General features: G+C 34.6%; 2 protein-coding genes across 2 annotated transcripts; one reads left to right on the top strand and one right to left on the bottom strand.

Moving 5' to 3' along the window:
* Nucleotides 1-1872: 1872 nt before the first annotated feature.
* On the bottom strand, nt 1873-25790 carry Xkr9 (XK related 9). Its single transcript, XM_027946203.1, has 3 exons — nt 25519-25790; nt 6273-6493; nt 1873-2501 (listed from the first exon to the last, which is right to left on the bottom strand). Exons 1-3 carry the CDS (start codon nt 25788-25790, stop codon nt 1873-1875), a joined length of 1122 nt encoding a protein of 373 aa, XP_027802004.1.
* Nucleotides 25791-31458: 5668 nt separating this feature from the next.
* On the top strand, nt 31459-59439 carry Lactb2 (lactamase beta 2). Its single transcript, XM_027952325.3, has 7 exons — nt 31459-31677; nt 36950-37113; nt 42092-42218; nt 52191-52369; nt 54230-54378; nt 57560-57641; nt 58368-59439. The coding sequence occupies exons 1-7, from the start codon at nt 31556-31558 to the stop codon at nt 58409-58411; spliced, it is 867 nt and encodes a 288-aa protein (XP_027808126.2). The 5' UTR covers nt 31459-31555; the 3' UTR covers nt 58412-59439.
* Nucleotides 59440-72089: the final 12650 nt, after the last annotated feature.

Consider the following 72089-nt stretch of genomic DNA (forward strand, 5'->3'; position numbering starts at 1 on the left):
ACACTACAAAGAGAAATAATAATAAAACCAGAAAATAACAAATGTTGGTAAGGATACAAAGAAATCAATATTTTTGTGCACTGTTGGTAGGATTATAAAATGGGGCCACCATTAGGAAAAACAGCATGAATATTTCTTTAGAGTTAAAAACAGAATTACCATATGATACAACAAACCCACCTTGGGGTATATATTCAATAAAATTAAAAGCAGAATCTCCAAGAAATACTTTATTTCACCCATGTTCATTGCTGCATTATTCACAATAGCCAAGAGAGAAGTGGAATCAAGACAAATGTTCCCTAATAAATGAATGAATACAGAAAATGTGGCATACATAAGAAATAGAATATTATTTGGCCTTAAAAAAGAAGGAAATGCTATTACATACTCTTAATAGGGATGAACACTGAGGAAGTTTTCCTAAATTAAATAAGCCTGTCACAAAGACAAATACTGCATGATTCAACTTACATGAGATATCTAAAGGAGCCAAACCCATAGAAACAGAGAATAGAATTAAGATGGCCAGGGACAGGATAAAGACTGTATATCCATTGAACAATTACTAAGTTTTGCAAGAGGATAAAGTTCTAGAGATCTGTTGTATAACAAAGCAAATACAGTTTAACACTACTGAACTGTACTTAATGGTTAGGATGGTAAATTTGATATAATTTTTACCATATTTTTAAAATACATATAATACAAATAAAATATTATAACTTTTAGCATAAATAGAATTAATATATCAAGAATAAAATTTTAGTTTTATTCAGAATGGAGGAACTTTGATTGGGCAAAGAAAAGGAAAGGGTGGGGAGGGGGCATGGGGGCAGGAATGATGGTGGAATGAGATGGATATCATTACCCTAGGTACATGTATGACTGCACATATGGTGCGATGCTACATAGTGTACAACCAGAGAAATGAAAAGTTGTGCTGCAATTGTGTACAATGAATCAAAATGCATTCTGCTGTCATACCTAATTAATTAGTAAAAATTATTTTAGTTTTATTCAGAAAATCTAAAAAATAAGTAAATAATGAAATTTTCAATCCTCTCAAATGCATGCAAATTTTCTTTCATATTTACTGAATTGGGAAATTCATGAAAAGCAGCAGACTAGGTGCTCACTAAGAATTTAATTTCTTGGGCTGGGGATGTGGCTCAAATGGTAGCGTACTCGCCTGGCATGCGTGGGGCACTGGGTTCGATCCTCAGCACCACATAAAAATAAAATAAAGATATTGTGTCCACCTAAAACTAAAAAATAAATATTAAAAAATAAAAAAGGATTTAATTTCTTCACCTTCCCTCCATTCCCTTTTCTTCTACTTAGTCTGTCCTCAACTCAAAATACATGCAATGAATCAAGACAGTAAAGAAAAGAAGAATAAGGTGTTCTGCTCTTCTGTTCCCTTTGGAGTTCTCCACAACAGGTAGAGCAATTTTAGGAACAATCAGAGAAAACCTGGAGAATACCTCAAGGCCAGCCTTTGTGGGAACTAGATTATTTCTTCCATTTCAGGCTCAAGATGGTAGCTTTACCAGATACAGTAAGAAAACATCTTTGTACTCAAGACCTTCAAAACCAAATAAGAGGGCAGAAGGTGGGGCTCAGTGGTATAATACTTTGTGCAGCATGCACAAGGCCCAGGATGCAATCCCCAGAGCCACAAAAAACACAAATAATAATAATTTAAATAATAAAATATCATTATGTTCTCTCACATTCAAAATTAATGTACCAGAACCATTCTCAAATTAAAGGTAGCAAAAATAAAGAGACAATACACACATAACACATATTTTTCTTTACTAACCAATGAAACAAATAACAATAAAACATATCTTATAAATTAATAGCTTATTCCATTAGGAAATACTTCATTCTACAATCTCTTTGAACATATCTTCCATCAGTTTCATCATATTTTGTTTCTTCACTTCTATTTGGGTGAAAAACCCCATAATAAACTATAAGAAAAATAATCCCAAGGAGAAGAGAAAGAACTAAAGTGATACTGATAGGTACAAAGTAATCTGAATTAAAAATAGAAAGTGGATAAACCCAGAACCCAATCAATATACCCAGTGTGGTCAGCACTCTTACAACATAATAAAAAGACATTGGGCATTTAGTATTATGTCCCTTAATATTAAAAAATGTAAAGACAAGAATAAATCCAACAACAATTCTATATAAGAATTCCATACTTTTGGAATTACAAAACTGAGTTTGTTCTTTACATGCCCATATTAAACCTACAATCCAAAGTAATAACAACATAAATAATCCAACCTTATCATTTATAAACAATAGAAGTACAACACTAAGCATCCAAGACAATAATGTAAACAACTTGTAAAAGAGATAGGTGGCTTTGGGACAGAATCCATTAAGGAGATTTTTATCAGGCAAGGATTTTCTTAAAGCTATTTGAAAATCAACAGTTGACCAAGAAATGGCACAGCAAGAAAGCATGATAGCTGCATCTACAAAACAAAAAATAAAAAAGACCTATTGTTACAGGAATAGTAATAGCAATATTATATTACTAGATGCCATAAATGCTTTATCTGTATACACAGAGTCTCACAAACACATTCAGGCAATTTACTTATCTAATCCTTGGAGATAATATTCCCATATTACATGTGAGGGAACTGCAGCTTGACAAAATATATTACTTGGTCAAAGTCACATAACTAAAAAATTATAGAACTGAAATTTGAATCTAAATTTTCTTGATTCCAAAGTTGGTATACTAATCCACTACCATCAGGCTGCTTTGAAGTGCTTCTGAATAATTCACTGAACAAATTTTATTAAGCAATTGGAATAATGGGAACTGCATACTCTGGTTGTTTAAAAACAAGTATAATCCTAAGTTTTCTCGACATTTTAATTTTGACCTTGAATATATACCTAATTCACAAGGTACAGCTTCATGGTGCAAAGAAGAGGAGCAGTTAAAAAGAAAATTTAACATAAGTATAAAACATTAACAAGCTCAAGTTTTCATATCCTGAAGATAATGACTCAAATGAACAAATATGCTCTAAAACCAAACTTCTATAGGTTTGACATCTTTACTCCATTTTTACCTAACAAGGAACAGAAGAATAAATTCATTACTATTATGGAAATGCAAGTTATTATTAGCCCCACAGTTAAAGCAAGGGACTTCCATAAAGCAAAAGAAAAGCATCAGAAAACTAAAATGAAATAATTTAGAGAATACAGAGTGCTAGTAATTTTAATTAAGCCCCACTGGAAGTCTACATGATAGCTAGACTTACAACAATTTATCTACTGATGAGGATAATGAGAACAGGACCTGAAAAATGTCTCTGTATACTCTTTCTTGGTTTTGGCACATGACACAATGGACCTCACTAGTAGGATTTCTTTTCTTCTTTAATTCAAAAACATTTGAATTAAAACATCACTTTCTCCTAAATTGCCCTATGAGCTATTTTTATAATTGGTTTTAATTTCTACCAAATTAATACATACACATAGTTTAAAAAGCTAAAAATTTCTACAAACTTTACTAGAAAAACAGCAGTACCCTTTTCTACCCTTCCTTACCACTTAATTTAAATCCCCAGAAGAAATCACTATCAATTCTCCTAAGTTTCTACTGTGACAGGTAGTTATTTCTACCTAAAATATGCATTATGTTTAACTTATCTGTTTTAAACATTGTTTACTGATTTCCTATTTAGAAAGAAGACATTTTAGTATACATGTGCATTCCACATAGCCTCCATTTATCTCTTTCTAAAAGAGCAACATCACAACATTTGGTAAAATCAATATTTATTTTACTTTATTACAACTACATAAGTATACAGGGACTTTTGGTTTGATTTGGTCTTGGTTTTTTAACTGCTCAGTCACTCTGATTATATTTTATTTTCTTTAAAACATTACATTTTTTTCTGCAGTAAACTCTGCTTTTGCTCACTTGCTTAATTTTTTTTTTACCCTATCCCTATTTCCTAGCAAATACTTCAAACTGATTGAGAAAACCTCTGTGTATACATCTGTCATTTCTTTTCCTTTATTTCCCCCTCCAATTTTTTTCTACTACCATCCTCCTGCTCTAGGCTGGTTATTCTTTTTTTTTTTTTAATAATGCTATTGTATTTTTTAATATCTTTATTTTATTATTTATTTATTTTTATGTGGTGCTGAGGATCGAACCCAGGGCCTCACACATGCTAGGCAAGTGTTCTACCACTGAGTTATAACCAGAGCCCTAGGCTGATTATTCTTGAGGCTTGCTTCCTATCATCCCAGAACTTCCCTTCACCTCTCTTCTGTGTTGATGTCCTATTTCCTGATTCTCATTCCTTCTTATGTTGCACAAAAGCTAAGTATTTTGAGACCATGTTATGGCTCAAAAAGTCTTTATTCCTTTCTCACTCTTTTTTTATTTTTTATTTTATTTTCTTTTTAGTTGTTGATAAACCTTTATTTTTTTTTATTTTTCTTATATGCAGTGCTGAGAATCAAACCCAGTGCCTCACACATGCAAGGCAAGTGCTCTACCATTGAGCTACAACCCCAGCCCCTCCTTTCTCACTCTTGAGACACAGTTTTGTTAAAAATAGAATTAAAAAGTTGATTTTTTTTCCATTGAAACTTTGAAATCGTCACTGTTATTCCAATTTCAACTGTTACAGTTAAGAATGTTTAATGCCATTTGGTTTCTCTATCTTTAGTAAGTGATCATTTTTTTCCTTCTCAAATCTTCTAGAATTTTATCTTTGCTTTGCTGAAATGATAACAATGAGCTTGGTGAGCCATTTTTATTCAACCTTTCAACTTAATAACCCACATCCTTCAATGATATGCTCTGATATTATTCTTTGATGATTTCCCTAGAAACCACAGTATTCATATTAAACATAAAAATGCTACAGGGACACTGCTACATAGATGTTCATAGCAGCACAATTCACAATAGCAAGACTGTGGAACCAACCTAGATGCCCTTCAAAAGATGAATGGATAAAAAAAATGTGGCATTTATACACAATGGAGTATTACTCTGCATTAAAAAATGACAAAATCATAGAATTTGCAGGGAAATGGATAGCATTAGAGCAGATTATGCTAAGTGAAGCTAGCCAATCCCTAAAAAACAAATGCCAAATGTCTTCTTTGATATAAGGAGAGTAACTAAGAACAGAGTAGGGACGAAGAGCAGGAGAAGAAGATTAACATTAAACAGGGATGAGAGGTGGGAGGGAAAGGGAGAGAGAAGGGAAATTGCATGGAAATGGAAGGAGACCCTCAGGGTTATACAAAATTACATACAAGAGGAAGTGAGGGGAAAGGGAAAAAAATACAAGGGGGAGAAATGAATTACAGTAGAGGGGGTAGAGAGAGAAGAGGGGAGGGGAGGGGGATAGTAGAGGATAGGAAAGGCAGCAGAATACAACAGACACTAGTATGGCAATATGTAAATCAATGGATGTGTAACTGATGTGATTCTGCAATCTGTATACGGGGTAAAAATGGGAGTTCATAACCCACTTGAATCAAAGTGTGAAATATGATATATCAAGAACTATGTAATGTTTTGAACAACCAACAATAAAAATTTTTAAAAAATGTTTAAAGATGATCAATACTGTTACCTAAGAGGTGGATTTATCACAAAGGTAGTAAAACTTAAATTTCAAGGACCCCACTTGCTCAATCTCCTTCAAGCCTGGCAAAGTCCTAGCAATGTGTTCACTTTGCCATAGTTTTATAAAATTTGCAAATAAGGCATTTTAATTACAGTTGATAAATTCCCTGTCTCTTCCTCCAATTTACACTCCTCATATTTTGCCTTAGAAAGCTGAAATGGCTTTGGGCATTTTGGGGATCTAAGGAAAAGTTGAGTTAAGAATACATCTAGGTTAAACATAGGGGGACATGTTTACAAGGTTTTCTTGAATTACTGATGTTAATAATTGGCATGACTAGAATTTTCAGTCAGCTTGCCTGATCTTAACATCTCATTATACAGTCAGCCTTCCTTCAGCAGTGATTTCCTTTCTTGGCAGACAAAGGAAGGAATAGGAAGAAGAGAAAAGGAGGCAATATATCTTTATATTTTTTAACATCTGAACCATATTACTGAATTTACTTTTCAAAAAACAATTTTAAAGGATTGAAAACTCTAAAACCTGCCTGAGAGTTATATAGTTGATATAAGATTTCAGTGGCATCCAACATCTAACATGGTGTTAATAAAGACTTACACTGACTAAAATTTGCTTGTCCATGTTCCAGAAAGATATAGAGCTGAAGAAGAAGTTGTGGGCAGCCTTCCAGGTAGGTCTCAAATAGCCTGAGCATGCTCAAATCAGTCACTCTATCTATAACTTCTTTATGTTGATCAATTTGCTCTTTGGTGAAGCTATTCGTTTTGCTATTACATTTGAAAGCCACGTGGTAACCCTTTTTCAAGGCAAACCAATACCTGTAAAGTAAACATGAACATTTAACTTCAATCATACATTTTTATAAATTTAAATTTATTTTAAATTAAATATAAAAATATGCATTTAAGGAGTATCATGAGTATTTCAATAAAAATATACCACTATATAATGTTTAAATCAGGTTAAACATATCATTTCCTCAAATCCTTATCATTTCTTTATGGTGAAAACATTCAAAACCTTTCTTTTAGCTTTTTGAAATATAAAGTACATTAGTGTTATCTATAGTCCTTCTACCATGCAATAGTACACAAAAACTTCTTACTCCTCCCTAAATATTCACCAGGTTGTTCAGACAAAAATGTGGGACTTCCTCAGATCCTATAAAAATTCAGGTCTCTATTCAATTATCACTTCTTCTTAGAATTCTCAGATCACACAATCTAAAATAGTACTCTCCATCACATTCTATATCTTTATTATTTTTCTTTGTAATACCACAACACAATATTTATTTTTGTTATCTTTACTTTCTCAAAAAATGTAATCTACATGAAAAGAGAGAATTTGATTTGTGCATTGATACAAACTAAATAACTAGAACAATACCTGGCACGTGGCAGGTGCTCTAAAACATTTACTGAATGAATAAATGAAAGCTCATCACACTTTTTCCATAAAAAGACAGTAGAAAATAGCCAAAGCAAAACTGAAAAAAAGAACAAAGCTGGAGGCATCACAATACCAGATTTCAGGACACAAGAGTTGTATTAATAAAACCAACATGATAATTGTCATGAAGACAGAAACACTGACCAATGAAGCAAAAGAAAGAACTGATCAGTCAACTGATCTCTTGACAAAAATACACATGAAGAAAAGGCATTCTCTTCAATAAATGGTGCTTAGAAAATTGGATATCCATATACAGGAGACCCCTATCTCTCTACCTATACAAAACCCAACTCCAAATGGATCAAAACCCTAATGTAAGAGCTCAAATTTTGAAACTACTGAGAAAAACATAAAATGCTTCAAGACATCAGCACAGTCAATAATTTTCTGGATAAGCTCCAAAAGCACATGAAGCAAAAAGAATTGGCAAATGGGATTGCATCCAATTAAAAAGCTTCTACACAGCAAATAAAGCAATCAACAGAGTAGCAACTATCTACAGAAAGGGAGAAAATCTTTACCTGCTATTCATTAGACAAAGGATTAATAGAATATTATAAAGAACTAAAAAAATAATAACAAAATGTACTCAAATCAAAAAATGGACAAATAATTTGAACAGAATCTCAAAATAAAAAATACAATTTTGACAATAAATATATAAAAATGCTCAATATCTTTAGCCAGGGGGCTGGGGATGTGGCTCAAGCGGTAGCGTGCTCGCCTGCCATGCGTGCGGCCCGAGTTCGATCCTCAGCACCACATACAAAGATGTTGTGTCCGCCGAGAACTAAAAAATAAAAAAATATTTTAAAATTCTCAATATCTTTAGCCATCAGGGAAATGTAAATTGAAATTACAATAAGATATATTCTCATTCCAGTGAGAATGACCGTTAACAAACAAACAAATGCTAGCAAGGATGTGGAAAAATAAAAGGCCATCTACACTATTGGAGATTATATAAATTATAATAACCACTGTGGAAAACTGTATGGAGTTTCCTCAAAAAACTAAAAAACAGAACTACCATATGTTTATTGCTGCATTATTCATGATAACCAAGATATGGGATCAGTCTACATGATCATAAATAGTTGCACAGATAAAGAAAACATGATATATATATATATATATATATATATATATATATATACACACACACACACACACACACACACACATACATACACACACACACACACACACACAATAGAGCCCTACAGAATGAAATTCTGTCCTTGCAGGAAAAATGGATTGAACTGGAGGATATCACAACATTAAGTGAAATAAGTCACACACAGAAAGCCAAGTATCACATGGTATCTTTTATATGTGGAAACTGAAAAAAAAAAAAAAAAGATGATCTAAAAGTAAGAGAGAAATTATTAGGAACTAAGAAGGGAACGAGAGGGAAGGGAGAGAAGGTAGAAAAAGGTGAATGCACAATATAGGCCTGTATGAAAATATCATAGTGAATCCCATGAATTTGTATAATTAATATGGGTTAATGACCATAATAAATTTAAAAATTAGAAGAAATTAGTAAGTATGGAAGGACTGTGGAACGTTCAAAGTAAAAGTAAGACACTAAAACAAGTTATTCCTATTATAAACAAAATATGTACATACATATATGGATATACAAAGATTCTAAGCTGGCAAATAAAAGTATATTTTTGCCATTACATTTTTGGAATAGCATAATCTACTAGGTATCGGCTAGATGCCAGGGTAGAAACAAATGTCTACAAAAATGATGAAGGCATGGTCTCTATTTCAATGATCTTACAACCTAATTGGAATGTCAAATCTATGAAATACTAGTTGCAATACAAGGCAGAAGAAATGAGTACTGATTAAGAAATATAAATACAATATTGTGAAAAAAGAAGAAAAATGATTAATATTGTCTAGTATTTATCCGCAAGATTTATGGGGAAGTTGTGCTTAAGTCTTTGGGGGCATATATCACAATAGGGAATATGTGATTCCTGTTCTTTGATATGGTTTATAAACCAACAGATAGATACTATTAAAAATTTTGAAAAATTCATAAATATTAACAGTTACATACCCAGAGAATAATTAGTATAGGCAGCATAAACTGGGAGAAGAAGCAGCAGAGCACAGTAGCTAAAGAGTACAGACCGCCAGAGATGGTGAAATGTGCCTCAAGTCCTAGATAATTAGAAGGTTGAGGTGTAAGGATCACTTGAATCTAGGAGTTCAAAACCAGCCTGAGCAACACAGGGAGACTCCCATCTCAAAAAGTAAGTAATAAAAGAGTACTCTAATAGTACCAGAATGCCTGGATTCAAATCCTGGCTTTCCCTCTTCCTAGCTTAATTTCTTTTTGCTTCAGTTTCCTAATTGGAAAATGGAGCTAATCATCATATCCATTCTCACTGGACTGATAGATTATTAAATGGATTAATTTATTTATATATAAAATGCTTAGACATAGCACAAGTTAAGTACTATGTAAGTGTTCATTTAAAAACAAAACTGGGTATTTACAAATGTTTACATTCAAATTTCCAGTGACTTCAGGGAATAATTTAGCCCAACATCATAATAATAAATGGCAAATCTACAGGAAGTTCTGCTTTTCTGAGGATAACTTCATGGGGAAGGGAAATATGAATATAATTTTTTTTAATCAACAGAGCATTGTTTCAGGGACAAATGGTGAACAAGCCAAAGAAAAGAAACAGAGGGTGCTTACCTAGCATTGTTTATCCCTACATACTATTTTATTTGAGACAAAAAATTAACAGCATCCAGGTGCTGCGCCCCTCCCCTGACTCAGGCAATGGCAAGGCCCTACTGAGGTGGACGGTGCAAGGCATCCATCCTCTGGAGGAGCGCAGTATGTTTCTGGGAATGGGCTGGTTTGTTTTTGTATTCCTTTAATAAGTATAGTTGCAACTTCTCATATGACCATTAAGTATGAAGGAAAAAAAACATGACTTTCCCAATTAATGCAACTACTTCTAAAGAATAGATCTGTTTGCTCTAAATGCAATGATTCAGCTGTGGAATATAAATTGTTAATGTCTAATGAAAAACTCCCTGTATTCCTGTCAAGGAAGTTTTTGAGAAATCAAATTAAAATCTAGAGAAGAAGAATTAATGTTAAGAAGATAGATTAGTGCTTAGTACTGGGCAACTCGTTCTTGTTCCTGTGCACAATGGTTTGTGCTCTTACTCTTGTTTGATTAAAATTAATAACAAGTTAACCACTTGCCGTAACCATGGCACCAGTTCTAGTCAGTAAGTCAAGAAAGAATAGTCAAGGTATAGGCCAATAGTCTGGGACATTTCTAACTATTATTAAAAGTTAACTAAACAGAAACAGCTCAAAGCAAAATGCGAACTGAAAGGAAAAATGCTTGCTTATGCCTAAGCCAAGAGACATTCTTCTTATCTAATTGTAGCTAGGTAATATTTTGTTTCTTTGAATAATGATTCCTGTTTTGTAACCACAAAGTACTGTGAGCCTGCCAAAATGAAAAGTATATATGATCAACTTCACAAGTAAAGATTGGGATCAGCACCTTCACTTTGGTGTCTGTGTTGTTTTTCCACCCGCCTTTCGGCGACTCCTCACCATCCGTTCTCTCCTGAGACCCCCTGTTGGAGCTGGACTCCGACATCCAGGAATGACGAATTATCTTTTATCAGGCAAAAGTTTCTACTGATATGAAACAATAAATTCTGGACAAAATTTTTTTTAAAGGTACACAAGAACAACTGAAAGTAGGACAAAACTTGAAGGCACTCAACACTTAAAAGAAGAAAACCACATTACATGAGGTTGCACATTTGTCTAGCTTTTCTTCTAAAGGCACAGCACAATCTAAATGGCACAAAGGAAATATATAACCTTATTTGCCCAAAGAGTTAGAGGACTGAGTTTGAGTTTACCATAGTGGTCAGAAACTAAGGAATAATCTTCCAAAACAAGGAGTCACAGAATAGAGACTGCCAAAATCTGCATATACTTTTTTCAAATCTTTGGCTAATCCCTTATTGTGCATATGTGAAGCAAGACTAAAGAAATTGAGGGGGAGTAGGGAAACAGAAGGAATCTTAGCAGAGATTTAACCAGTTATCTACCATAGGTAGTTTAGAATTTTAATCTCAGCAAATTTAAGGGGATTAGTAATAATCTCAGGCATTCCTCAGGAACCTCATAATTGCCATGTCTTAGAAGTAAAAACCATATCTCAGAACCATTCCCCTAAGACTAAGGCCAAACGCAAAAAAGACCTTCCCTTTTACATTCTATATGAAGCCTCTGTAAAACATCAAAGGAATTTGCCACTAATTTAACTGTCTTCTTTCTTATCAGAAGATAAAGAAAAACCTGTGTCTCTACAAATTATCACTTACATATAATATCTACAACACAATAAAAAATTACTTGACATACAAATAAACAGGAATATGAGACTCACAACAAAGATTTTTTAAAAAGTTAACAGAAACGTATCTGTTAATAGAAACATACCTATTGATGACCCAGATCCTGAAATTAGTAAAGGAAATTAGTAAGTGAAAATTTTAACCATGATAATTTTTTAAATCTCTAAGAAAAAAAAAGTATGTAATAATTGTAAAGATTGTAAAGTCTGGAAATTCAGGAAAGAGATGAAAACTGGAATAAAAGAGCAAATGGAAGTCTTATGACAAAAAAAATACAAAATGTAAAATCAAATATTCATTCCATGGAAGTAATAGCAAATTGGACACAAATAAAGGAAGGATCAGTGAACTTAAGATGCACGCTATAGATTGAAATTCCTGTACCCTATCCCAAATTCATAGGCTGAAACATAATCCCCATTGTAATGGTATCTGGTAGAGCAGGGGGCTTTGGGAGACAACTAGATGAATGCTCTTACAAATGAGACCACAGAGAGGGCCTTGACCTTCTATCAGGTGAAGACACAACTAGAAAGCATCATCTATGAATCAGAAAGCAGGAACTTACTAAACACTGAATCTCCTAGTACCTTATCTTAGACTTCCCAGCCTCCAGAACTGTGAGAAACAAATTTCTCTTGTTTAAAAGCCCCCCAGTCTACTCTATTTTGTAATAACAGCCTCACCAGGCTAAGACAATAGAAATCATCAAAAAAAAAAATGCAGAAAAATACAGGGAGAAAAGGAACAGAGTTTCAGTAACAAATGTATAATTGAAATCACAGAAGAAAAAGAGAACAGGGAGAAATTATGACAAAATAATGGTGGAAAAAAAAAAGTATTTCCCACATTTAATCAAAAACCAAAACATACAGATCTAAAATATTCAATAAACCCAAGCAGATACAAAAACATAGGTACATAATTCTTAAATTGCCACAAATCAAGTATACAGAGAAAATATTTAAAACAGAGAAAAAAGACACATTCTCACAGAAAAACAATGAAAAGTTGACTATCTCTCACCAGGAATAACATAATCCAGAAGAAACCCAAATCAATAATTACACTAAATGTAAATATATTAAGCATTTCAATTAGCAGAGATTTTCAAACTCAATTAAAAAGCAAGCTATAAACTTTATGTGTTTAGCAAAGGATTCCCTCTCAAATAAAGGCACAATTTGAAAGAAAATCATACACAAAAAAGCTAATTTGGCTATATTAACATCACACACATAAAATAGACTTCAAATCAAATATTACCAGAGATAAATAAGGTCTGTCTGCATCTTATCTTTACACTTAAAAATATGTCTTAGAGATCTTTTCATTTCAGTATATAAAGTACTTTATCATTTTTTATAATTGCTAGAAGTTTGCCATTGCATAGATATAACAAAACTTCATGAAAGGACATTTAAATTGTATTCAGTATTTTGCTATTAAAAGTAATGGTACAATTAAAGACTTGTGTACATATGTCATTTTACATGTATGCAAGTAGGACAAATTTCTATAAGAAGACATTCTATGATTAAAAGTACATTATATTCTTGCAACATATCGAAGTACCATCCACAGATACTGTACCAACCCATACTCAGCAAGGTATGAGAATACTTGTTTTCCTATGCCTTACAAAGACAGAGTTTTATCACTGGGATTTTTGCCAATTTTGTAGATAAGGAATAATATTTCCATGTAGTTTTAATTGGCATTTTTATTATGTATAAGGCTTAGCATGTTTTATACAACTCAAGATCATTGTCTTTCCTTTTGTGTGAACTATCCTTATTTTCCCCATATTTTTCTAGTGAATGGATGGTCTTTTAATTTTGATTTCTAGAAGTTCTTTAAACATTGGAGGACAAGTCCTTTATCTGCTATAAGGTATGAATATTTTTCCCTGTTGTTTTTCTTTTGACTTTGCTTTTTTGTCTTTGTCCAGTGGTTTTTTCTTTTGCTTACTGACATGAACTTCATTTACAGTCAGATCTACCTTTTTAAAGTTTAGAATTTGAGTCATGGCTAGAAAAGCTTTCCCCATCCCAAAGTTATAAAAGTACTTCTATGATTTTTGATATTAGATATTTGATTCATTTGAAATTTATCTACTTGTCTGGTATCCTACCTAGAAATATAGCCATAACATGATATATTAAACTATCCCAATTCCAAAATTAATCAAATTTTTATGGTGTCATACTGCATACACTGGGTATCACTTTCTCTTTTTTTAAATATTTTTTTTTAGTTGTAGATGAACACAATGCCTTTATTTTATTATTTTTATGTGGTGCCGATAAACCCAGTGCACTCACATGTACTAGGCAAGTGTTCTACCACTGAACTACAACCCTAGGACCCTGGGTATCACTTTCTATTTGATTCTAGTTAATTTCCAAACAAAAAAAAATCTGTGGTGTATTTATATGGTGTACAGAAAAAATGTTCTCTTGTTCTTGTAGTTTGGATTTAGGGGAAAAAGAAATACCACTCTGGAAACAAAACTCTTTCACATTATCACTTCAGACTATATTCTGGCTAGAAGGAATTAGATCTTCTATTATGTCACATCAAAGACTGTGGGAGACTGAAGACATAAACTGCAACATTTTAAAATTCTCCCAGCACCCAACTCTATGTTTATATCAATATATTTCTGAAGATTTCAATTCCATTACAGAAGAGGTTAAACTCTTTCAAATTATGTGCCATAGTAAAGACGGCCTAAGCCTGACCATCATATGAAAAAATATTATCCAATTATAATTTACATATTTTATTTCTACACATTTTTCCCAACACTAACAACTAAGCATAAAATCAGTAAGTCCACATAATGCCTGTATAACTACTGACTACACTCATTAAATTTCATTTAGAGATTACTACAACCTATCATTGCAGAAATGCACATTCCAAGTGCACATGAAGCATTCAAAAGGATGGACTGTATGTTAGGCAATAAGACAAGTATAAATAAATTTCAAAAGACTGAAATCATAAAAATGTTATCTGACAACAAAGAAGTTAAATTATCAATATTTTTTAACAATATCTACAAAAACATCTAATTATTTTAAAATTTTTTAAGTAGTCTAACCCTTGGGTAAAAGAAGAAATCACAAGGAAAGCTAAAAGGTATTTTGAACTTATGGATAATGAAAACATATCAAAATGTCTGTGATACAGCTAATGCAAGGGTTAATGGGAAAGTCATAGTTTCAATGCTTTCATTAAAAAAGAAGAAATGGTTAATAGTAATAAGTTTCTACAAAAATGAAATAGATGAAGAAAAGCAAATTAAATCCTAAGAATATGGAAGGAAATTAAAAAGATAAAAGCAGAAATCAAATAAACTAGGAAGAAAATGCAATAGAATTTAACAAAGCCAAAATCTAATTCTGTGAAATGATAGAAGAAATTGAAAAACCTCTACTAAGACCATTGTGGTATATATACACAATGGAATAATACTCAGCAAGAAAAGAGAATAAAATCATGGCATTTGCATTTAGGAGGAGGGGGAGAGAATGAGAGGAAGAAAATATAAAATGCCAATATCAGAAATGGAAAAGAAGACATCACTAAATATCCTATAGATATCAAAACTATAGCAAGGGAATATTAGAAAAAAACCATGCCAATAAAATGGAAATGGGCAAACTCCCTGATGAAGCGGATAAACTCTCTAAAAAATATAACTTACTAACACTGACATAGGTCAACTAGAAGATCTGAATGCTTCTAAATCTATCAAAGAAGTTAAATTTTTCCTAAAAATCTTCATACAACATTCACATCATCCAATACATTTTACCAAACATATAAGGAAGAAATGACACAAATCTTATACAAAATTCTTCAGCAATATAATGAAGCAATATTTTCTAACTTCTGTTATGAAGCAATGTAAAACTAATCTCAAACATACCAAAGAGGGCAGGGATATAGCTCAGTTGGTAGAGTGCTTGTCTTGCATGCACAAGGCCCTGGGTTCAAGCTCCCACCCCCCAAAAAAAACCCTACCAAAGATATTACAAGAAAAGAAAATTATAGACCAATATCCCTCAAGAGAATGGACACAAAAATGCTTAACAAAATATCTACAAATAGAACTCAACAATTTTAAAAAGCTAAGGGCTAGGAGTGTAACTCAATGATAGAGAATTTGCCTAGCAAATTATGAGGCCATGGGTTCAATCTCCAACACAGAAAAAATAAATTAAAAAAAAAAATATATATATATATATATATATATATAAAATATTAAGAATGTAAAAATATAAGCCACAGACTGGAAAAAATATTTGCAAAAGATACACCTGATAAAGGACTGTTATTGGAAATATACAAATAACTCTTAAAACTTAACAATAAGAAAAAGAACTACCCAATAAAAAGTGGATAAAAGATTCAAACAGATACCTCACCAAAGAAAACAGAGGTGGCAAGTAGGTATATGAAAAGATACTCCACATCACATGTCACTAGAAAAATACAAAATAAAATACCACTACACACCTATTAGAATGGTCATAATCCAGAATACTGACAACAAATGCTGATAACGATATGGAGTAATAGAAAATCTCCTTTGCTGGTGAGAAATTATACAGTCACTTTAGAAGATATTTTGGCATTTTCTTTTTTTAATTAATTTTTTATTAATATATGACAGCAGAACACATTATAATTCTTATTAAACATGTAGAGCCACAATTTTTCTTATCTCTGGTTATATACAAAATATATTCACATGAATCTGTGTCTTCATACCTGTACTTTGGATAATAATGTCCATCACATTCCACCATCATTTCTAACCCCATGCCTCCTCCCTCCCCCTCCAACCCCTCTGCCCTATCTAGAGTTCGTCTATCCCTCCCATGCTACCCTTCCCTATCCCACTATGAATCAGCCTCCTTATATCAGAGAAAACATTCAGTATTTGGCTTTTTGGGATTGGGATTGGCTAACTTCACTTAGCATTATCTTCTCCATCCATTTACCTACAAATTCCATGATTTTATTCTCTTTTATTGCTGAGTATTATTCCATTGTGTATATATGCCACATTTTTTTAATTCATTCATCTACTGAAGGGCATCTAGGTTGGCTCCACAGTTTAGCTATTGTGAATTGTGCTTCTATAAACATTGATGTGCCTGTGTCCCTGTAGTATGCTGTTTTTAAGTCCTTTGGGTATAGACAGAGGAGAGGGATACCTGGGTCAAATGGTGGTTCCTTTCATTTTCTTACAAAACTAAACGTACTCTTAGCATACAATTCAGCCACCCTGCTCCTGGTGTTTAAATGATTAAATATCCTCCTGCACACGGATATTTACAGAGGCTTTCAAATTGTCAAAACTCAGAAGTAACCAAGATGTTCTTGAGGCAGTGAATGGATAAACAAACTATAGTACATCCAGACAATGGAATTCTGCATTAAAAAGAAATGAGCTATCAAGCCATGAAAAGGAAGAACTTTTTAAATGTATATTGCTAACTAAAAGAAACAAATGTGAAAAGGTGATGTTCTGTATAATTCCAACTATATGACATTCTGGGAAAGGTAAAAAACAACAAGACAGGAAAGGCACAGTGGCGCACTCCTGTAATCCCAACAATGTGGGAGGCTGAGGCAGGAGGATCGCAAGTTCAAAGGCAGCCTCAGCAAAAGCAAGGTGCTGAGGCACTCAGTGAGACCCTGTCTCTAAATAAAATACAAAATAGGGCTGGGGATACAGCTCAGTGGTTGAGCACCCTAGTTCAATCCCTAGTACCAAGAAAAAAAAAAAAAAAACAGTGGTTGCCCAGGGTTAGCAAGGAGGGAAAAATGAACAGGGAGAGCCCAGGTGATTTTTAGGAGAGTGAAACTATTCTGTATGATACTCTAAAGAAAGGAAAATGTTATTATACATTTATCAAAACTAATAGAATGTACAACACAAAGAGTAAACCCCAATGTAAACCACGGACTTTGGATAATAAAGATGTCAATGTAATTTCATCTATTGTGACAGAATATTGATAAGGACCCTGTGCAGTATGTGGGGGTAGAGATTATATGGAAACTCTCTTCTTTTTTCTCTATTTTGCTATGAACCTAAAACTGCTTTAAAAAAAAGTATTCTATTTAAAAAGAGGAAAAAGTATATAATGTAAAATATATTATGAAGCTACAGTAATCAAGACAATCTGGCTTCTTTATTTACAAATAATATGATTATCTACATAAAGAACCTATGGAGTCCACAGAAAAGTTACTAGAATAAGTGGCCTTAACAAAATCATATGCTAAAGGATCAGTATAAAAACAACCAATTCTATAAACCAGAGAAATTGCATCTATTAGAGGAAAAAGTAGGCCCAAATTTCCATAATGTCAGATTAGGCCCCAACTTCCTTTATAAGACTTCTATAGCACAAGAATTAAAATCAAGAATCAATAAATGGGATGGATTCAAACTAAAAAGCTTCTTCTCAGCAAAAGAAACAATCAGGTGAATAGACAGCCTACTAATTGACAATAAATTCTTACCACCTGCACGTCAGATACAGCACTAATCTCTAGAATGTATAAAGAACTCAAAAATCTTAACACCAAAAAAAAAAAAAAAAACACAAATAAACCAATCAATAAATGGGCCAAGAAACTAAACAGACACTTCTCAGAAGACGACATACAATTAATCAACAAATACATGAAAAAAATGTTCAACATCTCTAGCAATTAGAGAAATGCAAATCAAAACTACTAAGATTTCATCTTACTCCAGTCAGAATGGCAGCTATTAAGAATACAAACAACAATAAGTGTTGGCAAGGATGTAGGGAAAAAGGCACATTCATATATTTCTGGGAGAACTGCAAATTGGTGCAGCCAATATGGAAAGAAGTATGGAGAATTCTTGAAAAACTGGGAATGGAACCACCATTTGACCCAACTATCCCACTCCTCAGTCTATACCCAAAGGACTTAAAAACAGCATACTACACAGGCATATCAATGTTTATAGAAGCACAATTCAGAATAACTAAACTGTGGAGCCAACCTAGGTATTCTTCGTAGATGAATGGATAAAGAAAATGTGGCATTTATACACAATGGAACAATACTCAGCAATAAAAGAGAATAAAATCATGGCATTTGCAAGTCAATGGATGGAGCTGGAAAATATAATACTAAGTGAAATTAGTCAATCCCAAAAAGCCAATGCCAAAGAATTTCTCTGATTTAAGGATGCTGATTCATAATATGCTTAATATGATGTGGGGTGGGGTGGAGATAGGAAGATTAAATGAACTCTAGATAGGGCAAAGGGGAAAAGGGGAGGGAGGGAAAGGGAGGGAGTATAGGGATAGGAAAGATGGTGGAATTACATGTATGAAGTACATGTATGAAGACATGAAAGATGTGACTCTACTTTGTGTACAACCAGCGATATGAAAAATTATGCTCTATATGTGTAATATGAGTTGTAATGCATTCTGTTGTCATTAAACAAATTAAAATTTTTAAAAAACCAATTCTATTCATCAGCAATAAACAACTAGAAATTGAAATTAAAAATAAATACCATTTATAATAGCCTCCAAAAATAAAAAACTTAGGGATAATTATACCAAAATACGTACAAGACTTCTACAACAAAAACTAGAAAACATTACTAAGAGAAATTAAGTCTAAATGAAGAGAAAAACACCACAGATTAGAAGAATCAATATTTTTAAGATTTTATTTGCAACTCCGTGTTTTAAACATGTACATTTTATTGTACATAAAATTATACCTCAATAAAAGTCATTTATTTAAAAATTAACTGAAATATTACTGACACAAGATTTTCCTTGAACAGATCTGTATCCCAATCCTGTATGACCTATGTAGGCCGATGAACTTCAAGGCATGAAATTAAGTATAGAATGCACTTGAGAGAACCTCCAGGCATCACCTAGAAACAACCTCAAAGCCTTTAGGAAAGACTTGGAGAAGGCCCCACACATTATTTTTTCAAGTGCAATAACCAGGAAATGATTATTGACACCAGGCCTACAGAAAAATGAGGCAGTATGAGCACTCAATAGTAGAATCAGAGCCCATAGTAATAAACCTAAAAAGTCTTCAGATAGTACAATTATAAATTAAACAACTACACTTGCTATGTTTAAAAATAACAAATCTGAAAATATCTGCAGTGAACAGGAAACCATAAAAGTTACACAGCAGACTTGAAAAAAAATAGAGCTTCTTAAAAATAAAACTTAGAATAATCCAATTTAAAACTCTCAGTGGTTGAATGGGATAATATCTTGACCACAACAAAAGTGAACACTTATGAAGTTATTTAAAGTTCAAAAAATTATGCAGACTGTAGAATACAGTATAAAACTTAAAATTTAAAAATCTAACATGTAAGAGTCATTTTACATACTGTAAGAAAGGTTGCCTTAAATTTGACTGGATCCCCATAAGAAACAGAGAAAAATGTAGTAGAAAAAAAATGTTAAAAAGATAACTGCTATGAATTGTGCAGAAATGGTAGAAGATAGTAAATGACAGAATCAACAGGACCAGCAAGTTTCAAGTGAGAAATAAAAAGAAATCTTCTCCTAAATACATAATAATTAAAGCATAAAAAAATTGTCAGGCACAATGATGCATACCTGTAATCCCAGGTACTTGGGAGGCTGAAACAGAAGGATCACAAGTTCAAAGCCAGCCTCAGCAACTTAGGCGCTAAGCAATTCAGTGAGACCCTGTCTTTAAATAAAATACAAAATAGGGCTCGGGATGTGGCTCAGTGGATAAGTGCCCCTGAGTTCAGTCCCCAATACAAAAAAAGAAGAAGAAAAAAAAAAAAAAAACCTAAGAGTTGCCAAAGAGGAAAAAGATAAAATACTTTCAAAAGAATCCAATAAAACTGAAATCTAACTCCTCCAAAGCCAAAATAGAAACCAAAAGACAATAGAATAAAATACACTGAAAGTAACTACTTATCTAGAATTCAACAGAAAATTCTATAGAATTTTCAACAATTTTCAAGCAATCAAAAATTAAGAGATGATATCACCAACACACCCTCTATGGATGAAATTCTAAAAGACAGACCTCAGAAAGGCAGGAAAAAAAAAAGTGATCTGGGCAAGATCTTATCAGCTAGCCCTGGAATATTGCCTGGACTCCAGCTAGCTTGATTCAGTCACCTACTGACATAAAGAAAAAGTGAATTTTATACAGTTTGATCAAATTGAAGAAAAGCTGCTAGATTGCTACTCCACTGGTCCCACAGAAGTGGTTATAATACATAGAAACAAAAGCCAAGTGCTACACATACATAAATTTAGTTAGCATGTGCCAATCAGGCTGGGGTAAGAGCCAATCTCCTTCTTAGGGTCCTGGCATCCCCCAAAGAAGGGGGAGGGAGCTCTCCAGCCTTACTCTCAGTATGAGGAAATATGGGATGCAGAAAACAATTATCATGAAGTCATAATTTCAGAAGGGCCCTTAAGTTCAGTATTTTTCAAAAGGGTTAAGAGTCAAGAAGGAATGAAAAATTTTATTAACAAAACTAATAAAATTTAACTTCATAAAACAACTTAATAATGCAGTAATAATATCATCTAGTGGATTTAAAATAGGAATTAAAGTGCCAAAAACATTAATATATAAGTTGGGAACATAATAAATGGGATTCAAGTGTTTTGAGGTCTTTTTATTATCCATGTGAACCATAGAGGTTTTATTTTACTTTATACTTAGAACTTCACATTATGGACTATACTTCTAGGTGGATATAATAATATATTAGAGAAGAACAATGGTCCTGCCAAGACTACTATAGAAACTAGATACTGGGAAGCTGTTTCCAAAGATACTCATTTTGTGGGGGTATTTGCTGATTGTTACTCAGGATAAGAGGCTGAAATTCTGGATTTTGACTAGGCAACAGGCTGTCAAGAAACAAATTAGCAGAGATTTTGGAGATCTGACAGAACTGTGGGACCTCAAACTCAGTTTTTCCCCCAAGACATTTGCCAAACACTGAAACCATAAGAGAGAGTAAAGGTTAAGCAGAACACTTTTGAAAAACAAAGTTTCTAGTAGTCTTATAGTGCCAAGGAAACAGACAAACATTCAGAATATCTGGGGTCAGGAAGACCACACCAGGATACCAATGCCCTGGAGGCTGTACCCTAGAAGCAAAGGCAAATCAAAAACAGACTGACCCTTATTCTAAATGCCCATCAGAGAAAAAGGATAGTCATACTGTCCAGAGCCTCTATAATTTTATGACACTTAATCAAAAATTACTATCCTGATAATCCTTAGTAAGAAAAATGAAGTAGAAGGCATCACAATATCAGCCCTTAGATTATATTACAGAGCTATAATAACAGTACTTGGTACTGGCACCAAAACAGACACGTAGACCAATGGTACAGAATAGAAGACACAAAGACAAACTTATATAAATATAGTTACCTCATACTAGACAAAGGCGCCAAAAACATACACTGAAGAAAAGATAGCTTCTTCAACAAATAGTGCTGGGAAAACTGGAAATCCATATGTAGCAAAATGAAATTAAATCCCTATCACTCATCCTGCACAAAGCTCAACTCAAAGTGGATCAAGGACCTAGGCATGAGACAAGAGACCCTGCACCTGCTAGAAGAAGAAGCAAGCCCAAATCTTCATCATGTTGGGTTAGGAACCGACTTCCTTAACAAGACTCCTAAAGCATAAGAAGTAAAATCAAGAATCAACAAATGGGCTAGTATCAAACTAAAAAGTTTCTTCACTGCAAAGGAAATAATTAAGAATGTGAAGAGACAGCCTAAAGAATGGGGGGAAATCTTTTCCACCTGTATCTCAGATAGAGCATGAATCTCCAGGATACATAAAGAAAAAAACCCAAATAACCCAATCAATAAATGGGCTAAGGAACTAAACAGACACTTCACAGAAGATGAAATATGATCGGTCAACAAATATATGAAAAAAATGTTCAATATCTCTAGCAATTAGAAAAATGCTAATTAAAACTACACTGAGATTTCATCTTACTCCAGTAAGAATGACAATTATCAAGAATAAAAGCAACAATAAATGTTGGCGAGAATATGGGGGAAAAGATACACTCATATGTTGCTGGAAGAACTGCAATTTGGTGCAACCACTCTGGAAAGTAGAGTGGAGATTCCTCAGAAGAACTGAAATGAAACTACCATTTGACACATTTATCCCACTCCTTGGTATACCCAAAGGACTTAAAATCAGCATACTATAGTAAAGCTGCCACATCAATGTTTACAGCAGCTTTCAACAGATGAATGGATAAAGAAAATTAGTGTATACACAATGGAATATTACTCAGCCATAAAGAGAAACAAAATTATGGCATTTGCCAGTAAATGGATGGAACTTGAGACTATCATGCTAAGTGAAATAAGCCAACCCCAAAAAACCAAAGGACAAATGTTCTAATATTTGGATGCTAACTTGCAATAATAGGGAGTAATGAAAAATAGAAGCACTTTGAATTAGACAAAGAGGAATGAAGGGAAGGGAGGAGAGTTGGGAATAGGAAAATTAGTAGAATGAATCAGACATTACTTTCCTATGTTCATATATGGGAAGTTGTATTTTATATATATATATATATATATATATATATATATAAAATATGTCAAAATACATTTTACTGTCAAGTATAAAATAAAATGATAAAATTACTATGCTGATAAAGAAACAATGAACATCAAAGCAATTTTGCCTTTTTCTTTGGCGGGATGGGGTACCAGGAATTGAAACTTGGAGTACTTAACCATTGAGCCACAGAGCCCGTTCTTTTTTATTATTATTTTTGAGACAGAGTCTTCGTTGCCAAAGGCCTCACTAAGTTCCTAAGGCTACCTTTGAACTTATGCTGCTCCTCTCTCAACATTCCCAACTGCTGAAATTACAAGTGTCGCACCACCACAGCACCCTGCTCAATTTTGCCTTCTTTTATAAGAGAATTATTTATAATACAATATCTTGCAATATTTTAACAGAGGAGGTCCCTTTCATGCAACAGGGGCCCACTTTATGTTTTGAATGTAAACCTTGCTGCTCAATCGCTGGAAACTTCTTTTAAAACTGACATTTTTTTCCTTTCCTCCTTTCCTATCCATAACTGAAGGGAAAACAAAAACACTCTTCCCTGCCTAAGTTATCTGTCCTTTGGTTTACTGCCAACCTGAACAAAGAAACTCTGGACCTGGAATGGAAAAATAGCTCTCCTAAGGACAAAGTTAAACGTTCATCACATTTACTGACAATATCTGGAAAATAGGCCTATACTTCCCTTTATAAAGCCCTCTGTAGTAGTTTGAATGGTAGCCTCTGTGACTTGAGTCTATTGCCTTTCTCCTTTGCTAGAAAAGCAGTAAAACTTTTTACTTTTTTTCAAAACCTTGATCAGCATCAGGGACAAGGACCAAACTTTCAATATCAACATCTTGAGTCATCAGTTCAAACACCAATGAAAATAATTGGGAAATGTGAAAATTTAAGAGAATAACAAAGAAACTCATGTATACTATATTTTTAAATTCTGTACAAAGTAATTTTTATCCTCCTTCAGATACTATATAATTTTCATTATTGCTCATACAGAATATTCATTAAAACTTATTACACTCCTATTTATTTAAAAGCACTTTCACGGGCCACAGTTGTAGCTCAATGGTAGAGCACTTGTGTAGCACCATTAGGCTGGGTTGGATCCTCAGCACCACATTAAAAAAAAAAAAAATACTAAATAAAGTACTGTGTCCATCTACAATAAATATATATATATATATATATATATATATATATTTGTTGTAGATGTATATGTGTGTGTAAAATTCTTTTAAAAAACACTTTTACCACATTCCTTTAAACATTTTCATCTTGTACAATGCCAAAACTAACTCCCAATATCAACAACTAAAGTACATTCTTTTCAGATTTCCTAAGACTTTAAAACTTCTCATTGTATTTAGTTCCTCTTACATATTATAACTAATAATTTTAGCTTTGAAAAGACTAAATAAAAGCTAATATTTACAAAACACTAAATCTCTACAGTAATGTAATGGCATCATTGGTAATATAAAAGCCTAGATTTCTTTTAGTATTTTCAACTAATGACCATGAATTTGTTGCCTCTTAACAAATAAAAAGTTAATCTCTATGTTATCTTAAAATAGACCAAATTCAAAATATAACTGTAAAAAAAAAAAAGTACAGGGCTAGGGATATGGCTCAATGACAGAATGCCTACCATGCATGACACCCTGAGTTTGATCCCCAGCACCACAAAAAATAATAGTAATACATTATTATTTTTAATAGGTATATTTTTCTTTTTACTTTTATGAAAAATTCTGTCTTAACAGAATAAAATTATTTAAGATAATAGTAAAAATGTCATATAAAATCAAATATATAGAGAATCACAGAATTCTCAGACCCTATTTAGATTCTAGTTTAACTATAAAATAAGGTTTTAACAACATGATTCTTAACGTTGATTTTATTTCTATACCTACCTATCTGCATGGCTACTGCATTATTACAGTAAAGCTTTTTTCATCTAGTTAAATCAGCATAAATAAGTGAAGTACTCTCTCAGAGGTGCATGTGATAAGCTACATTTGCACTATCAGGCTTACAATATACACAGAACACAAAACTGAGCACATACCCAAAAAAGCAACTTAATTAGCTAAATGAATCTGGGAAATTCTGACAGCACAGTAATGACTCATGTGCACACCCACAGTGAGGAGCAAGTAACCTTTGTGCTCCCTGAAAATAGGGAACCTTTGTACATCTGACTACTTACATAGAAAAAAGGTAGCTTGTTTGGGTAAAAGGAAAACAATGTTAGTGATCAAAAGCACATATTCACCTTGTAAAAACTCCTCCTTGTAAGCAATGAAGTAGAAGAAAGCAATGCTGAATTTCTTGGCCTGCTTTGTTTAAATCAGCCTTGAACCAAGAATAACTAAAACACTGGACCACAAGTGTTCCAAAAAGCATAAAGCTGAATGTTAAAATACCAAAAATATACTGTCCTTCGTGGAAAAACCTGACAGATACCCAGATGTCCACAATTAAATCAGCTACATAGATTATAATGCCAAGAACTGACATCATAAAATTGCATTTAGTATATTTCATTATGAATGCTATAGCTCTTGGCTATCTACTCTCTTCTCTTCATACAAAAAGGAAAAAAAATACCAGAACAAATATTATTCCATCCTCTGGTATAGCAATGAATTTTAATTTCTTCACTCTAAACCTACTTATTAAAATAAATAAATAATATGAAATTGGAATACAAAAAAGTGACTAATTTTAACTCTCTGTTCTAAATTTCTAATCCAGGTCCAAAGTTACAAGGCCCAACTCAATCTTCTGTTTCACGATGATCTTCATCACAGATGACAATGCCTAAAATGAAACAAAAACATAGTTTCTAAAAATCCTAAGTATAAAGACAGGGCCATGATTTTATTAAAGCTCTATTTTTTTCTAAAAATTATATATTACCAAATAAAATTATAATAATATATTGCCACTAAATATAATTCTTAAAATAGTTTTTGGAAAGTAAAGTCTCGGAGATATACTTGCTAGTTGAAAACTTCCTCTCAGATTGAAGTGTTTATATTTTTAAAATATAACCTACTCACAAAGGTTATTTATTGCAAGATCACTTATAGTAGCAAGAAAATGGAAATAACCTAAATGTGTCATCATAAGGAAATGGTAAAGTAAATAAAGATAGATTCATAAAATTGAATATTATAAAGTTACAAATATATATTTAACAAAGGCACAATAACTTTGAAAATTCTTAATATTCCTTTAGCCGGAAATTCCATGCAACATTTCAACATAGGGAAGTATTCACAAATAAGCCCAAACATACATACTCCTTGCAGAGTCTTTTTTATAACAACAAATAACTAAAAACTACCTAAACTGAGAGACCTAGTTTAATAAATTAGGATATATTCATAGTAAAGGATAAATCATGCAACCTTTGAGAAGAATGATGTAGCTTTGTTTGAAATTACTTCAGAAGATTTCCAAGATGTATAAAAGGGAACAGAGTACTAGAAAGATAAATACAGCATTTGTGGCTTTTAATTACATATAGGGAGGGGAAGGCAATTGGGAATGGGAACAAAAAACGAATGCAACTTCAATCATTTGCTCCCTCTGCTTCCATGTTGAGGTTTTACAACACACTCATGCACTCATATATTATTTTTACAATTTCTTAAGATAAAAATGACAATAAATGATACTGAAGAGGAATTTTGATGACTAGAAAAAATGTTTATCCTACTAAAAAGAGCTAACATATACTTAGCACTATGTGCATGGCACTGAGCTAAATGTTGTATATAAAATGCTCCAATTTGATTCTTACATCAAACTTAGGAGTAGATACTAACATCCCTATTTTATAAACATGTACTGAATGCAATCTGCAGACACAGTTTGTTTGACTTAAGTGTCTTTTGTTTTTCTAATTAATTCCAACATCTCATTTTTAAAAATCCAGATTTCTGTCTGCAATTAAAAAAAACTGAAAGATGTGCAATACTACATTACCATTTCTTCATGCAGTGTATGCCCTTAATATGGGGCATGCTTTCTTCAGTTTACCATAGTGGCCATTTGGCCTGCTTCAGTAATTTCAAATTCTGGGTCTCAGTGCTAATATACTTATCTACTCACAATGTGTCCTAAACCTTTTCTTTTCTGCCCTCTTCCCTATTTTTTAAATCTGATACAAATAATACTATATACGTTAGAGAGTTGTTATGAAGATTAAGAAAGATAATGCACATGATACATATAATCTAGAAAACTACTTGGCACATATGGCTCAAGAAATGTTATCATTATTATTTTGCATGCCTATCTGACCTCTGTAAGCATCTAAGTTTGCAATCTCTGACTTTACATAAAATGTTAAGTGAAAAATTACTGATTTGATCTCAAAGTTTTGAAAATGAAAATGAATGTCCATAGTTAGTTAGACAAAAACATAATTCCAACAGGAAAGAAATCTACATGGCAAGCTAAGATAATAATTCCCAAAAAGACAGCTTTCATTTCTTTCAATAACTACTTATTCATCTCTACCTCTACAGTTGATCACTATTCCAATACCACCTTAGGAAAAATAATACCACCTACAAAATTGACTTCCAGGGGACTTCTTACACTTAACTGACCTAACAGTACCAATCCAATTTCATTCAGAGGTCAACATAGCTATGGGTACCTGGTTGCTGGCCAAAAACATAACCCTTGCCCTTGTACATGATCTCCTCCCATTAAAGCAGACTTCTGAAGAAATAAAAACTAGGAAACTTTCACTTATCAGCCAAATTTAACACATTAAAAAAACTTACTTGTCAAATATTAAGAGCGTTCTTCAATTCAAAGTCCTTTCTGGAAAATCTGCATTTTGTGAATATTTTATTTCTTCACCACTGAAAACAAGCAAAATTAAAGGGCATATAATCATTTAAGATCGAATACTAAAATGAAACTGAAATCACCAGTTAGACACATGTGACATTTTATAATCTAGTGATAAGAGTATGTATCATCATGAATACAGTACACCTCTATATAACTACCTAATTGAGAGGAAAAAATAACATTGTTCCTTTGTACGCTGACTAGATTCCAAGCTTTCATTGTATTTGCCAAACAAATATTAAGAAAATATGAAAAGCTTAATAACATATCAAGGTGAGAATCTTAAATTTGAAATACTCACTTAAGGAATTTACAAAGTATTATTAACTTAGCCCTACCTACTTTTTCTCAATCTATATACCTTCTCAAACACTATGCCCTTAGAACATATACATGCCCTTAGAATATGTTGGTCTCTATTACTGTTCTAGCTTTCTGTTCCTATAACAAATACTGAGATAAACAAAAAAAGAAAAAAGTTATTTTGGCTCAGTTTTGGAGCTTCCGGTCTATGATCTTGTGGATTCATTGCTATGCTGGGAGTTGGGAGTCAACTCTTCATGGCAGGAGTTGTGCGGCAGAGCAAAGGTGCTCATCATACCACCAGGAATCAAAGGCAAGGAAGAGACCAGGGTCCCACAATCCCCTTCAAGGGCATGCCCTCAGTGACCTGAAGACCTCCCTGTGGGCCTCACCTCGTAAAGTTTTACGACTTCCCATAGTACTACAGGCTGAGAATGAAGTCTCTAATGCATGATCCAAGGGATCCAAATTTAAGTAATTCCCAAAATAAGAACTACATTTCTTCTAAGTTTTTTGCCCAAAGATATTTACTATCTAGAATAACCACCATCTATCTCTTGAAATTCTGCCATTCCTTTAAAAACCAGCTCTGGCCAGGCTCAGTGGTGCACACTTGTAATCCCAGGGGCTCCAGAGGCTGAGGCAGGAGGATTGCTTCAAAGCCAGCCCTAGCAATTTATCAAGGATCTAAGCAACTCAGTAAGATCCTGTCTGAAATATTTTTTAAAAGGGGGAAGAGCTGAGAAAACGTTTCAATGATTAAGTGCCCTTGGGTTCAATCCCTAGTACAAAACAACAACAAAAGAAAAACGCTCTAAACCCACAACCTTTAAGCTCCAAATCTTCCCAAACAATGAGTCTCCCCTTCCTCCTTGCAATCCCATCACCTTAACTATACTTCTAGGATTTATCAACATATGCTTTAAAATAATATCATGTATGTCTCCTTCATGGTTACAATCCTCTAGAAAGCAAAAATTATATAATTTTTAACATCTCCTCACTATGTTTACAACAGTACCTTGCATGTTGTAGGCAGGTAACAAATGACTTAATATAACTAAACAGACTGTAACACCTTTGATCTTATTTTTTGAAGAGAAACTTACACTCCATAATTCACACTGTTAAATATATCCACAAAGACTCACTTCTGTATTTTTAGTGTAGATCTCTTTTCAGAGCTCAATTCATATATCCAATTGTCTATGAATTCTTTACCTGGATATCCCACAATCACCTCAACTTCATCTTATCTAAACCATGTTCACTATCTATTCTGCTTTTGCTCTTCTACTGTCTATTGTATAACCCTATACATGTCACTTGACATTTAAATCATTTATTAGGCCCATTTCTTCATCTGCCAAATGAGAAACTTGGAAATGGATTAATGAAATCAAAATGGAAAGCACAAGAGATAATCTAGTCTTCAAAAACGGGAAAGATGAGGGAGTTGTCGTCCAGAGTCCCAGGAAAAGCACTGTGATCCAAAAACCACTATAATTCTCTTCTCCAAATTTACCAGCACAGTTCTTAAAAAGGAAGCATGGAGGTAGCTTCCCATCTGAATGACCATTAATTGATGGCTATCAATAGGTAAACATGGGTAGAATGAAAATGACTAAGTGAAGATTTTGATAGTTACCGCAAGGTTTTTTGTTTTGTTTTGTTTTGGCATTCAGGGAACCTAGGGAAGCTTAACCACTGAACCAGATCCCTAGACCTTTTTATTTTTTATATTGAGACAGGGTCTAAGTAGCTTAGGGCCTACCTAAGTCTACTAACATTTTTAAAAGATATATCGCTTATCTATCTCACAATCATTTATATGACAATTTCAGTAATATCTTTGGAAACACTTCCATTAATAGTGCATTTTTGAGACACAACTTCTCACACATAACACAGGTGTCTTTCAACCAATCTGAAATATTAAATTACTTCTTTGTAAAATAATTATAAGCAAAAAGCAGATTGTCTTTCTTCCGGAAAAAAAAAAAAGACTTTAAAAAAAATCTCTTCTTCTGAAAAAAATGCTGAAGATACCTGTCCTAAATTTTAACTAAGCATTCAATGCGTCAGTTATTCATTTATTTCTTTAAAAAAGTAGATGGATGTTTTCTGCATCTCTTTGGAGGTAGTAGTTACATTCAATTATCTTAATTTGATGGAACTGATAATAGGATCTGTGCATTTTATTTTAGTTCATTTATAACTCAATTTTTTAATGGGAAACAGTAGCTAATACTAAGGCAGTTAATACTCAAAACGACTCGTTACAGAGCAGATCAGTTGATTCCATCTTAGCAAAAAAGGCTCTTCCCCAAGTCCAACTCTCCTTTCAGGGGAAAGTGGGTAACGCTAACAGGGAGGGGCAAGTTCCTCCAACCTCCGTGGCTGGGTAAAGTGTTGGCTGAAAATAGGCAGGAACCCAGTCCGGGACACTGAGCCCGATTCATAAACCCTGCCACCTAGGCAAGCCTCTCAAAATCCGTTTTTCAAATACGAAATGGAGACAGAAGTAGTGCCCACTGCTTAGGGTGTTTTGAGGAGTAAAAGAGATGTTTGTAAAAAGTACTCTGTACAGCAGTAAGCACTAATTACGCATGAGCTACCACTATTCACTATAAAAGACATACAGGTTATTGCGACACACTTCCTAAAAGCCTGCGGGCACTCCTTCCTAGGAGTTGGTAACTCAGTTACCTCAAACCTGCCTACCCCTTGCTTCCTCACAAGATTTCCTAAGTTAAAATGTCTCTCATCTATTTCAAGGCACTCGCCTGCCGGGTCCTAGAAAGTCCTAGAAAGGCAGGAGGCTCTACAACACGGCGTCGCCTCAGCGCCTCAGACAGCTACAAGCCACGCAGCCCACGAGCCGCTTCCCGCCCCCGCCTACGCAACCCGCGCGGCGTCACGTGACATCGGGCCCCGCCCAGCTGCCAGATCCCGCCCAGCTCGCGCAGTGTCACGTTTTCTCTGGCCCCGCCCCTGCTGAGCTGCTGATCCTCTTGCTGCCGGTTCGTGCGGTGTTCCGAGATTGTTGTCCCCGCCCATCCGGCTGGCGTTTTAGTTCCTCGCTCTGGTTGCCTAACACGCTACGGGCCCGGTGGCCGCCGGAACTCAAGATGTCTGTCACGCTGCAGCGCATCGAGCGGCTGTCCAGTCGGGTAGTACGCGTGTTGGGCTGTAACCCGGGTCCCATGACCCTGCAAGGCACCAACACCTACCTGGTGGGAACCGGCTCCAGGTAAACGTCTCGCCCCTCCCCCACAACGTACACTCGCCCGCGGGACCGCGGAGCTGAGGCTGCGACGACTGCTCGCCCCGGAGAGAGATTGCGGGAGCGCAGCTTCTAGTCCCGGGAAGGGCAACCCCAATCAGGCCCTCGTGCACATGCCAGGACCCCAGAGTTCTGAATTACAACCACCCCGGTGGTACCCTCTCTAACCGAGGCAGAAGTCGTGAAAAAAATAAAATTTAAAAAAAAAAAAAAAAAACTTAAGCTTTTGAAACCCTATTTACTTTGCTTAATGTTGAATGCCAGAGTTCGTGTTTAAGCTGTTCTGGAGGTAAGACTCCAAGAAAGCGTTTATACTACCAAAGTCCCTTGGCGTTTTGGCCAGAGTACAGTTTCCCAAAAGCAATTATGTTGAGGCCACTTCCTTAATTCAGCAGCAGAGGGCAGGATTTTCTTGCTTCCAACTTACTTGAATCTGTTAAAAAAAAAAAAAAAAAAAAAAAAAAAAAAAAACCTGGCTCTTGGGAAGGAGAAACTGATCGTAAGTAATTTTGATTTTTATTATAGTTGTGACCAGTATAGGTCTTTGAGTTTTCCTTTGAAGTATCTACTGCATTTCACTCTTTTTTCGGTAACTAAGAATTTTAGAAGCTGCAGAATAGGAAGGACTGAGAGTACTTGCAATTAAGTAGGCCAGAGGTTAAGTCCAGAGTAAACTGGCAGGATCAAGTATATACAAGACCTTTACTTAGGCAAACTCCAGTATCTAGGAGGGCAAAAAATTAAGCAGTCCCTAAGCCCAGATAGTCCACAGGCATTCCCGTCTCAGCATGTCATCTTAAATTGGTTCTAAAGTCAGTACGTAGGATGAAAATTGCATAGGCAAAATTACTCTAGAAAGACTCATAGAATACCATGTTGGAGTTAGATGAACGGTCTCAGTTCAACTCAACTTACTTTCCTCCCACCCAGATGGCCACTTCTCTTTAAAAAATGAGCTGAACATATTGGCTATTTAAAGCCCATGTTGTGTGAAAAGTACCTATGTATCTTTACAAACTAGAATCTCACTCTGGTAGAGTGACCCTGGGTTCAGTCCCTAGTATCAAACCAAAAAAGAGAGAGAATTGAAACATATTAAGTATTCTGTCTCCCATCTCATTAGGCTCATCTCAGACCTCAAGTAGGCTATGCTCCTCTTTCTGCAGTAGCTCAGCAAAGCTGTATCATTTCTGCCACTGAGCTTCTGGTCACACCTCCTTCTCTGTCTCCAACTCATTCCTCCCTTCTTCAACTCACAATCTTTACTCATCCTTTAGAGTACATTTGAAATAGTTCCTCAGGGAAACCTTCCCTGACCCTTTGGACTAAGTAGTACACTGTTTTAGCATTCCATACTTTTCATGACCCTTAGCTCAACAAAACATAAATTCAGTGAAGACATTAATCACTGTATCGTCAGCACCTAGCATAGAGCCTTGTATAGTAGAGGTACTACAGTAAATGTTTGCCAAATGAATAACCATTCTTTAAATTTTCTCTTAAATTTTTACTATTATTCTAGGACTTCTGGATAACTACAATTTTAGCTTGTCTTCCTCATTCTGATCAGCCCATGGATGTTAAATGAATTTCACTGAAGCACTAGTAGACCTGCTGTGATACTTAGTATTATAGGTGCTCAATAAGCACTTGAATCAACAAATGATTGCCCAATTTTCCTTCTCTTCTCAAGAATCCCTGATAGTTGCAATTTGAACATTTTCTGTCAAAACTACATACTGTGATGTCATATATTGTACCTTATAATAGAAAAAGCAGTCCAGAAAAGTAGAGTTACTACTTTGGACTTTGGTTACCTAGATTATTATCCTGCCTCCATTTACTAGCTGTGTGACTTTTTTTTTTTGGGGGGGGGGGGGGGTAAGGGGGGTAACCAGGGGCACTTAACCACTGAGCCACATCTCCAGCCCCCCTTTTTTTGGGGGGCGGTATTTTATATAGAGACAAGGTCTCACTGAGTTGCTTAGTGCCTCTCTATTGCTGAGGCTGGCTATGAACTCTGGATCCTCCTGCCTCATCCTCTTGAACCATTGGGATTACAGGTGTGCGCCACTGTACCCAACTAGCTGTGTGACTTTCAACAAGACAGCTACCTCTCTTAAGTTTCACATTCCTTACCTATACAATGAGGGCTATATAGTACCTGCCTCATAGGTATGGTTTGAGGATTCAGTGAAACCTATGAACATCAAAAAAAAAAAAAAAATACTAATGTGGAAAACAACATCAAGTATTTATCACTTCTGTTTTTCTTATAACACTGGTTTCATAGTAGATATTCAGAGAAGAGCTAATGACAGCATATTGACAGAGACCAGTTGATAGCTTAATATTGTTATAAAATACCTATAAGGAAATATTTAATTCCACTAACTTGCCATCAGTTAAAGAATTTTTTCTTTATGTAGCAGCTTATTATTACGTGCCTACTACATGTCAGGCACTGAGCCCTAGTGAATAAATCAGTCATAGACCTGTATAGATTCGTTTACACTCTTCTATTAGGCCTTTTATCAGTATTACTTGCATTTGCAGGATGAACTCCTGAGACAGGTATATTACCTGTGACCATGAAGAATAAAAGCAACCAACTCACATAGAAATGATACTATCTAATCATCTGCAATAACTATTCATAGGCTTTACAGATGAGATAAATATTTAAGGAGGAAACAACTTTATGTTCTAGTCTAGAACTGAAGTTTTATTTTTGCCACATGAGAAGTGATTCTAGGTGCTTTCCTAAACAGTCACCTTCTGTCCAAGAGGAAATAGGGTCCTAGTTCTGAAGAAGTCACTAAAACTTGTACTAGAACATTTGTGCCTCCTAGCACTGCCTCTTGTGACTGTAAGACCTAGAGCAAATTGTTTTCTGAAGACTAGTTTCTTTTTCTATAAATAAAATAATCCCTACCTAGAGTTGATCTAAGGATCAAAATATAATAAACATAAAAGCTCTAAATGGTTTAAATTACTGTGTCAGCATAAGATATTATCTGTATGATCAGATTTTCAGTTGCCAGATATTTCAAAATAGAGTTTCTTGGGAGGAAGGGAAGCCAATGATTTAAATAATAACAATTAGGGGACTTTGTGGTTTAAAAAGATTTGAGAAGTCTTGATCTGAAGCATGGAAGGATTCCTCTCAAGGGCCAGAAGACCTCCAAAATAACCCAAGTGACACTAATTAAGGGGCATAAAGAATTTGGGATAAACACCAAAGAACCCCAAATTCATAGAGCCAAAATCTAGGATTATAGGTAAGAGAATATTATAAGGAAGTATCGTATTATAGTTTTATGTATTTTTAATGTAGTATGACTAAATGTACACATGGACAAGCATCGCATAGTGTGTTGTAGATGTACAAATAAATCCATAAATCACTTCAACCAGATAGACGAGGTCCCTGCCTCATGGGATTACATTTGTAGAGTGGTAAAGAGTATGGAGATAGACAATAAGTAAATAAGCATGTAAATACATGTTACATGATTATAATTGCTATGGAGAAAAAGCAAGGGAAGGTAACTACAAATACTATCAAAATCCACTGTGACCCAGTTCAGACTCATCTTAGATTTATTCCCTCCAGTGTTTCCAGTCTTTATTAACAGTCAATCATCCCACCCAGAAACTCAAAATGATCTGATCTGTCTTTCCCTTCCCTTCCAAATCTCACTGTTTAAAAAAAAAAAAATTAATTGTGCCTTCTGAAAGGTCTTTAAACCATCTCTTCCTTACTACCATCTCTTCCTTTCACTACCAAGAGGATCTTCCAATGTTCCCTCAGACCTGTGTAACATGTGGTACCCATCTCCAGAGCAGGCAGTTCAAACTGTATTTCTAAAGTTGATTCACTGCTTTACAGAACTTAGGATATAAATTGTGGCCCACTGCCTTCCTCCCCAATGAGGGACCTTTTCTAAAGTTTGTGTTTATTCATTAATAAAATCACAAATTGTACATATTAATGGGATATCATATATACGTGTTTTTATACACATATATGTTGCATAATGTTCAAATCAGACTACATTTTATCTACTCAAACATAATTTCTTTAAATGGTGAAACCTTTTCAAAATATTTTCTGCCTTTTTGAAATGTATGAGATATTGTTATCTATAGTACCCTACTGTGCAATAGCATACTAGAACTTCTTGTTCCTATCCAACTATAACTTTGTATAAGGCCAGTTTGAATTGGATTTTAATTATCTGTAAAATGTTTTTCTGTCACCTGTTACTTTATTGTTTGTTTTTGGTCATACACACCTCCCTGTTCCCAGCTTCTCTAGAAAGTAAGCAAGGTTGTTTTTCTTGATTTCTGCAAGAAATAAAGACATGGCAAGTTGTCGGTAATCTGTGAACAGTTTCTGATAAAGTAATGAATGACTCAGAATTTTCATCAAGACTAATATCTTGGCTTAAATGGGTGTGAGGATTACTGTTGAAACTGCTTGGGTTAAATTTGTGAATTGGTTCGTTCTTAAGGAAAATATCACAGATTTCTTTTTTTCAGGAAAATAGAAAGGCTATTCCATAAAATAGCAAGGAAAGAAAACAAAGTATAAGAAAGGCTCAAAACCACAAACGAAAATATATGTATATAACTAATGGGATGTCTTAGTAATGAAGTATAACAGTTCAGACCTTCCCCTATGCTTTCTTATATCCTTTTTCACATGTAAGAGTACAATTGTAAAACTTCAGTGTTAAGTTAGGTATCTCATGAAGAAGACGAGGTTTCTTTGGAATTGCTGTTGAATCAAATTCATATCCGTGAGGAATTTTGAGGGCTTTGTAAAAGATCTGGAAGGCTAAGTAGATGTAAACATATATTGGCATCAGGGTTTGAATGCCGATTCTGTCATTTATTTGTGGAGTAACACTGAGGAAGTTACTTAACTTCTGAGTATATGAAATGCCTGCCTTGAATAGCCATTAGGAAGAATACAGTGGGAACAGTTACTATGTAAGTATTCAAGATTACTGCTGTTATTCCTTGTATAGTCTTCCATTAGATATAATTTGTATCAAAGAACTTACAGTACTATCACTATAGTTAAGCTGAAGTAGCATGTAACTGGTTTCCAAGCATGTTGAAAGAAACTGTTACAGAGTTTCTTAAATTTAATATAAATTATCTGTGTGAGAAATATGCTAACATTAACCCTTTGTTCCAATTGCATGATTATCTTCCCCTTAATTTTCAGGAGAATCCTCATTGACACTGGAGAGCCCTCAATTCCAGAATACATCAGCTGTTTAAAGCAAGCTCTGGCTGAATTTAATACAGCAATCCAAGAAATCATAGTGACTCATTGGCATGTTGATCATTCTGGAGGCATAAAAGATATTTGTGAAAACATCGAAAATGGTAAACAGAAAATATTTACAATACACATTGAAGAAAATTATGTTTAGGAATCATTTATAATGTAAGGTATAGACCATTCACTAAATACCTTTTATTTAAATGGCACTTTTAAAAAAGTACTATTTTTGTGACTTGAATACTGTTCCCAGCTTTAACAAAAAAAGGACAGGAACAGTCCTGATTTCTATTTCTAAATCCTCTTCTCCCTCTTACCTTCCCCTTTTTCTCTGTGATAATGGACAGTTTTAATTTAGTCGTTTGTGACCTTTACTGCCTCAGACTTAATAACTAATAACTATTGAGCATTTTCTGTGTGCCAAGCACCCTGCTCAACATTTCATGTGGGTACTGTGAGTAAGATGCTGCTTTTGTCCATGTTCTAAACAGATGATATCAGGGCTTCCATAACAATTGATTCCAAAGCAACTACTAATACAAACTGAAATTCAGACAAAGTATCATTGAATTTCTCTCTTCCTGAAACCTGTTTGCCAACTCTGTCCTTATTTTGTCATCCTACCACCACATACTTCTATTTATTCATTCAACAAGTATTCCAGTGACTGCTATATATCAGGTACTGTTTTTGGCTCAAGAGAGTATAGCAGTGAAGAAAACAGACTCTGCTCTCAGAAAGCTTTCATTCTGCAAGATGAGCTTCCCTAGTCCAAAAATCCAAAATATTCCACAATACAAAACTTCTTAAGCACCAGCATGATTCCACAGTTGGAAATTTCCTGCCTGACTTCATGATAGGTCACAGTCAAAACATAAGCACTCTAAAAATGTTGTATAGGCTTTGGGTAGACAATATATACCAAGCATAAATGAATTTGGTGTTAAACTTGGGATCATTCTCAAGATACCTCATTTTGGATTCTAAAAATCCAAAATCTTACACACTTCTGGTCCCAAGCATTTCAAATAGGGTATACTTAGCCTGTACTGGAGAAAGTAATGGGAATTGGGGGAAAAAATAAAGTTATGCAAAGAGAAAAGGGAAAGAGTGAAGGGGAAGAAGCAGTGGCTATTATCCAAGAGGGGGTAAGAAGAAGGGGTGAGCTCCTGAGAGGATTGCATGCCAGACTAAGGTCATTGCAGGAGCAAAGAGACTGGAATAGGAGTATGCTTGGCATATTCAAGGCATTAGCCAAGAGGTCAAGGACTTTAATCCACACAAGGATGTGCATGTGCGTTAAACTAGCATTTTACAATATTTGCAAGCCTTTTTTAGGCCTTGAGACTATAGTTAAGACCAAAATAGTCTCAGCTACTGCACCCATTATCACAAGCTGTCAGTTATTAAAAAAAAAAAACCTTTCTGCTGGGTGCCATGGCACAGCCTGTAATCCCAGGGGCTAGGAAGGCTGAGACAGGAGGATCAAGAGTTCAAAGCCGGGCTGGGGATATGGCTCAAGCGGTAGCGCGCTCGCCTGGCATGCGTGCGGCCCGGGTTCGATCCTCAGCACCACATACAAACAAAAGATATTGTGTCTGCCGAGAACTAAAAAATAAATATTAAAAATAAATTCTCTCTCTCCTTAAAAAAATTTTTTTAAAAAAAAGAGTTCAAAGCCAGCCTTAGCAATTCAGTGAAGCCATAAGCAACTCAGCAAAACCCTGTCTCTAAATAAAATATTAAAACAGGTTGGGGGATGCGGCTCAGTGGTTAAACACCTCTGGATTCAATCCCCAGTACAAAAAAAAAAAAAAATTAACCTAATGTTCTTGTCATCTTTCCTCATTTTGTCCAACCCAAGGGGATGCTAAAAAAAAAATAATAATTTTTTAGCCTAATGAATTTTCCTTCTCTAGACAATTCACCCATTGTCAAGTAATAGTCTCATGTATAAATACACTATAATTTATTTATTCATTCTCCTGTTAGTGAGACCTATTTTCTTTAAATTTAAAGTTTTGGGTTCCATACAAAATATTAACTATTAGATTACCTATAGTAATGTAGACATACCTAATATTTAATATACCTAGGTAGTATATTACCTATTCAATTGATGTAAAGAATCTAAAGGAGAAATTGACACTGCTTTTTATAGCCACTGAAATTTTAATACATTGAGAAGTGACTTGTCTTTGTTTCTGGACTTTATTGAAGCTAGACAAGCTGCTGAGGACCTTGGGATGCTGGGCATTAAAATCGTACAGAGGTGCCTTCCAGAATCTTCCCCCAACAGTTCCATGTTATTTCTTAATTCTCAAAATCCTTTATCATTAGCATTATGGTCTCATTTTGTTTTACTTTTGTTACTTTGTTCCATACTTCTTTGCAATTTTGTTTAATTATTGGTAGAATAGAAAGGATTCAAATAGCTTACAGTGCTACAGTATTTTTATAGGCCACCCCCAAAATACAAATGCCATTTACAAGATTTCTGTGGGAAGATACAAAGACTTGAAAGCAATTTGCTTATTTGGGAACTCTTAGCGGCTTACAGAAAGCCATAATTTTGCTAGGCATGCAAACTCTGTAATCCCACACAGCTTACATATTTTGGTTTGGTTTGTAAAATATATTTTGTTATCTGATAATTTTTAATTATTTTCCAAGTAAAATTGAGTCTCTGCCACATATTTCACAACTAAGCCCAAGGATTCAAATGTTTGCATCTATGCTATTCAATTAGAATGTTTTTATTAGAAATTATTATACATTGACAATATCACATTTGTACTAGCTTAAATGATAAGCATTTCCAATAGTATTATAAACCATTATGCAAACCTTAACAAATGACTGAGCTATATAATAGAGACAGAAAGTAGATGAGTGGTTGCCAAAGGCTAGAAGGGAATGAGCAGGGAGTGATTATCATTGAGTTCAGAATTTCTCTTGGGAGCTTCAAAAATTAGATAGTGGTGATAGTTGCACAATTCTTTGACTATAGTTAAAACCTACTGAGTTGTATACTTTAAAAGGACAGATTTTATAGTATGTGAATTATATCTCAATAAAGTAATTATAAGAAATGTTATATGATTGTTTTCAGCATGTTTGTCTATTCTTGTAAATGGTTATTGTGAATAAGATATTTGTTTTCTTTTATGTATATTGAAAATTTATATGTATATTGAAAATTTATATATTTGAAAATTGATACAAAGTTATAGTATGGATTGTTTTGTAATTTTAAAATAGTTGTGATTTTTTTATGAAGATTGTCAACCAAAGTCTTATAACTAGAAACAAATCTCTACTTTACTGAAGTTCTAATTAGGCAAATTAAAAAAACAAGCCTCACCATCCTAATTTATTATGCAGTATCAGTTTCCAGATCAGGTTAGTTGGTTGGTTGGTTGGTTTGATTTGGTTTGGTTTGGTTTTTTGCTTCAACCTCCAAGATACAAAATAATGGAATTTGAGGTTGGAAGGGGAAGGTGCTGTTTGTTATTATTTTTTTTTTAGTGTTTCTATCTCTTTTATACTCCATACTGGCCAGATTTCTGTGCCTTGTTGGTTTTTCTTTGGGATGTCTTTTTCTCCCTCATGTGTTTTCAGTTCTACCACCTTAATATTCATTTATCTTCAATGTGGGTTATTGCAGTCATCCCCTCTTGGTTCTGTCAGATTTCACCCTTCCATTCTCCCCACTTACAACTGCCATATTGCCCCACCTGTTAACACCATCTCGTTGTCTTCCTGAAAGTGTGGAATGGCCACACTTGGTAAAATTTAAATCCCTCCATTGTGTGAAAAGAAAGGCAGTCTAAGGCCCTCCATAATCGAGCTCATCTTACCTAGCCCGCTTTCTCCACTCTTCCACCCAGTGTTTTCCATTAGACAAGTTGGTAGCATTATGTTGTCACAAGTATGCCATGCTCATTCTCATTCCTATGCCATTACTAATGCTGTTCTCCATTCCTCCATGTCTTTCTTATACATCTTACTTATGTAAATCATACCCTAAGTTCCATCATATATCTGAATCCTTTCCTATTTTTTCTTTTCTCTGGACTCCTATTGCGTTTCTTTTCTTTTTAATTTTGTTTATTCATTTATTTTGGTGGTACAAGGGATTGAACTTAGGAGTACTCTACCACTAAGCTATATCCCCAGCTCTATCTTATTTTTTGAGACAAGGTCTTGCTAGCCTTGAATTTGACAGTTCTCCTCCCTAAGCTTCCCAGTAGCTGAGATTGCAGACCTGCACCACCGTGACCTGCTCTGTTGCTCTTAATAGTTGAATTGTCCTTTTAGCATTCAAGAAATGGCATTGTGTATAGGTCTTTGTTTCTAAGTTTCATTTCCCCCCACTATGACAGTTTTTAAATCCTTTGATGTCGTGGTGCTTGTATTCACTATACATAGATAATTGGCACTCAACTATAGCTTGATTTTCTTTATATCAGTGAGTAGTAGTTTGTGCTGAACTTACTTAGCCTCAGGTTTGGAATTCCCTTTCAATACTCATGGCATGGATCATAACAGCACATCCCCCAACCCTTGTTAATATTTTATTTAGAGACAAGAGTCTCGCTGAGTTCTTAGCACCTCCCTAAGTTGCTAAGGCTGGTTTTGAACTTGTGATCCTCCTGCCTCAGTCTCCCAAGCTGCTTGGATTACAAGCATGTACCACTGCTAGTCATGACTTCTTTACTGTAGGTAGGCACCTAGATAGAGATAGTTCTTGGGTTCTGTATTATTACTCTTTTAACACCTGTCCTAATGTTAAAGCTAACTAAGATTATGAAGAACTACTTTCAAACTTTTATATAGAATGACTAGAAAAATCACACAGGCTTCCATGAGAGGTGCATGGAAGAATAAAAAGCTCTTTCATTAAATTATATTAAATAGTTACATCCAAAGGGATAAGCTACAACTCATCCCATATTTCTGTTGTCTTAATGTGAGTATTTTATGTAGTCATTCACAATTATAAGCTGTATTAAAGTTGATCTCTTAAAAGCCTAAATCATTTAAAGTATGACCTAATATATTTATATGTTTTGTGGCTAGAAACTACCTATTGTATTAAAAAACTCCCACGGAATCCTCACAGAAAAGAAATTATAGGAAATGGAGAGCAACAATATGTTTATCTGAAAGATGGAGATGTGATTAAGACTGAGGGAGCCACTCTAAGGTAAGTTAATGTCCCTTAGGAAAGATGGGGTGGGGGTGTATGTGTGATAAAGAAGGGAAGGCAGATTTAGGTTTATTTGCTTGCATGTTCAAAGACTGTCTCAGGAAAGATACAAAAAACATCTGGTAACTTGAGGTATCCTGGGGGTAGTGGGGGGAATGGATGCTGGAGAAACCAATACAGGAAGACTTCCCTCTGTATATCCTTTTTATTTGTTTGAATCGTACCATTTTTTTCTACATAAATATTTAAATTTTAAGAGCCAATAGTTTCTTCTTAGGGTGGCTTAATGATCTACTTGTACTTCAATTCAGGACTTTCCTTGTTCTTACTTTGAAAAGATGACCCGTACCTACAATAAGTACATTTTAGGCCAGATCTGTAATCCCTCATGACCTGCATGAGGGATTCAGAAAGGTATTTCAAACTCAATAATTTTATGACTGAACTAATCATGGTCTCTTCTATCCCCTGCAATCTATACTGACCTTCTGACCTCCAAACATCTACTTTTCTCTGTACTTGAGACTTTACCCCTTCTTCTGAAATATTCACTTCAGTATTACCTTTAATCTGTAACTACTATTCACCTTTACCATTCCTCTACTCCCGCAGCCACCTTCCACATCTAATCAAGTTAGTTTTTGTCTCAAAAATATTTGTCAGTGCTATTCCTTCTTCATGTCCATTATTAATGTTTTATGCTTTTTCTTCCTATCAATCAATTCAACAAATGGAAAAGAGCACAGAGGGATATTGTATAGGTTTTTATGGACCAGGCCTTCTGTTGCATGGGCTATAAATTCAGTCATATGCCACCCCTAACCATAGGTAAGCTGGGAAATTTAGTTTAACTGCATGTCCAGGAAAAAGAAGAAACGGCTTTGGTTAGTAGCTAGCTATTCTCCAACCTAGGCAGATACCAGATTCTTCCTTTAATCGCAATCCCTGTCACATACAAGGCACTGAACATTCATCCTACATGTAGTAAATGTCTATAAAGAGGCAAATAGATGAACAGTTGAATAAGAAAAAAATTAAAGTGATGGGTATCTATGTCTACTTTCAAGCCAAAACCTTTTTCCACTATACTAGCAATTTACAAAATCACGGTATAACTTACACACCAGCTAATTACTGGGCAGTTGTCCTAAAGTATTGTCATTAAAATACACAAATACACTGGCATCTCATATAATTTTTTTTTTTTTTTTTTTTTTTGGTACCAGGGATTGAACTCAGGGGCACTCGACCACTGAGCCACATCCCCAGCCCTATTTTGTAACTTTTATAGAGACAGGGTCTCACTGAGTTGCTTAGCACCTCGCCATTGCTGAGGCTGACTTTGAACTCGCAATCCTCCTGTCAGCCTCCCAAGTCAATGGGATTACAGGCGTGGGCCACCGTACCCGGCTCTCATATAATTTTTCTCATGATATCAGAGGAGAATAAACATTACTACTTCTTCAGAAAGCATTCTGAACAATACTGAATTTCGTTCATAGCACACCAGCCCTGGGCCAGCTAGTGAAAGAGGTGGAGACAGCAAAGGGTTCACTGAGTCTTCTGTCTCAAAGGTTTGGGAATAGTAGTACTGGTTATCACCCATTACAGAATATAGATATTAGATCTATATCAAATCTTATATATTAAGAATATTCAGCCCTTGCAAGTTAACTACTACCAAAGTAAGCAGGACCACATTTTTTTAAAACTTTCTATTAAAGTATTATCTGTAAACAGAAAAATGTTCATATCCTAAATGTATAATATGATGACTTCTTACAAACTGAACAAGCCATATGAGCAGCACCAGATGAAGAAACAGAACAGTATTAGTGCCCCAAAAGTCTCCCTCAGGCTAGCATCCTATCACTATCTACCCCTTAGTTGAATACTACCTTGGACTTGTAGAGCAAATCTCAATATTGTATAATTTCATTAAATAGATGTTTTTAAATATATGGTTAGTACAAATTAAATGTAGAAATCTATTTTAAGATTGGAAGGAAACAACACAAAGAATCAAAAATAAATAGCATTCGCATTCTTTAAAAATGACTTGGTAAATCTTTTCTTAAAATATACATTTCCAATTATAATAAAGCTTGATGACTGTGGTTTCAAATTTCCACTTTTATAGTCAGTAAAACCCAGTTGTTTTCAGTATTTGCCTGAAGATTTGTTCTTAAGCATAAGTTCCATAAATAGATGGTTAAAAATGTGCATAAGTCTTCAAGTACTCATTGTCCAATTAATCTTGCCTACATGCCAACTTTGTAAAAAAAAAACAAGAGGACACAGATAATATTCACTAAGAACTTTTGTAGTAAAAAGCAGAAAGCTAGATTTTTTTTTTTTTTTTTTTTTTTGGCAAAATTTTGACTCTGGATATCACTATGAGGAATTTTCTAGAAAACTAAATTTAATTTCTTAAAAGAAAAGTTGACCAGATGACTGTCTTGAGTGCCATCCTTATAAAGTCCACTCTGTCCAGAAGAGTGGACTTTATAATTGATGAATGGGAACAATACAGCTACATTTCTTCTGATTAGCAAAGCACCTCTGATGTCATTTCCTTTTCTCCTCCTGTTTGTGTGAGTTGAATTTTAACACAGTTTTATGCAGATTAAGACATTAACCACACAAGTGACTTAGAATTTCCAGTCCCCTAGATTAAGATACCTTACTGCCTTCGACTTAGAAAATAAAAAAAACTGCTGAGTTCTGGTGTGGCATAGGTGAGTAATAATAAAGGAAGTATTGCAAGTGTGTTGACATATAAGACAGTTTGCAGACGAAAACAGAGTAGCGCTCCAAGTGAGTTTTTACAAATTAAAAGGAATGGAGTTCTGCTTATTAATGCATTCTGTGTATTCAGAAATTGTCCATAAGAGATGATACACACTCACGCACTGACAAAGTTTTATAGTATAATAAGAACTGACTTTTGTTAAATGGAAAACGACGTCCTGGAATTATTTTCATATAACATTGAATGCTTCTATTATCAGGTGGTTGAAAGTTTAATCACACAAATTATTTCAAACAGCTCTTTAATACCTCACCATTGAAGCAAGTATAATATTATAATTATCTGCAATATGTGAAGCATACACTTAGAAATCAGAAAAGCCTAATGGTTATTAAAGGTCAGGCTTTGATCTTTCAAAAATAATTGTTCCTGCCAAGCACAGTGACACATGCCTGTAATCCCAGTAACTTGGTAGGCTGAAGCAGGAGGATCATAAGTTTGAGGCCAGCCTCAGCGATTTAAAGAGGCTAAGCAATTTAGTGAGACTCTTTCTCAAAATAAAAAATAAAAAGGGCTGGGGACATAGATTAGTGGTAAAGTACCCCTGGGTTTAATCCCCAGTACCAAAAACAATAATAATAATTGTTCCCCACTAATTAATATTTTGTATTCTTAAACTCTATCATGTTTTTAACAGATTTTTTAAAAAACTTTACTATTTCAACATTTAATATTAAATGTTTGATTAATTTTTCTTTTGGCAAAGAAGAAACTCCTCTAAGTTGTAGTCATTTCACTTATTAATTAGTAAGAGTGGGGCTGGGGTTGTGGCTCAGTGGTAGAGCACTTACCTAGCATGTGTGAGACACTGGGTTCAATTCTCAGCACCACATATAAATAAATAAATAAAATAGCTTATTCAACAACTAAAAAAAAAATATTTAAAAAAATTAATAAGAACTGACTTTTGTTAAATGTCATTTTCAAAGCATATGGAAACAAGCTTATTAGTTTTCACCATAATTTTATTATTTTCAGGGATCTTATAATTTTATTATTTTCAGGGATCTTTATTTTGTCATGATATTATTATTTTTGAATGTGTTTTTTATTCTGTTAATATTTTAGCTAATATTTTTATAACAATATTAGTGAATTGGGTAGTAGTCAAGGATCTCCAGAGAGAATCAAAAAGAGGGGCAGAAGGAAAGAAGAAGGGGATTCATATATTCAATGATTACATTATTATGACTATAGGCATTATGATTACATATTAGGACTATTATACAGCTGAAACATATAGTAAACTATGTTTACTTTTTCTGTTTTCCCTATGGTTATTACTTTGTTTTATTTGCATAGTTTTCTATGCACTTATCACTAATTCAAATCTGATTGTATAAACCTTTTCTCAGGATGTTTAAATGTATCAGGGATTCTCTCAGTTTCATCTTCCAAGAAGCAGCTTCCCCTCTGCCCCTTCCAGTGTGAACTGGTTTTCCTCCAAGTCTGGTGCAGCTATCATCAGAGTTCCTTTCTTTCTTAGGGAGTGCTTTTCTTTGCCTCTGTATTTACCATAACCAATAAATTTTAATGCAGGATCACCTACTTCCTATAATCAATAAATTTCTATACCCCCTCTATTTGGAAACCCCACTCTGAAAGTTTCCTGAGAAAGGATAGAAAGAGACTTGAGACTTTAATTTGTTGTTGTTACTGTTTTTTTTCTGGCACTGAACCCAGGCCTCATAGCAAGTGCTCTACCACTGAGCTACGTCCTCAGCCCTTTTGAGACAAGGTCCTTAGGTTGCCCAGGCTGGCTTTAAACTTGTGATCCTCCTGCCTCAGCCTCCCTTGCAGTTGGTGAATGTGTCTTTTTAAAATCTAACTTAAGGTTTGCTGTATGGGTACTAAGTTACAGTTAGATGGGAATAAGTAGTTCTGCTGTGCTGTTGCAGAATAAGGCGACCATAGATAATGATCATATACTATATATTTTAAACAGCTGAAAGAAAGGATTTTAATTGTCTTCATCATAAGGACTTGATAAAGGTTTAAGGATATAGATAAGTTTAACCTGATTTAAACCTTATATACTGTATACATGTATCAAAACCTCACATGGTAGGTACCCCATAAATATTTTGATGCATCAGTTGAGAAATGAATTTAATTTTTTAAATTTTTTAAATTTAGATTTTCTGGGTATAAAACATGAATTGAAACTTTTCCCTTCTCCATTTTGTACATAGGATGTTATTTCATTCTAGTTTCAACACTGCAGTTGAAAAATCTAAATCTGATTTTTTTATCATGTAGTTTTTGTTTTTTCTCCTTGTCCATTTTTTTTTCTGAAATTTCTGAAGTTATATGTCTCAAGTTTATGGTTCTGGGACCTCTTAAGGAGAAAACTATTCATGATACTTGCTGATGACATAGACAGACTTACAGACTTTATTAAAGGGGGCCCATGGCAATAGATACAGGGGCTATTGCAATAGAATCTTGCTGTGTGTTAGAGGGATTAGACACAACAGTAACTCCAACAAGATCAAGTAGTGATTTATAATGAAGGAGCAGGGTAGGGCTGAGTGGATGGAAAATTACAGTAGAAATGGGAAAGGGATTTCTGCCTAAACCAACTAGATTGGATTATTGCTAAAGGCAATAGGGTGATAAGATATTGATGGCAGTCAGATAACAAGGGTAGGAGGTTTTCCTTAAACTGACTTAGCAAGATTCTTGCTCAAATTAGGACAGAGAGGTAAGCACTCCTTTCCCTTCTTAAGGTCCCCCAGCTAGATCTGAAAATAGAACTAGCAAATACAAATTAATAGAGAAAAAAGCATATGACTTTATTAAGCTTTATATGGCATAGGAGTCTTCAAAATGAAGACCAAAAGAAACTTGAAAACCTGTGCATTTTTATGCTAAGTTTGGGGAAGTAGATAGTCATGAAGAAGCATGATTGGACAAAGGAGGTATGGTCTAAGGGAACTTAGCAAAACCAATTTTTCATATTCTTCTCTGTGTCTTCAAAAATAAAGATGTTCCTTCATCAGGATATGGAGAAGGCATCTCTCATATGAGGGACTTGTGACCTATTTTGGAAGAAGGTCAGAATTCTGTTTTATGACCTACTTCAAGGGACAACAGCAGGGAAGTCAGACAGAATTTCAAGCTTTTTCAATTTTCTCAGATTCCTTCAGCTTAAAATACTCAGTATGACAAGGTGGCATATTTTGGAGTAGAATATTCTACACCCTATAATCAGAAAAACTGAAAGGAGCCTGAACAAAGTTTTGGTCACATAAAAGTGTCTTCGTCAATCCTTGATAAGCCTTTTCAGTCTGTTCTTCAGTCCTAGAATTTTTTCTTGAAATTGCTTGTTGTTTATTTTCTCATCTGTTTTGTTCTTTTTCATTTGCTTTCATTTACTTAAAACTTCTATTTTGTTAGAATTTCTGCACTCATCATCTAACATGTTTTTTCTGTTTTCCTTCTTTTTGCCTTTTTACTATATCAACTATATCTGCATCAATTTTATCTCCTAATCCTATATTTCCATTCATTTCTGTTCTCAAATTTTTAATTTTCAATGAAATTTTTTGTTCCCTAAATGCTCATTGTATGCTAACCTATCTTGTTTCTTGTTCTTTTACCACACTGAGGACTTTATAATCTGTGAGGTTTGATGTTTTTGTTTGTCTGTTTTGAAAGATTTTCTCATAATTCTTTTGTCTCTAAATTTCTTTGCTTATTTTTATTCACTGTCTTCCATGTAAGAGGCTTTCCTTAGATTCTAGAAATCCTGATTATCCTCTGATGTTTACAGATTGTCATCTGATAGAAACTATAGAGCTATTTGGGACCTATGAGAAGAGAGGCTTTTGTGGATTTTGAGCCTCACTGTAAGGTAATCTGGATGAACTGTTTAGTTGAGAAACTTCCAGCACTGTTACCTTAGAGTCTTTACTCCTGAGCTTGTGAAGTAACTTAGAAGACTCTTCTAATTTCATGTAGGGGAAAGACCTTACTGCTAGCACTATGAAAACTAGTGTTGAAAGGCATCTTGAAAATTTACCTGTATTTGAAGTAATTTATTTTTTAGTATATTGTCACTACCTCCATCTGTGCCTGTTTTCTCCTCTTCAAATAAATCTGCTGTCTTTCCCTTAAAAGGAGTGAGACATTTGTCTCACTGTTCAAAGAAGAGAATCTGAAGATCTATTTGTGAGAGAGGGGTGGTTGTTATTTCTGGGTTTGAGGAGAGGGGTGTTGTTTTTGTTCAGTTCTGGGGATTGAACCTAGGGCTTCATGAATGACAAGCATGACAAGCTTCCAGATACCTTATGTCCCAAATCCTTAGACTTTGGGGGATTCTGCAGCATAAATCTGATTGCTTCTCAGCTTTCACCACTACCTGTTTAGGTTTCAGTTTTCTCATGGCTGAATAAGTCACTTATCACTCATCTTTCTTTTTAGCTTCTAAATATTTGATGATGTGTTGCCTCTCCCATTCTTCTCATTTTTGTGGGTTTATGTCATTAAAAAAAAATCTCCTTTAGGGTAATTTTATTGGTGTTTTAGGACAAAGAAAACAGGTGTTTACTATCTTTAATCAAAAACCTGTGTTTAGTTCCTAAGTATTAAATACAAATGTGGCAATTGTTTTCCCAAAAAAATATTTCATTATTGAGACTATTATTAAAAATATTCCATTCACATAAATATGCAGTACTCTTCTGGGCACAGTGGCACACACCTGTAATCCCAACCACTCAGGAGGTTGAGGCAGGAGAATCACAAGTTCAAAGCCAGCCTTAGCAACTTAGGAGGCCCTAAACAACTTAGTAAGACTCTGAGGATGTGGCTCATTAGTTAAGCCCCTCTGAGTCCAATCCCTCATACCAAAAAAAAAAAAAAAAAAAAAAAAAAGCAGCAGCACACACTTAATAATTAATTTCCTAAGCTAAATATAATTAAGCTATACTCCATCAGTATTTATTGCTATCTCCTATGATTCATTTTTTCTAAAATATAAATTGAGAGGTAGCTAGTACTGTGTTGGGCAGCTTTGCATAGCTGTGACCATAATACCCAACAGAACTACTTAAAGGAGGGAAAGTTTATTTCATTTCATGGTTCCAGAGAATTGGTCCATGGTTGGCTGAGTCCATTGCTCTGGGCATAAGATGAGGCATTAGAGCAGAAGGGCATGGTAAAGGAACACTGATCGCTTCATGGTGACCAGGACTCAGAGAAGATGATCCCTTTCAGGTCAGAATCCCAGTGACCTACCTCCTCTAGCCACACCCTACCTGCCTACAATTACCACCAAGACCATTCAAAGTCAGATGGACTGATTAGATTACAACTCTTGCAATCCAGTCATTTCATCTCTGAACATTCCTACATTAACATAAGAGCTATTTGGAGACACTTTATATCCAAACCATAACAAGTACCCACCCCAAAGTAAAGTAAGTACTAAATGTGTAATATCTGTCAATCCCTGAAGACAGTGCCCGACACATAGAAAGCAATGCAAATAAATTAGGTTCCACTAAGTGTCCAGAACTGGGAATGTAAAGTTAAGAACAAGACAACCCTTCAGGAACTTAACCTTGTGAAGTTCAATGATAAATAAGAAAACAATGTGAAACCCATGTAAAAGAATTATAATCCAAAGTATAAGATGAATACAGAAGAAATATTAGTACAAAGAATTAAATCTTTATGTGACAGAAATCAAGGGTTATGTGCTTTTGTAAACAAATTATTTAGACTTAGTTCTTTATTTAATGAGTTTTTTGTAGATATAGTTATAAAATAAATAAGAATTCTTGAAATAAAGAATTTGTCATGCTTTAAAAGTATTGATTACAATATCAATTATATTGATTATAAACAAAAAATTGAAAATTGAAAGAGAAGAAAAAATAAACGCATGTTATAGAGTGAAATCAATCCAAACTGCTTTGTTTTTAAATTTTTTAATTAGAAAAAAATAGATTAACCAGGCGAGGTGGTGTACTCCTGAAATGCCAGCAGCTCAGGAGGCTGAGGAAGAAGGATCATAAGTTCAAGGCCAGCCTCAGCATCTAGGCCCTAAGAAACTCACTGATATCCTGTCTCAAAATAAAAAAAAAGGGCTGGGAAGGGGCTGGGGTTGAGGCTCAGCATTAGAGTGCTTGTCTAGCACATGTGAGGCCATTCCATTATTGAGACTATTATTAAAAATATTCCATACACCACATAAAAATAAATAAAGGTATTGTGTCCAACTACAACTAAAAAATAAATATTGAAAAAATAAATAAAAAAGGGCTGGAGATGTGGCTCAGTAGCTAAGTGCCCCAGGGTTCAATCCCTGGAACCAAAAAAAGAAAAATAGATTTTTTTAAAATGTCATTTTTTTAAAAACCTACAGATGTATATCTCAATTCCATCTGGGCACCCACAAAGGCAGAAAGAATACACAGCAATTATTTTCTTTTACATCCTAATGAAAGATTGTTTCTTTTAAATCTTTATAAACTACTAAAATAAGGTGTTTATCATTTATGGAGTAACTTTGTTCCAGGTTACTTAGCAAAGCACTTAAATACTTGTCTTTGAAAAATATTTAAAGATGTTATAAAATCATATTCAAACAGAGTATGGGGAGGGTGTGCACACATGCCACGTGCCTACCCAGCAGTTGAACCCAGAAGCACTGTACTTCTGAGCTAGATTCCCAAAACCTTTTTTTTTTTGAGATAGGATCTAAGTTGCCCAGACTGGGCTCAAACTTGTTATCCTCTTGCCTCAGCCTTCTGAGTAGCTGGGATTGCAAGGCTGCATCACCATGTTGTCAAAAACAATTATGTTTTTAAATAACAAAAGTAATAGAAATGTTGCTGATTTTTATGTCCTTAAGTACTTAATTTTTCTGTTTTCCAAATTTGTTATAATCTGTACTTATTATTTATAAAATTTAAAAATATGGGAAAAGTATTAAATTTTCACTTTAAAGTCATAGATGTGATTTAGATAAAGAATTATTTGTTGATAATTTTCAGTGGGCACAAGAAATAAATTTTTTAATTCATTGTTACATTTATTTGTATCTTTTACAAAGGTAAGGACAGAGAATAATTGAGTTCCCAGCATTTCGTCTAAGCTCAGGAGTTTACACTTGTTATTTTATTATTTATTATTCTTTTTTCAACAAGAGTTATATACACACCTGGCCACACTGATGATCATATGGCTCTACTCTTAGAAGAGGAAAATGCCCTCTTTTCTGGAGATTGCATTCTTGGGGAAGGAACAACTATATTTGAAGACCTCTATGATTATATGAACTCCCTGAAAGAGTTATTAAAAATCAAAGCCAATATTATATATCCAGGTGGGTAATTTTTTTAACCTAGAAAGTTGTTCTTACCAAATGATAAAGGCTCATTTTAGCTTGCATAGAAGAAACACATATAAACTATTTCCTTAAATTATATTCCTAAGTTTTATTTAGCCATATAGTTAAATTTAAAGACAAGGCCAAGAGTTACATTGATAACCTCTTAAAAATCTATGAGAATTATTTTTCAGCATCTACACAGCTGTTGATAGAACTGTTAATTAAAAACAAAATAAGCTTACGTTAGAAAAGGAATATTTTTTTAATCCCATAACTTCCCATCATTTTTATTAATTTGATTTCTATTGTGGATCACATTGTAGCTTTGTAACCTTGGATTACATTTGACCTCACAATATTAAAAAAATCAATAGTTTCCGTAGAAACCGTAAAATGGTATTTTTATTTCCATTCTCCAAAAGAAGAAACTTCTTGTTAGTGTCTCAGAAATCACTGCACTGCTCTGCAATATGAATCTCTCCTCCAATCCTAAAAGCTAAGAAAGGCACAATCCAATAAGAAAGCTGAGAAGGAAAAGTGGATTAGGTTACTTAATTTTCCAAGTCCATCTAACTTGCTCCTAACCAAATATCCATGGAAAGATCTGTGTGCTGACATTCTCTCATTAATTCCTAAATCTGAGGGAATAGGAAACATACACTGGAGATGGGCATTTAGATTAATGTTATGATTTAAAATGAATAGACACTTCATAGCTATTTTTAAAGAGAAGACAATAGATGTTGGATACACTCACATTGAAGCCAAGTTGCCTACAAAGGGTTTTAAGAGTGTTTGCTTTAGTAAGTGCAGTGAACTGGCCTATTAGCACAGCAATTGTTCACAGGTAAATTATATTGTGTAACCATAGTTACCAAATAATAAAGCTTGCTACCCATCAGGTTCAATGCAGAGGCCTTTCTAGCTATCATCCTCACAAAAACTGTTTGGAGTAGGTAATGGTATACCCATTACAATGCTGAGGAAACAGAGATTTGGACACTTCCTTGCAGTCATGCAGCTAATATGTGATAGTCTGTTATCTAAAGCCCAGGAGTCTTTACATCATAGCAGGTTAGCCTGCTTCTGGATGTTTTGTTCCCAAATATTTGAAACATCTCTTTTACAGACTTGTATAACACATTAAATTTGTATTATTTAAAATTCAGTATGATTTAATTTTTATGGTCAAAATTTCTAAATTACTAGCCTAGACATGTTCTTAAAGTGCTACTAGTGTTTTGTGAACGTTTAATAGATATTGATCACTTACATTGATCCACTTTTTACATTCCCCCTTTTTACAAGTCTTTTTTTATAAGTAAGCTTATCATAGTGGTTATGAGCACAGAGTGGTTAAAAACTACCAAATCGTAATCCCAGCTCCACCTCTCTTAGTTCTTTTATTCTGGGTGGGTTATCTACCCTCCCTGTGACTCAGTGACTGCTATCACAAAGGGATAATAAAAATACCTATCTTATGGGGTTCTTGTAAAAATAATGTATGTTTAGCATGCAGAGCAGGGCCTGGCACATAGTGAGCACTCTATAAATATTACATTTGTTGTTATTATGGTTGCTGTTTTGTTGCTATACTTTATTGTTAAAATCTATTTTGTATTTTTAATAATATCTAATAGATTAGATTTTGATATAATTCTCTAAGGCTGTTTGGGATTGCACATAATTTTTAACACCTTATACTTGTAGAGCTTTCCAAATAATATGTATTTGTAGAGTTAGTATGCTTTTCCAGTATATCATCTGAAGTATTTTTATATAGAATGAAGTAACTTCAGTTGTACTTAATGTTTTTTATATGGTGGAGTAATTTGTATAATTACTTTAATTCAGGACATGGCCCAGTAATCCCTAATGCTGAAGCTACAATTCTACAATATATTTCTCACAGAAATAAACGAGAAGAACAAATTCTTACATTAGTTCGTGATAATTTTGAAAAAGCATTTACAGTAACTGATCTTGTCAAAATTATCTACAAGGTAATTTTCATTTATCTTATTGGTACATACAACAAATTTATTAGAATAAAGAATCTACTTAATAGACTGTATAGGGCTGGAGATATACCAGTGCTTGCCTAGAATGTGTGAAGTCCTGAGTTTTATACCCAGCACTGCAAAAAATAAAAACAAAAGGACTATAAATGGTAGGTAAATTTACTACAGCCCAGGTCGGGACAAGTCTGTTAACTTTGTAGGTACTGCCACCTGTCTAGACTTGAGAGCAATAGAACATCCAACAAAAAAAAAAAAAAACTGGCCATAGAGAACAAAAAGCACTTTATTGAGCCATCTTAATTAAACTTTATATACTTTTCTCTGCAGGAGAAATTGCATCCGTTTTATATTGATAAGTATTATTCTAGCGATCATTTGGTGTTCTGACTGGCAACAGAGGAGGTGGGGTGATCTGCTAGAGACAGATATTGAGATAATAGCAGTGAGAAGTTGTAGCAATGGCTGACAATGGAAAAAAATACCCATCAAAAAATATGAATAATTTTATATATAGTGAAAGAGCCCCATGCCTCCGAGTGTGATGTCTGAGCCCATCACTGAATAAATAGCATTATGTGGCAATCAAATAGTTTTTAGTTTTTCAGCAAATGTTCTTTAGATATCTGCTGTGTTGGTAGAAATAGCTTAGCAGTTAAGAACATAGGCATTGGAGTTAGATTACCAGAGTTTGCAGGATACTTTGGTGCATGCCTATAATCCCAGCAACTCAGGAGGCTGAGGCAGGAGGATCACAAGTTTGAGACCAATCTTAACAACTTCACAAGGCCCCAAGCAACTTAATGAAACCCTGTCTCAAAATTAAAAAATAAAAAACTGAGGGGTATAGCTCAGTGGTAAAGCACCCCTGGGTTCAATTCCCAGTACCAAAAAGAGACAAAAAATTTTTTACCTGAATTTTATTTCCACAATAAATACAGCCATAAAATACATGAGATTGTTACTAAAGATAAGTTTAGAAATGTAATCTGGAGCCATTTAGAATTAGGGAAGGACCTAATGTCCCTATAGTCTTAAGTCATCAAGAAACAGTTCATACTCATCATGTTTTGTTCTAAAAGAGAGAGATAATGATTAAAACAGCTAAAGATTTTTTTTTAATGTCATTGTCTAGAGCTGTGGGTAGAGCTCACTGATAGAGCATTTGCCTAGCATGTACTAAACTCTGAACTCTATACCCAGCACTGCAGGGAAAAAATACTAATTTGCAAAAGAGTAATGTAAATATTTAAATTGTATGAAACAGTTCATTTCCTCATAATTCTAGAGTGTAACCTCTATATAGGTACATAAAGGATGGGGTTTTTTTTCTTTTTATTTTTTTTCTGACCTAAGTACAGATAGAAAAACACTTGTAACCCTCACAAATGAGTCATCAAGAAATTGCCCTGACCTAAACAAATGTCAATTTTGCATTCAGAGGTGTATTCAGAAGTGTATTCCCTGTGTGAGTGTTAAACATCTTATGATTATAGGATGGCATTAGGTATTCTAGAGTGACATATTCATTCAGCATTTGTTGAACACTTTTATATGAAGTGCAGAGATACAAAGAAGACTATGGATCCCTGACCTCTAGGGATTTTGTGGTTTAGTGAAGACACACATGTTCAACAGGTACTCGAAATACTGGCTTTATCATAATAGTTAGTGTGCATTTATTGAGACATGACTGCATGCTCGTGGACACTATCCTAAATGCTTTATACAGCTTGAGCATCCCTAATCTAATAATGCTCCAAAATCTGAAACTTTCTGAGTTTGTGCGGATGCACAAAAGGTTTTAGACTTTAGACATTTTTGAATATTCAGATCTTGTATTTTTCTACACCACACTTCCTCCAAGTCCTATACCAAATCTGTCAAGGCACAAAAATAAAAATCATTTCTACCTAGTGAAAATTCAGGGTTAATGATGCTTGTCTGGAAAACCTTTAGAAACTTATGGAACCTTGAAGAAGGTGCACACATTTTCTGTATCAGGATAGAGGAGAAAAAGTTACTCTAGACAGAGGGAAGGTTGCATTCAAACAGTTAAAGATCATTATGTGTTTGAAAACTCAAAAAGAAACCACATGACTGAAGCACAGGTTACATATATAGATGCATAGGAAAGGAGTCCCAGGAAATGAGGCAGGAAAAGGAGGTACAATCAGATCTGGCTCATTGCCAGCTAAACAAATTTGGTCTTTAGCCAGTAATCTGGGAATAATCAATTATTAATCTGTGGTAAGGAACTCACATGATGAAATCTAGAAACTCAAATTGGTATATATAACCTGTTACTGGATCTCAGGGAGAGTTAGAGGTTAGATGTTCAGATTGGGACCAATCAATGCCTGTATTGTTGGGTGGTGATTTGATGAGTACGAAAGAGAAAAGAACCCATGGTACAACTTACTGTAAACATCAATACTACAGAGAAGTCTTAAGGAAAAATATCCAGGATGAAGACTGATTATTACAGCAGTGGAATAAATGAGAAAAGAGATCGTCAAAAGAGAGAGAGTAGCTGATGGATTTCAGGTACAAAGAGTATGCAAAGAATCCATTGCATTTTGACTGAAGTTATTTGATGATCTTGGCAAAATATTTTCAGGGAATTGAGAAATAGAGATAGTGAATTTAGACAAGAAGCGTGGCTTCAGAACTATATTCTGTATCTAAAGAATAAAAAGAATATTTGCTTTGATTTTCATTCAAGTAACAGTTGTCATTATTATATTATTTTGGCAAAAATAAGGGAAAATTATGTCACAAAGAATAAAGATATTATCATGTAACCTAATAAATAAACTATAGGGCCAACTGTCGAAAAACTGAGAATTTTTGCATTTATTTATTCCTTCATTCATAAAATATAAATGAATACCTACTGTGTCAGTAAGCTGAACACTGAAATTCAGTAGTGAACAAAACAGACACTGCTACTATTAGGCCTTAGTCTATTTTATCCATAGAAATATATAGGAATATAGTATCGTAAAGCAAGGCATTTACAAAGTGAAATTTTATAGGTTATAACTATGTAAAAATGTGTTAACTTAAACTTTTTATGTTGTATTTTGTTTTTCTTTAAATTTTTCCAAAAAAAAAAGGTGTTCTTAAAAAAAAAAAAGTTTTTCCTTCACCCTTGTTCTTTTAGACTATTCCTGAGAATTTACATAAAATGGCTGAACGTAACGTCTTGCTTCATTTGAAAAAACTAGAAAAAGAAGGGAAAATATGTAAGTATATTTCCAAATTTTAACTTTTTTACTATCTGCATTTAACATATTTCTACAGATGCACTAGTTTCCTTTTAGGAAAACAGCACCCATGAGGGTTCTCCCTTGAATAACATATTAAGGTGGAAAGACAGGCACTAGGAAAGTTGGCAGCACATGGCAAGTTGGCTACAAATTGGAGCCAGAAGCTCCCACAGGAATTAGAATCTCGCATAGTGTTCCAGTCTTCACCCATCAGAATGACATTTAAGAGTAGTAGTACATCAAGAGGATAGCTTCTCTTCTCCCAAACCCCAAGACCACAAAGAATTCTGCATGTGGAAGATTGGGGACCAGGGAAAGGTTAAGCAACAGTGAATGTAGTGAACTCAAAGATACCATAGTAGTAATTCCGTGATTGTTTACTAGTGTTAGGATAAGTTCTCAAATCAATAATCTTTACTGAAGTTAAATCCTTAAAATCAAAAGATTTTCAAAGCCTGAATATTGAGGGGCTTGGGCATAGAGCACTTGCCGAGCACATGTGAGGCACTGGGTTTGATCCTTAGCACCACATAAAAATATATAAATAAAGTAAAGATATTATGTCCATCTACAACTTAAAAAAAATTTTAAACTTATATTGAGCAATGAACTTACTTAAGATTGAGGGCTTTTCAAGCCACAAATAAAATTCAGTGAATTTACTTACCTTCTTAAATTTTTACCCTGATTTTCTTTCCACAGTTAGCAACACGGATCCTAACAAGAAGTGGAGAGCTGCACTTTAGTTTCAAATTAATGAAAGTTCTGTTTTGTTTTGCTTTTAGAGGATGGTATGTTTTCTTAGATGTGGGTTATGTGGAGAGAATATAGATTGTAGAATTCAAAAATACACTTCAAAACAATATGTTTGTTCTAAAATACGTAAATTGCATTTGATATCTATAGTATAGGTTTTTTAACCTTGGTCTTTTAACATTTTACCAAAAATTCAGAATCCAGGAGTTTGTCAAATTTCTGTGAATTAAATAAAATGGCTACTTTCAGAATAATAAAATTTAGCCAAGCATAGTGCTGCACACCTATAATTCTAGGAATTCAAGAGGCTAAGGTGGGAGGATCACAAGTTTGAGGCCCTCATGGGCACCTTTGCAAGACCTTGTCTCAAAATAAAAACCAAAACTAGCTTGGGATGTGGCTCAGTAGTAGAGCACCCCTGGGTTCAATCCCCAGTACCACAAAAAATGAATTTTAAATTTTGGTAATTTAAACCTGATATTACTTTTGGAGATTAGTTATCTATTACCAGTTTTCAGTAATACTATTTTCTCTAACTGCTTCAGTTAACAGTCCAGATTTCTATATATTCTTTCCTTTTCCTCAATGCTTGTCCTTATCTATAGATAACAGCTTGTTTTCACGTTTCTATCAATTATATTATGATTAAGTATTGGTTCCGTAGCTTGTATCATATGTATTTTCTTATAATGGTATCCCACAAGTGATTCACGTAAGTCAATTTGGGGAATTGAAATTTATTAAATTTCCAACTTAAAGATTATATGAATAATTTGTTTTTGTTATCCATTAGTGCAAGCAGCATACTTTCTGAGTTTAATGTTTGTCCATAGTCATCAGTGTATATATGAATTATATACCAAAAAGTTGGTTATAAATTAGATTATAATACAGGGCTTTTTATTTTAATATAAGAAGTATTCTTAAATAGTTTTAGGTTCAAAGGATAGCTCATCAATGCTTATTTAATCTTAATAATGTTGACAAATTTCAATACTAAAATAACCTTGAATCCTAACAGAGTGTGCTTTCTTGAGTCTTCCCTAAAGGTAACACTTTAATTGTGTGTGTGTGTGTGTGTGTGTGTGTGTGTGAAGTTTTTAAAAATTTTCTTTAACACCCTCACTTCCTTCTACTGCTTTTTCCAAGGTTCCTAGTATACTCATTGCACTCTAAAACACATTCTCACACCATGGACACCTCTTGTATATCCAGAACTGTTCCAAACTCAATAACAAAAGAAACAAAGAGCTCAAGTCACAAAGAACTTGAATAGACATTTCTCCAAAGAAAATACACAAATGGCCAATAATCACATGAAAAGATGTTCAACATCACTAATCATTACAGAAATGCAAATCAAAACCACAAGATACCACTTTATGCCCATTAAGATGGCAATTATTTTAAAGAGAAAAAGTAGAAGAAAACAAAATAACAAGTGTTGGGAAGGAAACTGAGACAGGAAATTGGAACTCTTGCGCCCTGCAGGTAGGACCATAAAATGATGTAGTTGCTATGGAAAACAGTATAATGCTTCTTCAAAAATTTAAACATAGGATTACTATATAATCTAGCAGTTCTACTTCAGAATATATGCCCAAAAACAATTGGAGCAAGGACTTGAACAAATATGAACCAAGGTTCTTAGCAACATTATTCACAATAGCCAAAAGATAGAGAAGCAACATATGTGTTCATCAAAGGATGAATAGATAAATAAAATGTGGTATATGCATATACAGTAGAATATTATTCCACCTTAAAAAGGAAGGAAAATCTTACATATGCTGCATCATGAATAAAACTTGAGGATATTATGCCAAATGAATAAGTCAATCACAAAATGACAAATACCATATGATTCCAATTACATGAGGCACCTATAGTAGGTAAATTCTTAGAGACAAAGAATAGTGACTATAGGACTGTGGGGTTATTATTTAGTGGGTAAGGAATATTAGGGAAAATGAAAAACATTCTGGAGATGGATGGTGGTGGTGATTGTAAAACAATGTGAACACATTTAATGTAACTGAACATTACCCTTAAAATGGTTAAAATGATAAAATAACTTTAAATATTATCCCCAATACCACCAAAAAATAAAAAGCATATCAACACATAGTAAAATTGAAATGAGTAAATCTGATTTTTTTAGTTCATGAATGATTAGTCTGCCCTTTAATTAGCTTCTCCATTCTTTCCCATCAACTTGAATGAAAAATATTTTTCAATTGGTCAAAAAGAAAGCCCGTAAGTCATTCCTTATTTGCTTCCCTTATCTCCTATCCATATCCTCACGTGTCTGTTCCATCTCCACAGTTCATCACTACCTCTTATTCCATCACTACTTCTTAGTCCAGGCCAGTATCCTTTCTGGACTGAACTAGTGCAGTTACCTTTGACTTGACATTCCCTACTTCTTTCTTGAAGGAAGTTGGAAGTCTGAGATAAAAAGGACATTCTGAACTGAAAAAAATCTTATGAAATCCTTGGAAGCTTTGTCTTTTTATATTACCATAGCATACCTCAGATACTATTAGTGGGTCTTTTGTAAGAGGGGTAGTAATGGAAAGCTATAAGTTTATTAGTTATTGAGAATCTAGCAACAGAACTTTGACAAAAACAATGGTGTGTATTAAATTGTTCTGTGCCAGGTACTGGGCCAGACTCTGGGGAAACAAAGGCAAACTAAATGGTCACTGTGCTCTCAAAAGAACTTATATTCTAGTTGTGGAGACACACAATTACAATGTGTAAAGCTATCTATTATTTGTTTGGCATAAAGGAAAAATACTAGTCTAGTTGTGTTATAGAAGGCTGCTTAGAGAAACCTGACCTCAGAAAAGATGAGCTAAATAAGTGGTAGCCAAGGTTAGGGGTATTGGGAAATGGGAGGATTTGTTCAAATTGTGTGTGAAGAAATTGTGTGTTTGCATGTGAACAGATATGGCAGAACGTCCTATAGTTTGGGAAACAAATTTATATGACCACAGTATGTGGTGTTTGTGACTGAGGTCACAGGGATAACAAATATCTCATGGGAACACATGAATCAATGTACTGTCTGTTATGCTTCACAAGTTATGCTTCACAAGGGCTAGAGTACAGTAGTGCCCCCTTATCCATAGAGAATACTTTCCGGGACCCCCAGTGAATGCCTGAAACTGCAGATAGTTTCAGGTGCTTTCTTTGCTATGTATACATACCTATAATAAAGTTTGATTTATAAATTAAGCAGTAAGAAATTAACATAACAATGATTAATAAAAAATAGAACAACTATACCAATGTACTATAATAAAATGTGAATGTCTGTTCTCTCTCCCTCAATATCTTATTATACTTTCACCTTTCCACTTAAAGGAAGAACTTTACAGCTTCTCTTTGGCATATCTCAAAATGAGAAAAGATTCAAGTCAAAAGTTTTTAATTCTTTCAACACTATAATATATATAATAACATTCCTTCCCTTACAAGTCTGTTTATCAGAGCAACAGATCAGAATGAGACTTGCTTTCAAGTGTTGGAGCAAGAAAACTTTTGTTATTGAGTCCTCCCCTCCCTTTCTCCTTCTGTCTTTTGGGGTGCTTAGAGGGATATCTTGTTTTGATCAGGGAAAAGTTCAGTATCTGAAATATTGACTGTGAAAATCTTGGTTCCAGTTGCATCAGTGTTGGGTCTTTTGAAACAAGTTTGGAATTGAAGGGGGAGAGGAAAGGTACATATATAAAAGTGTCTTTTCTTGTGTATGCATAAAGTGTCTTTGTAAAAACACCAAAAATAACAAAACAACAACATGGGTTACATCCCAGGAGGAAAACTTTCAGGCATCTAAAGGACAAGGAATAGAACTGGAAACTTTACACTGTATCCTTTATAGCTTTTGAATTTTGACTTATTTGACTAGACTGCCTATTGAAAACATAAGTAATAAAACATTTTAAAATAAAAGGTCCAAGCCTGTTTCACAGAGTCTAATGATGTAGTCCCCCCAAACAGTGCAGTAGTACATGACAAGTGGAAAAAGGAAACTCAAACTCCCACCCAATTCTGCTGAGGAGCTCGTGAAAGAGGTCTGGGTTAGAGGTACACATTAGGAAGCCATCAGCACTCAGCTGGCACTTGAAAGAACAGGAAGGTAAGTATATGTAACAACCTTGGAGTGGTGTGGGGGAGGGGTCCAGGAGAAGTTGACAAGTAAAATTAAAAAAGACTGAACAAGGATAAGATAGTCACTGGGGGTAGGAGTGTTATAGCAAGGGAGGTGTCAGGAAAATGAAGGCCAACAGTATTAAATGATGTAACAACATTGTCAGCAAAGCAGTAACTACCAATTTTATCCTGAAAGATTGCCCATAAATGTTAAATTTTGAGTATTCTGCATCAAACAAATCCCTTTTAGTAACCATTTAGCATAATATTGTTTGGTAAAAACATATTAAGCATTTTTATCTAGAAATTTAATTCTTGGTGTTGATGATTTATGTCAGATTGACCACATTTATTGCTACTCCTTTCTAAGACCCAATTTTAAAAATCATAGGTATACATAAAATTAATAGCAAAACATATAAACCTATATGTTAGTAAGTTTTCAATTACTGTAATAAATATCTGAAATAATTCAACTTAAAAGGTGAAAGATTTATTTTGGCTCATGATTTCAAAGCTTTCAGCCCATGGTCACATGGTGACATTGCTTTTGGGCCTATGGTGAGGCAGAACATCATGGTGGAAACACATGGCAGAGGAAACTGCTCACCTTGTGGCAGCTGGGAGAAGAGATGGAGCTGATATCCCAATGTCCCCTTCAAGGGCATGTTCCCAGTGACCTAACTTCTACACACAAGGCCCCACTTAACAGTTCTACCACCTCCCAGTAGCACCAAGCTGGGAACAAAGCTTTTCATACATGGGCCTCTGCGGGGAGTTTCAGATCCAAAATACAGCAGCTTGCAAAGACAGAATGTAAGAGGAGACTATAGGGACTTCAAACAAATTTTGAGAAACAGCAGATGAAATGAGGGCAATGATAAAACCATAACCAATAAATAACCTAGTAACCTATTGACTCCAATTCACCCTACAAACCCTTGAGAAGATTAGGACATGGAGGTACCAGGTCTAGAAGATGCTAGTCTAGAAATGGGATTGTTGAAAGCCTATATGTGCAGTATACTCCAGTGTCCCTTTGCTAGTACAATGTAGCTGGAAAACCACCACTTTCAGCCACACCATTTGAAAGGGAAAAGTTTATTTTTAGAGGTGAAGGACAGGGGAAAAATATGGGAAAGGAATAGTAGCCTTCCATTCCCCATTGCTTACCTCTTCCCAGAACAGTCACCTCCAAGTATATGAAACCAGATTAAAGACTGAAAATTTTTTATCCAGAGAAAAAAACACTTCGCTTGTGGCTTTTGCAGTAGAACTGCCACATCTTCCCAAAATGAAACCTACCAGTTAACAAACATACACATACACATAGTTACCATTTTCAATCAGTATCTCGTAAATAGATCTAAAGATACAAAAGTGCAATATGAGCTTTAAAGCAAAATAACAATGCAAGAAAAAGTAATTGTTAGTGTTATAGTTTGGCTATGAGGAATGTTGATAGGTAAATGATTGGATGATGAGAGCTATACCCTAATCAGTCCATCCTAGTTTAAATGAACTGACTGGATAATAACAATGCAAGTGGGGTATGGCTAGAGGAGGTGAATCAATGGTAGCATTCCCTAGAAAGGTGCACCTTCCTTGCATCCCCTTCCTCTACTACTCTCTCTGCTTCCTGACCCCACCATGAGCAGAGCAGCTTTCTTCTGCTGGCCCCTTCGCCCATGCCTCATCTTAGGCTCAGCGCAATGGAGTCAGCCAACTATGGATTGAGACCTCTGAAACCATGAGCCCCAAATAAACTTTTCCTCTTCGAAGTTGCTCTTATCAGGTATTTTGGTCACAGTGATGAAAAGCTGACTTAAACAATTAGTATCCTTAAAGAGATAAAGGTATTATAATTCATAAAACATGAACAGGAAATTATGAAAAACAGCTCTATGAAAAAGCTTTGGAAAGTAAAATATATAACAAAAATGAGTCCTAGTTTGGAAAACGAAGTTGAAAATGTTTTCAGAAAATAGAACAACAAAAACAAAGATGAAAAATAGAAAAAAATTGAAAACTTCAAGAGGGAATCAGAAACTACAACATCAAAGTAAGAAGAGTTCCAATATATACATGAAAATGGGTGAAAATTTCAAAGAAGAAATTTAAGAAAATGTACCAGAATTGGAGAATATGAATCTAAAATGAAAGGGTCTGTGTAGTGCCTAACAATTAAAAACACAAATAATCCATACCATTTTGCAATTTTAAAACAGAGGTAAAATACTGAATGGTGTGATTAAAATATTGTGGGTATGATGGTAGAACTAGGAGTCTGGAAACATTTAAAAGAGAACATGAATCAAAATAGCACTGATTTTTTTTTCAATGTAACTGAGTATTAGCATATAATGCATTCAAAAATCTGAGGGATAAATTATTTGCATACTAAAAATGTAAAACCAACCAGTTAACATGGTGTGAATGTAAGACTTAAAAGATGTGTCTGCCATGTACCTCTGTTTAGAGAATTGCTGGATAATGTATCCCAGAGAAATAAGAAAAGGAAAGAACACAAGTGAAATCATAAGTCCAACAGAAAAAAAAAAAAAACATCAAAAGGAAGTTCTAAGCCAAAGATGTATGTTTTAGTTTTCTGTTTCTGTGACAAAATTCTTGAGAGAACCACCTTATAAGGAGGAACAATTTATTTTGGCTTACTGTTTCACAGGTTTTAGTCCATGGTTACTTGGATCTGTTGTTTTGGAAATCATGATTATGTGGTAAAGTTGTTCACCTCATGGCTGCTAGATAGCAAAGAAAGAGGAAGGAACCAGGATCCCAATATCCCCTCAAGGATCACCCTCTAATGACCTACCTCCCACAAGGCTCTACCCGCCAAAGATTTTTTCACTTCCCAACAGTGTTCAGGCTGGTGATCAAGCCATTAGCATTTGTGATTTTGAGGGACATTTAATCTCCAAACCATAACATTGTGCCCTATAGCTTTCTCCAAATTAGAGTAGGAGGAAGGGGGAAGGAGTTCAGAGAATGATCTCCAGAGGGTAGCAGTGGAGTCAATAGGTATATTTGAGCATGTAGGAGGAAAAAAAACACTACTGGTAATATAATATCTATAGTTGAGTAATTTAAAATATAAGTTTAAATAAAACTATGCTCATGAAAAAAAAGGAGAGACAATTATTGATCCCAAAAAACAAAAGTTATGCAAGAAAGGGGATGATCATGAAATACTTTTGGCTCTGCATTTTTACATAGGCAATTGTAAATACTGAGTGAAACTTGCATTATAAGATGACAGGAAAAAATAGGAGATTAAAAATGCCATATCATCATGTATAATAACAAAGTCAATAAAAAAATTGATAAATCAAGAAATGGACCAGGTGCAGTGGCACACACCTATAATTCTTGCAGCTTGGGAGGCTGAAGCAGGAGGATCACAAGTTCAAAGTCAGCCTCAGCAACTTAGCTAGGCGCTAAGCATCTAGCAAGACCCTGTAAAAAGGGCTGAGGAGGTGGCTAAGTGGTTAAGTACTTCTGAGTTCAATCCCCAGTACCAAAAGAAAGAAATGGAAGTATAAGCATTTTATTGGTTAATACCAGAAACACACACACATATACATATTTATATACATATACATACACATATATAAAGAGTTATTTGCTTTTGGGAAGTATGAAGAGGAGAGAGATTTTGGAAATGTTTTTCTTGTTTGGTATTATTTGTTAAATGATGTATATTTGTCAGTTTAAATTTTTAATGTCACAGTATTCTTATGCAATGGGTGAATTTCCACTTTTTAGTCTGATAGAGCATATGTTTATGTCCGAGAATTTTCTCCTGCAAAAATTATCAGGAACTGGAAGCAATGAAAGACACATGATTATTTAATTCTCACCCAGGTCTCAAGAATCTTTAAGTTCATATTTCTTCATGGTTACTATTCTCAAACATCAAGTTTTCCCTAAGAGCAAATTCTTCAATTACTTTCTAGACTGAAGGACATAAGAAATTAGGAGAACTGGAGTCAAAGACCTTCAGTGACCTTTCAAGTTTCACTGCAGTCTGAAAACCAACTGAAGAGCACTAGATCCAAGGTTATCTGAGTCTAGCAGAGTGTTATTTATAGCTCTGTAGTAGATCCCAACTTTGTTTTTCAATGTAATAGATATTAAAGATTTATGATAATTCAAATTTCTCTTACTGAGAGCTGAACTGAATTTAGGATTCAATAACTAGCTAACGTAAAGAGAAAAGAACTCTGCCTCTCTCAAACGCACACCACTTTTTCTCCATGGTTGGTTAGGTTACCCACTACAAATTCTGCAGGAATGCTAACATTTATACGGCAGATTCCCTTACTTATTTTTACTAGTACTTTAAAAACATTTGGAACGACTAACAACCACAAGCATTCCTCTGAAGAAAAAAAATTTTTTTCCTTGTGTATTTGAAAAAGACCAATCTATAAAAACCTGTTTTGCTACAAATCAGATATTTCCAAACGTGTCAGCAGTTCAGGACACATGTATAATGACCATATATTATGCAATTTGATTGAAGGAAAGTGTATTTCTACAAAACACCAATATGTTAGCTTTCCATTACTATAACAAAATCCTAAGATAATCATTTAATGAGTGTTTTAGTCAGCTTTTTTATGACCAAAAGACCTGACAAGAACAGTTTTAAAGGCGGAAAAGTTTATTTGTTGCTCATGTCTCAGAGTTCTCAGTGCACAGACAGCCAACTCATTGCTCTGGACCCAAGATTATGCAGAACATCATCAAAGAACCATGTGGAGGAGGAAAACAGCTCAGAACATGATAATCAGAAAACAAATTCACCAGGGACAAAATATATACCCCAAAGGCATGCCCCCCAATGACCCACCTCCTCCAGTCACGCCCTATCTGCCTACAGTTACCACCCAATTAATTCCTGTCAGCAATTAATGCATTAATTAGGTTAAAGCTCCCATAATCTAATCATTTCACCTCTAAATTTTCTTACATTGTCTCATAGATGAGCTTTTGGGGGACACTTATATCTAAACCATAACAGAAATAAAGGTCTATTTTGGCTCACAGTTTGGGAGATTTGAGTTCATGGTCAATTTGGCCAGTTGCTTTGGACCCTGCAGCAAGCAGCTCATCACAGCAAGGAACACAGGGCAGAGCAGAACCATTCAGCTCGTGGATAGAAGAAAAGGAGAGAAGAAGTGATTGTTGCCACAAACCTCTTCAAAGGTGCACCAAATGGCCTAAAACCTCCCGCTAGGCCCCACCTCTTTTTCCTTTATTTCTTTTTTTTTTTTTTTTTTTTTTTGGTGAGGGGTGATTTCTGGTGATTTAACCCAGGAGCACTTTACCACATAGCTACACCCCCAATCCTCCCCACTTTTTTAAAATTATTATTTGAGACAGAATCTCACTAAATTGCTTAGGCATTCACTAAGTTGCTTAGGGCCTCACTAGGTTGCTGAGGCTGGCCTCAAACTTGCAATCCTCCTGCCTCAGCCTCAGGAGTCACTGGGATCACAGGCATGCACCATTGCAACCAGCTAGGCCCCACCTCTTAAACCTCTCAATAGTACAAGTTGGAAACCAAGCCTTTAACACATGGGCCTTTGGAGGACATTTCACATCCAAACTACAGCAACTCATTAATTCATTTTCCCATGATTCTAAAAGGTTTCAATCCATTGAGGATTGATTTCTTCCTTTTAGAGTAGGACTAGTATCTGTGCTAGTGGCAAATGAAGCACCTTATGCTTTTAATGTTTCCCCAAGGGCTAAAGAAAAGTTTGCACTAGAAGAAACTGTGTATATCAGAAGTCTTCCCATGTAAAAGGGAAACATTTTGTAGAAGAAGACTCTTGTTGCTTTCTTCCCTTGATTCAGTTTTCAAAATGTTAAAAATATCTGTTGCAAATAGTACATCTCAAGATTTTACATCAAAACCTGAAATGCTAAAGAATATTGTTAGCCATCCCTGCTTTCACTGCAAAACTATAAATGTGGTCTTGGACCACTTGCATCATTATCAACCAGGGGGTTAAAAATGCAAGATTTAGGAGCTTACCTAGATTTCTTTTATGAGGACAAAGGAATATTATTTTTGTCAATTTGCCCAATGATTCTCTTCCTACCTCAACAGAATTACAATTTAATATAGCATTGATTTTTATTTTTTATCAAAGTTCAATATAAGACATATATATATATATATATATATATATATATATATATATATATGTCATCTGTTTTTTATTTGTTAATACTATAGGGGACATTCTTTATTGTTCCATGAAATTTAATGTCAAAGAACACAATCAGATTTCAAAGCTGAAAAGAAGTAGATTTCTCCTGTGATGTGCTGTTTCATGTATTAGACAATAGCTTATCAAATCAGACTAATCATCAGAATCACCTGGGGAACTTTTAAACATATACAGTGTCCTAAATGCAAGACCATTGATCAGGGTCTCCACATGAGGGTGTTCCATGTGATACTAATAACTAAGCATGTTTCCAAAACCCTACATAAGAAAATGTCTACTTATTCACCATGTTTACTTTTTGCCTTGACTTCCTGGAAGCAAGACTTACAGGATTCATTCTTGGAATTCAGTCCTTTAATATAATTATTCTCTCTTTCTTCTCCCATTTTATTGCTTGTCTCATTTAATGTAATTTTAATAAATTTCAACTTCAGAGGAAATAACTTGTAATAGCACTGTCCTTTGGACAAGCACATTCCTTGCAATAGCATTTGAGCTCAAAATAAATTACTTATTAGGATTATAGGGTGAAAGAATATTGTGGGCCATAAAAGTTTCACCATTCAGGCTGATGGAGACTTTGTAGGAAACTATTGTCTGAAAGGCACTCTGAAAATAATTGCAATAAAAATGCTACATACATAATTAAGCTTGCAAGCCCCCTTCAGCCTCTTTGATATGGGAACACTTGAGACTAAATTCATTGCTCTTCTTGCCTTTTATTCACCACCTCAAAGAGCTAATCCATGTTAGTGGTGTTGACCATTACCACCAGCCTGAGCCATTCCCAAATGTGTGCTTGGGCCTGAATCACTCACCAAAACCCAGGCCTCAAGCTTTGGCTGTCTGCAGGGACCCTGCATTTGGCCATCTTCCAAAGACAAGCATCCATGTGAAGAAACCCCATCCATCTTAAACTGAGCTCTTCAGCTTTCTCCACCAAGTCATCTTCTTGATGACCTCCCTTCCCCAACTCACCATTTGGGTAAATGGCACCACCATTCTCACAACCATGCCCCAAGCTGAATTTAGTCCTTTGTCACTCCTGTTGCTTGCAAGGCCCCTCCACTTACCTGGGCAGTATTGGTGCTGTCACTTGAGGATGTAGTTAGAAGGCAGTTTGAAGACCCAAGAAAATACTGGTGTGTATAAGCAATGCTTACAGAAGTGATATATTGCTGAAGAAATGAAAGTGTCTGGCTTCACAGCCACAAAACCTATTGTTTGTCTTAGCCTTGAAGATTATTCCTGCTAGGTTCTGGATATGGTTTCAGTATTCACCAGTTTTTTACAGATTGAAGTTTAATTTCCATTGTAAGATGGTAAGAGGTTGGAAACCTGATTTGACTGTTGTGTTTAGGGATAGGGACTTTGAGAGATGATTGGGATTAGATAATGTCATCAGGGTGGAGCCCCCATTACTGAATCCTGGACTCTTTATAGGAAGTGAGAAAAACATCAGAGGAGTCAGGCATGTACATATGCTCCCTGCCTCTTGCCTCGTTTGCTCCCAGCAGCATCAGAACTTTGCCAACAAGAAGGCCATCACTGGATGCTGCCCCCAGAATTTGTACCTACAGAACTGTGAACCAAAATAAACTAGAATCACCTGGGGCACTTGACCACTGAACCACATCCCCAGCGCTATTTTGTATTTTATTTAGAGACAAGGTCTCACTAAGTTGCTTAGCACCTCACTTTTGCTGAGACTGGTTTTGAACTAGAAATTTTTTACCAGGGAGGTACCAGAGAATGAACCGAGGGCCACTTAACCACCAAGCCATATCCACGGCCCCATTTTTAAATTTTGCGACAGGAGCTCACTAAGTTGCTTAGGGCCTTGCTGAAGCTGACTTTGAACTTGTGATCCTCCTTCCTCAGCCTCTCCAGCCTCTTTTCTTTATTTAACTCTCCCAGGCTGTGGAACTGTTTGGCAACAGAAAACAGACTTATATAATTTCTTTCTCTCTTTTTTCCTAGCCTATTTCTTATTTCCCAACTAAAATAAACTACTACTAATTGATTTCCCTGTATGTAGCCTATTCCTGTTTCCATTCATTATGGTAGTGATAGTAATAGTATTTCTCCAATCAATTCCTGATCTGTACAAAATGATAACACCTTACTTTATGAGTTGTCAGTATTAAATAGTTTTTAGTGTTTAATGCAAGGGTTGGCAACAAAAATATTAGTTGCTTATATATTTTGTTATTGTTAAAAAATTCACATATTTTCTCATGATTATTTCACTTGGATTTATGCCAATTAAGTGCTACAAAGTGCTGAATTTACTCTTTAGTACGATTTTTATCATAACTTTCTAAGATAAAATTCATATCCTTCATCTTGGAAGCTGAAATTTAATATAGTAGTTGTCAAACTTTAAACAAGTTATTTTCTTGACCCTGTTTCCTCATTTGAAAGAGGGATATCATCATGCTCTCTATTGATATGAGATTAAAATTAATAGTATATATCAAAACTGCTTAGGGAATTGCAAATAAATGTATACATTTTATTTTTTTTCATTTGTGCAGTAAACTTTATTTAGAGCACATGGGCTGATGCAAACAAGGAAAAAGTTTCAAAGAATCTTGGCCCTCATCCCAAGACCTTGGTTCTAACCAGGCACTGGGCCAAATACCATTTTTTCATGGTTACAAAATATCTACTTAGTTCCACAGTCACAAATTCCCAGAGGCATAAGTCTTAATTTTAAAAGCAGTTTAGGAAAGCATTTTTCTCAGAATGATGCTTTCCATGTTTCAATCTCAGGTGAAAGTGGTCTACTGTGTGACCTCCAGGCAGATGTAAGTGCTGAATTATCTTATGAAGCATCCCCAGGCGCTCCTGCTCTCTCCAGCATGTGCCAACCCTCCCAGGAAACTATTGGCTACCATTATTTTCCTGTCTGTTCATGAGAACTAGGGTTCTCTTGAAAGCACAACAAATTCAAACTAAGTCTTTCCTGTATCTGTGAGAGCTGAGATTATTTTACAAATCCTCCCCACGACATATCTCAATACCACTGACTATTGCCTCAAATCTAAGCCATTCCATTCATTCTTCTCTTATTCATATTATATTAGATTGACTTTTTCCTCCCCTGATGCAACCATCTCCCCTGTCCCTCCATCTCCTGAACTTTTCACCTACGGTGGTTTTATATTCTTATTTGCGCAACACCCCTTCCTCCACACTTTCTGTTAATACACTCATCTTACTGACAGGGAAAAGCATATGACTAGAA

The sequence above is a fragment of the Marmota flaviventris genome, chromosome 15, assembly GCF_047511675.1.
Source record: "Marmota flaviventris isolate mMarFla1 chromosome 15, mMarFla1.hap1, whole genome shotgun sequence".
NCBI classification, from domain to species: Eukaryota; Metazoa; Chordata; class Mammalia; order Rodentia; family Sciuridae; genus Marmota; species Marmota flaviventris.

Excerpts from the sequence above, each read along its gene's own strand:
- Xkr9 (XM_027946203.1), bottom strand. The coding sequence starts at position 25,790 with ATGAAATATACTAAATGCAATTTTATGATGTCAGTTCTTGGCATTATA. Across the intron at positions 6,494-25,518 it reads CAAGGAGGAGTTTTTACAAG|GTATTGGTTTGCCTTGAAAA; the intron begins GTGAATATGTGC and ends TTTACTTTACAG. Across the intron at positions 2,502-6,272 it reads ACAAGCAAATTTTAGTCAGT|ATGCAGCTATCATGCTTTCT; the intron begins GTAAGTCTTTAT and ends TTTGTTTTGTAG.
- Lactb2 (XM_027952325.3), top strand. The coding sequence starts at position 31,556 with ATGTCTGTCACGCTGCAGCGCATCGAGCGGCTGTCCAGTCGGGTAGTA. Across the intron at positions 37,114-42,091 it reads TTGTGAAAACATCGAAAATG|AAACTACCTATTGTATTAAA; the intron begins GTAAACAGAAAA and ends TTTTGTGGCTAG. Across the intron at positions 57,642-58,367 it reads AGAAAAAGAAGGGAAAATAT|TTAGCAACACGGATCCTAAC; the intron begins GTAAGTATATTT and ends TTCTTTCCACAG.